This window comes from Sorghum bicolor, chromosome 7 (genome assembly GCF_000003195.3).
Source record: "Sorghum bicolor cultivar BTx623 chromosome 7, Sorghum_bicolor_NCBIv3, whole genome shotgun sequence".
NCBI lineage: Eukaryota > Viridiplantae > Streptophyta > Magnoliopsida > Poales > Poaceae > Sorghum > Sorghum bicolor.
This window is the reverse complement of record NC_012876.2, coordinates 62,410,326-62,471,273: the sequence shown is the minus strand read 5'-3', so window position 1 is coordinate 62,471,273 and position 60,948 is coordinate 62,410,326. Positions and strand designations below refer to the sequence as shown.

Below are 60,948 nucleotides of genomic sequence, written 5' to 3'. Positions count from 1 at the left end.
TTCCATCGCAAAAGTCACGCGGCAGGGAGGCATCAGGCGCCGGAGCCGGCCGTAAAAAAAAGCTCTTGTGAATTTTGTCCAGACCATGCGATGACTCCATCTCCGTCATCTCTCTCCAATCGGCCGGCCGGATTCCGATGGAACAAGCTTTGGTTTTGAAATTCGTAACCAGATGCGTACTGCGTAGGTCTTGTTTAGTTCACCACGAAATTCAAAAAGTTTTCAAAATTCTCCGTCATATCGAATCTTGTGGTACATGCATGAAGCATTAAATATAGAAGGAAACAAAAACTAATTACACAGTTTGTCTGTAAATCACGAGACGAATTTTTTGATCCTAGTTAGTTCATGATTGGATAATATTTATCAAATAAAAACGAAAGTGTGAAATCTGAAATTTTTTCGGAACTAAACAAGGCCTTAGTTGAAGAAAAATTTTAGCTTTAGTTATTATAGTACTTGTATTTAATAATTATTATCTAATTATAAATTAATGAGATTTAGTAAATTTATATTGTAAATTATATATAAACTATATTGTTAGTTTTTTTATTTATATTTAATATTTAATGTTGTATGTATGTGTCAATGATTTCGTGGAGAATACTCAATCACTGTGCACTCGTTTCTTTATCAGAGCTGCACATGGCTGACTGACTGTTCCTATCCTGCTGGCTCTGCCGCCGCTGCGTGCACGCCGGCCGGTGCGGGTGCGCCCAGGGAGAGCTCCGGCCACGTACCAATCAAAGGCTGCCGCCAGACATGAGACCCAAAAGAAACTGATCTCGAGGCAACGGCAACGGCAACGGCCAGCGCCAGGTTGCAACCCAGCCGCGGCAGCCGGGGCCGGTTTCCGACGACGACCGACAACAGGTACAAACAAGCAATGCAAGACGACCGCGCACAAACGCACACACATACACAACGCTCTAGGAATCAAAAGCACGCAATGCAATAGGCTGCGTGCCAGACGACGCAGGTAGTGTAGTAGTGCGCGCCGATTGGCTCTAGGAAATTCCTCCTCCCTCGTCGTCCCCGGACCCCTCTCTCTCTCTCTCTCTCTCTCTCTCTCTCTCTCTCTCTCTCTCTCTCTCTCTCTCTCTCTCTTGGGACGGACGACGACGGCGCTGCCATGCATGCAATGCAATGCCATGGCGCCATCACCTGTCGTCCGTTTGCACGGCCGGGACCGTTCCGCCGACCGAGATGCGATGCGGCCGCGTTGGTCCCTTCCTCCTCGATCCGTCGAGTGCCGGCCGCCCGGCATGCATGTGATTTGCTATGAGCCGCCGACGACAGCCACCGAAAGGTGCGTGTCCGGCAGGTGGTTATCATGCAAGTTGATGCGTGACTTTTCACTTTGTTGCTCACTTAAGCTTAGCAGACAAATCTACCAAGCAATCAACAATAATTTTCCCTCATAAAAAAACACCTAACCAGTGGAACGAACAAGGCGGCGTCAATCGTCCAACCACTGACTGTTACTACTACGAACCGGGCACTGTGTGTCATCAACTCATCATCACCGAGACATCTGCCGGGGTAAAAATGCCCAAGGACTCAATTAGACCAGTTTCAATGAAAAGTTTCGTATCCTAGTTTTTCAACCTATATGATTTTAGAAATAATACATAAGAGTGATGAAACTCTCTCTCCTCCTATAAAACTTTTATCATCTCTCATTTCATTAATACGATACCACATTAGTATATTTAATATCGATGAAACTCTGACGAACTGGCCTTAGGGCCTCTCAATTAGTCCATTTATTGTGCCTTGAAATTGTCGATGCGGCATGAATATACTATGGTCCTGTTTGGTTTTTCTTGCTAAGTTTTAGTTAGCTAAAATTATTTTACTCTTTGGGTAACTAATGGAACTAAACTATTTTAGCTTCTTTTAGTTAATATGTTTAGAACTTTAGCTACTAAAGTGACTAAAGTTTAGCTAGCTAAAATTCAGTCAGGGGACTAAACAGGGCCTATAGGGCCTATATAGTAGTATAATCACTCGGTGTTCTGCGTGCAGATTTCCCTACAGTGAATCAGTGACGTCCCTGCAGGTGACTCGATCGGGCTCTTGCATGGCAGATCGAGCTTTATTGTCGCTGCTGTTTTCAGCAGCTTCAAGGCCGGTGTAGCGGTAAGGGACCAAACCAGACAATTGTGGTACAGACGTGTACAGTACATGTACACTGTTGCTAAAACAACGGAACAAGAACGATCCCCGGCCGACAATGCAGGGTAAATGAGCGATCGGGGGAAATACTACGAATTAAGCACGTGCGTGGGTTATCGACCGGCCGGGCCTGTCCTATGATGCACACTGGCATATCGCTTCAGTAGCACACAAAGATCAGACAGCTGGGTTGCCTAGATTATTAGGGCAGCCAAATTCAATAATCCTCTCCCAAAGGCTTACTCTCCCTATATAGGCATCAGGTGTGGGTGATGCTTCACCACGAAGCTTAGCTACTACTGCATGCTGCTCTGTTGTTGTTGGGGGAAAGAAAAGGGACGGTCGTGAGCGAAGGCTCTTCACGCTTTTGGGCCAACACCAACACGGGCCACACTGTGGAGGAGACAGACAGGTCACGTCGAGTCGGGTCGGGTGCGTGGTTTGGGGTGACCCGCTTGGCCCATCGATCGGACCAAACTGGTGGGCTCCATCCCACATCTCCATGGGCCTACCCTGCGCAGCCGCGCTGTCCGGATCCCGTCCCAATTCGCCGGCACTACCAACTGCGCTGGCGCTGCTCCAAGATCCCAGCAACCAAAATGCCGGCCTTTTTTTTAAAAAAAAAAATGCTACTACTACCACCTTCCAAAAAACACAATTCTAGATCTGATCAAAATCAAATTATTTTAAATCTGACTAAATCTATTGTGAGTAGTATCAACAACTGTGATTTCAAATAGATATGCTAAGGAAATAAATTCAAGTGGTACATATTATAGTATGGTAGATGTCAGCATCTTTTTAGATAAATTTGGCTAAATTTGATACACTTCTTCAACATAGCACTACTAGAAAATTACATTCTTTGCAGGACTGAGGGAAAAAACTGCTTAATAGATATGTCAATTTAAAAATGCCCGCCCAAAAATATAAGTACCACTGGCCTACTATTTCAACGGCATTTTTTAGGCCTGCACTGGTACGAAATGTGAAGTTTTAAGTAGCAACAGAATATGCAATGTGTTGACCCTTTTGATTGATGCATGGTGAAAATTTCCCTATAGGTCCTATCTCAGTTTATGTATTTTTTTTCTATGAGATTAAAATGGTTCTCTCTTTTTTTTTACACATACTACAGCCGCAGACATTCGCATTCATGCATATGTATATAAACACATGCACAAACTATCTCTATGAGCATCATCGAAAAGACTGAGTCGATAGATCTTAAGATTAATAATTAATATAGGTGTCTTGTTGTCAATGGACATGCCATTTGTTCTAAATAGTAGCACCGTTCAATCGAAAAAAATACAAGCATTCACGTCAAGTCAAAGACTTATATATAATCGCTTAAAAATCCATGTGTTCCAAAGTGGACTATTGTTTTTTTCCTATCATTTTCTTGCTGCCACTAGGAGTAAGTCTCAAGAGTGATTGATTGGAACAGACGACAATGTACTGCCAAGTTGGATGAGAGAAGTTTCAAAAAAAAAGTTGGATGAGAGAAAAAGCCTTTTGTGTAGCGAGGAAGGGACAGAGCGGTCCAACTCTAGCAAGCCCTATGTGGCTATGCATGCGCAAAAGCCGAAACCCCTTTGATTAGCTAGGTGACAGTCGACGAGAGATCTTGGTCACGGAAGGCATTGCCAAGATCTTTGCCAATTATAGCCACGGGATTCGGCTGCTGCTTTCGTTCTTATTCGACGCCACATGCAGGCGCTCCTGCATATATCAGTGTTATATTTGCTGGTTTTGGACTTTTATTTTTGAGAAAAGGTTTTGGACATTTTGGTGGTAGACTCCACTTCTTCATGGGCTTTGATTCTGGCCTTTATCGCGCTAGACCATCCACATTTCTTTTGGGTGATTATACGGAAGTTGGGCCTTGGCCACTTTTTTTTTTTTCCCGCTCTGCTTACTTGCAAGTTCCTTTTGCTTTCCGAAACAATAATAAGGAGCCAGTTGCCGTAGAGTGCTGCTGCACCTACAATAAACAAGTACTCGTAGTGGCTAGGATCGAATATAGTGCCATGCATATTAAGTGACATTTTGAAGTTGACTACTAACTATTATTATTACTACATATCTATAAACTATATACAAGATATATACTTCTATGAAACTATTGTCAAGATAGATTTCGTAGCTCACTCGCCAAAAAAAAAAGAAGAGACAGATTTACTCGTATGACTTCCAAACATGCAATCTTGAAGGGAATAGCATGTTTGGTTGATATAACTACACGTACTTGTCATTTATTTTTTTGCCTATAACAAGCAAATTAAGTAAGGTGAAAAAGATTTAGTCTTGCCACTTTTATGGCAAGAAAATTAGCCACTTCCCTAGGCAAAGTAAGGTGAAAAAGATTTAGTCTATGACAGGTTGGAGAAATGACTATAAGAAGTTAGGCTAACTAAGTTGCGGCAATAAACTAGCACTCCCTCCATCCTGAAATATAAGATATTCTAGGAAGTTTAGGACAAGTAATATGAGATAATGCAAATAACACATGTAACTCTCCCTTAACTTTAGAGAGACAATTTACTTACCATATTTTGAACATGGTTGTAGACATAATAGTAGGTACACATGCAAATGGAATTGGACGGGAGTTAATTCACCTAGAATACCTTATCAGCATTTCTTAGAACATCTCTAACATATTACTTACCCTTCATCTCCTAAAAATCTATGTAGATGATCTCCTATATTTGGTATTGTAGCTTTTTCTTCATCTCTTATATAAGGGAGAAGAGCGGATCCCCTACATTTGAGAGAGAGGGTGGGTGAGCTTTGAGTAAGAGAGTTGCTATATATTTCAGGTGCACAACGCACAATCAATTAGTACCATCAAAAAGATAATTTACAATCATTTCTGTAATCAAACAATGACAAAATTACATGTTACCTCAACAGCAACAAAAAAGTCATATCTGAAACACTGGAGAAGTGTACTTGAAACTTTTAGGTATTGAAGAATGAAGATAGGACAAGTAGTCTGTTTTTGGTGGAACCACTAGCCTTTATATGACAGTCTTCTGGTATTAGAGATGGGATGCTCTTAATTAGTCCCATGCGGTCATGCATCTTATCGTCCTCGATTGTGGTTTGTGTCAGAGACTTGGTTTGTAACGAGTGGCTTCTTAATCTTAATCTCAATCTTTGATAAAGCTCTCTCTTTAATGTACTTATATACAAAAAAAAAGTAAAAGAACTCACGCACGTTCCTGAAAAATCTTACGATGAGAAAGTAGCCGGCCGGCGACCAATACAATGCAGCTACGACATGAAACAATCCAGAAAAGAACATCTCAGTTGCATGCCTGATTGATGACAGACACCCACAGTAGTGGAGCGGCATGACGGAATCTCAGTGGATGGATATTTTAGCGCTGCGATTAATTAGCAGGCTTGATAATGACTAGACACCAGACCAAATGTTGGATCTCGATTCGACGCTCAGTGATGAAGATGGGACGCAACGGAGCACGCAGAGCACTGTTGTTGCTCTCGGTTGCGACGACGACGACGAGCCGGTCGGCGAGGGACACTGGCGCTCTTCAAGGAACGCTCGACAACCGTTGCCATGCTGCCACTGCCACTACATAGATGATAGATTCCGTGACCTCAGTTCGTGACGACGACGACGACGACGACAACGATGACGACCCGACCCGGCCGGGTGGTAGCTGACGACAACTTTTTCTAGTTGACTCGACAAAACAGCCGGAATCGAGACCTTGGCACGGCAGGAGATGGCAAGCGACGACTCCGATCCGTCCATTGCGAATTCCGGCTGCAGTACAGATGCAGAGAAGAACAGTGCAACAGAATCGATGATCTCTGCGGACTTTTGAAACGAATCTCTGCGGACTTTGGGAGCCCCGGCGGCGGGCCGATGCAAAAATATCGCCGGTCGTCTAATTAATGCCAGTGCCACTCCCACTCGAGCACTCAACTCGACCTGCATGCACTGAAAAAAGTCGTCGTCTTATCATCTGCTAGATATATATGGAAGATTCTAATTCCCGGGCAGGATAACAGGCGATTGTTCCAATTCGGGTTCGCCTTCGCGTCGTCAGTGTGAATGTGGTTCGGCGTGCATTTGCTTTCCCAGGAATCGGAATCGATCGCCCGTCGTCCGTCGAGCTGGCGGAATCGCGCCTGCCTTGCCGTTGGCGGAAACCCTGCCTGTAAGAAGGATCGATTCTGTTATATTTACAATAATATCATAGTAAATCACTGAATCCCATATACTATGAAATGAGATGAGAAAAAGAAACAAGCAAACCCAAACAACACAGCGCGCGGCGTGTAACACGCGGTGAGGTGACATGATGATTATCATGGGAATCGGAGCACTCGAGCCACTCGCTCGCTCGCAGTGGATGATAGCCTGACACACGTGTTCTATCCTACTAGATTTGTAGCAGCAAGCAACCAAACGGAGAGCCGGCAACTAGGAGCCAAATGCGTTGTGCGTGCCTGCTTCTCCACACGCTTCGCACTAAGGCGGTTTCAAAAAAATTTCAAGATTCCCCGTCACATCAAATCTTACGGTATATGTATAAAATATTAAATACAAATAAAAACAAAAACTAATTGCACTGTAAATCGTGAAATTAATCTTTCAAACTTTATTAATCCATAATTGGATAATATTTATCAAATAAAAACAAAAGTGCTACGTTGTTAAAAAACAAAAAAAAATTTGGGAACTGAACAAGTCCTGAGTCGCCGTCAAGAGTCTCTGCCCCGTGCTGTACTGTACGTTCTTGTGCGGTTGCAGTTGCAGGCTTGCAGCTCCATCGATGGTGCGGTGGTGCCACCATCAACAAAGATCTTTGATTGGGTTGCGTTCAGTTCAGACTTGAGACTTGAGAGCAGAGGATTTTACCACTGCGGGCAGCAGCAGCACAGATTCTCAGGCGGACGATATATCTGATCCGATATTTTGCAGCTACCCTCCAAATCGAAAGGCACGAGCTTGCACTTTCCCTTCGCTTTTCTCTCCCATTCTCTCTCGAGCGGCCAAGTGCACGCTATCACAGACAAACAGCGCTGCAAATTCCTCTCCATATATCCAAAATGAGGGGTGGATATTCCACCGTGCCCAAGCTCGTACTCCTATTTCATCATTAACAAAAAAGATGAGCAGCTTTCGTCCGCATGCATGACATCTCTCCATGGATCGTGCCCTGAAGTTCTATCGAAATGTACGTTTTTGAACTTATCTACTGAATCTGCCAACTATTTAGCTATGTTTTTCTCTCCTAACAATTCAATAAATTTAGTCATAATTTATCGGTCAAACAAACGAGGCTGCATGCATCGGACATCGGTAGCTAGTATGAACCGAACCATACGTCAGTCGAATGAATCCAAGGCATGGATGGACGTGGATTCAGAATTCGGCACTGTCCCGATTTCCTGAATGTGATGAATAAGAAAGTAACTGAAAGTTCCTTTCCGTCGCCCAACTGATGAAACGGATAAACCACCACTACTACAACGATGACCCTACAGTCGTGACGTGGCCCAACCCCGTACGCTCGCGCCACTCGCGGATGAACCGCCGCGTGACGTGGCACGCCTCGCGCCGATATGTGACCTGTCCCCGCCCCTCCCCTTATCCATCCTCCAACGCACGGCGGGAGCCTCCGTCCGCCACGTCACAGGACATGCAACATGTCACCTACTGGTCGCTGTGAGGTCTGAGGTGCCAACTGCCATGCCATGTGGGAAAGGCTGGTGTTGAGCCTAGTCTCAATAAATTTTATGTGAGTTTCATTTACATTAAATAAATTGTTATATAGATATTTTTGATGATATGACAGTGTATTTAAGAAGAGAGACAAAAATCAGTTTCATCTAGATAAAATTCTCTTGGCACAACTACCAACTCTCTATGAGTCTTGGAATTAAATGTCTACAAAACCATAGAATAAAACTCTCCATTAAAAGTGTATGTTTCATCTAAGTTTTATTTTATTTCACATGACATGACAGTCTTGAAAACAACACTACGAGACTTTTCATTAAGACTGACGTGAGTGTCGTGAACATAGACTCCACGAGCTCGGGAGCTCTTTTTTTTTTTGTTTGATACCTAACATACCGTGGTTACCTTACTGCTCCCTAATGTAAGAGATCTAGTCTAGATGTTAAAACTAATACGAAAATACAAGATATTCTGAGTCCTCGATCCCCTCTTTCCTCTGTTGGTTTTTGGCAAAAAAAAATATTGAAATTCATTTTAAACTTAGCATCATTCAAACAAGCAATGTTAATTAAGGAAAAACAATAATTGAATACTCTCTTCATCTTAATTAGTGAGGCAATGTGGTCTTTTGCTAGACACCTAATTCTTCCTATAATTTGGTATGGATCTCTTATATTACAGGACAAAAGGGAGTACCATTCTAAATTTCATCAGGGTTAAGCTAAATTAATTGTATTTCACTAGGTGTATAAAAATGGATATCGACATTTATAACTCCAAATAAATATATATTATGAAAATATATTTAATTATTATAAAAACATATCCAATAACAAAACTAATGATACTTATTTAAGTTAAAGTAAATATTTTTTTGTTAAATTCAGATAAAATACTTTGACCCAGTATCATTCTTGAATTGTACTTTTTTTATGGAAGTGGTGTTCTTCCTCTCTACTTTATGTTACAATTCCCTCCCTATTACATTAAAAGACTTTTATAAATATAAAGTATTTACTGTGTCTAGATACAGGCTAATGTCTAAATAGTAAATACATATTAAAATTTTGCTAAAAACATATTAAAAATTATTTTTTGGAAACGACAAAATGAGTTAGAAGCTGGAGCTAAGGAAGTACTAGTTAAATGGAAATTCAAGTAGGTCACTAATTTGGAGATTCCAATTCCTCCAATATCCGAGACTTTTTAATGGGTGGGTAATCCATGGGATATCGTTTTAATTATCATCTTTGTTCTTAGTGGGGGAGGTTTCCTTCCCTGAGTTTTGTTCCTCATTGCTTCCAAAGGAGCCTTGAGATGCTAATAACTTTTACCTTTCCCCGTAAGAATTAGGTCTACTTGTCTAACTATACTATTTTTAATTTTTTTTCTCCCGATAACTAAGAATCCATCTTCTAACATCATTTCAAGTTCTCGAACTATGGTAGCACTCCGTTTGTCTCAAATATATACTTCATCTCTACCCATAAAGGAAGTCGTTTGAATAAGGTTTGGGTCATACATTAGGAATATAAATCATGTATAACTTTTAAGTTGTTAAGTTTGAAAATGTGAAAATCATATGAATAGATTTACCTTGAAAAAAATTCTTTCATAAAAGAAATACATATACCACTTTTTGATAATTTTTTTTATAAAACAAGGAATCAAAGTTAAGCTTTGGAGATCGTGTCGTTGTCATAAAGGACTTTCTTTATGGGTATGAAGAGAGTATAGTGAAATGTAGGGTGTGTTTTGTTTTATTAAAACAATTCTTTAACCGACAACTACTATATTAGTAGATACTTTTATATGATATAAATTTAAATTGTTTGTTTTGTCAAGTACTTATTAGGCCTTGTTTAGTTCGCAAAAAGTGCCAAAAATTTTCAAGATTCCCCATCACATCGAATCTTACGACCTATGCATGGAGCATCAAATATAAACAAAAATAAAAACTAATTGCACAGTTTATCTGTAATTTACGAGACGAATCTTATGATGCTAGTTAATCCATGATTGAACAATATTTGTTAAATACAAACGAAAATGCTACAGCAGTGTTTGCCAAAAAATTTTGGCAACTAAACAAGGCCTTAATCCCCTTGAAAATTTTCTACTTTTTAAAATGTATTTCTTTTTGAAAAGGTAAAAGAATTTGGAGAGGAAACCTGCTGCACCCAAAACTACCCAGCCGTGCCCGTTCATAGGTAGCCTAATAATTATGAAATTATCTATTTATTTATGTATGCATAATATAAGTATGGCAAAGAAATTTAATTCAATTTTTAGTAAAAAGGAATCCCAGATTATATGTTTGTTGGCATTGTGTAATGGTTAAGTCAAATGCAGAGAAATAATATTTTGGTTTTAATTTATATGGTTGAATGTCACCGTAGCGTTAGCACGGGCATTATGCTAGTTAGGAAAGATAGAGAAAAACAAAGAAAACAAGAGTAAAAGTAGTCGTGGAGGAATCTGCATCCGAAAAGATCCCGCAACATCCGTTTATAGACCGCGGCCTGCCGCCTGCCTCACTGCCTGCGTAGCGCTGCACGACCAAAGGCAACTGGGGGCAGACTGCCTTTACTCCCGCCCGTGTCCCGTGCTGCGCTGCGCCCTCTTGTCTTTCGCCGGCCTCCCCGCGCCGCTGTTAATGGAAACGGCGCGGCGTTTCCTTCCCACTGCCCCCCTCCCCTCCTCCTCCTCCTCCTCCTCCTCCTCCTCCTCTCGCCTGGTCGCTTCTTTCCTACGACTCGCAGCTTCGCCGTCGCCGCTCTTCTTCTCCTTCCCCTACAGATAAAGCGGGTGGCTGGCTTGGAAGCCTTGCGGTGGAGACGGCGGTCTCGGATCCAACGGAGGCACCCAGATTTGCTGCCATGGCGAGGTGGGCGGAGATGGTGGAGGACGACGACGACGACGAGTACGCTAAGCTGGTCAGAAGGATGAACCCACCAAGGTATACATATACACACTGCTCTTGTATGTATACTATTGCTCATGCCGTTTGAATTGCTTTACTGTTCTTTATTATTTTTTTTAAAAAAACTTTGGTTTGTATTTGTATGATTGTGACTTTGTGAGGATGGTATTCTTATCTTCGTCTACGGTTTGGTCTGCAATTCTGCGTGTTGTTGATCTTCCTCTTTCGTCTGTTCCAACCGATATCTGACTGAAGCAATTTATTTATTTATTTTTTAATAATTATAGCAGATTAGAATATTTTTTTTTGTTTGGAACATATCAATTTCATTTACATCTGTTTTCTCAATCTCTCCTAGGATTCCATTTTATTATTGACAATCAGTCATAGGATTCCACTGGATTATTCTGTGTCACTTAGGAGTTATTAGGATTGAGTATATTGTGTGTTGCTAGCTAACTTGTGGATCCAACGAGTTCATGTATGTATTTGTTAACTTAAATTACTTAGTACTACAAATCCTTTCTAACACCTCGATCCATACTTTTCAGTTTTCACTTCGAGAATGAATTCTTAGTTCATGTTGTTCTGTACATGGCCGCCTTGATCTCCTTTATTCTTTGCCCTTATTCCTACCACAACCTCTTTGATGATGTTGTCTAAGGAAGACCAAGGAGTAGTCCTTTCAGATTCCTCTTTCCTTTTGTCAAAAGCTATTTGGAATCCTTGATTCCTTACATGCTGCCTCTTCATGAAGCTTTACTTATTACTATATAAACTGCGCCTCTAATCAACTTCCAAACTTAGAACTTTTACGACTAATAATCCGTTCTAGAATGTTGCTTGTTGCCAAATGCTCATCGCCTACTGTGCTGATTCTTGCAGAGTGGTCATCGACAATGACGCGTGTGACAACGCAACTGTCATCCGGGTGAGATTGGACTTCACTTTCATTTGGGACCATACTGCTAACTACATTTGAGTATTTTAGCTAATCACACTACCTTTGTACTAGATATTAATTGATAAAGGGTGGACCTTTTCTTTCTTTCTTTCCAGGTTGATAGGGTCAAGAAGCATGGCATTTTACTGGAAGCAGTTCAAGTCCTTGTCGATCTCAACCTCGTCATCACCAAGGCATACATTTCTTCGGACGGCAATTGGTTCATGGATGGTTGGTTATAAAGCCTTTTAGTTTTTTTATATGAAATTTGACTTGCAACTGGCAGTATTATGTTTGATTGTTTGACCTGTCATGATGAATTTCTTTATTTTCTGGTTCACGTCATGTTCAGTGTTCAATGTGACCGATCAGGACGGGAGTAAGCTTCAGAACAGGGAGGTCATTGACCATATTCAGAAAGTAAGCATGCTGCATTTACTGCTAACCTCTGATGTTTCTACAAGACGCCTTACCCCTTGTGCCCTTCAACAGTGCCTGGAATCAGACGGCTACCTGCCTCCTCCGGCAAACGGCGGCTTTGTGCCACCGGAAGACCAGTTCACCTCCATTGAGCTGACCGGCGCGGACCGCCCGGGCCTCCTCTCGGAGGTGTGTGCAGTGCTCGCCGCCCTGAGCTGCAACATCGTGAAGGCCGAGGTGTGGACGCATGACAGGCGCGCCGCCGCCGTGATCCAGATCACCGACGAGGCCACAGGGCTCGCCATCCACGACGTGGGCCGGCTGTCCAGGGCGCAGGAGCTTCTCAGCAACTTGATGCAGAGCGACGGCAGGTGCAACCGCGGCGCCACGGGCGTGTCCGTGGGCACCGCACGCACGGAGAGGCGCCTGCACAAGATGATGCTGGATGACCGCGTCGGCGGTGGCGAGGAGGCTGTTGGTGGTGGCGAGGAGAGGGGCGGCTGTGGCAAGGCTAGGCACAAGGCTGCCAAGGTGGTGGTGATGGACTGCACGGAGAGGCAGTACACGGTGGTGATCCTGCGGTGCAGGGACCGGCCGAAGCTGCTCTTCGACACGCTGTGCGCGCTCAACGACCTGCAGTACGTCGTGTTCCACGGCACGGTCGACGCCGAGGGTGCCAGCAAGGAGGCCTACCAAGTATGCTGGCTGTCTGGCGCCTCACGAAAATCACATTCAGATATTTTCTTTTGACCGGCAGCTCATGCTCATCGTCTCCCGGCGTGGTTTGCAGGAGTACTACATCCGGCACGTCGACGGCCACCCGGTGCGCGCCGACGCCGAGCGGACCCGCCTCGTCCGGTGCCTGGAGGCCGCCGTCGAGAGGCGCGCGTCCAACGTATGAACTGGCTCCCTCCCTCGTCGACCCATCAGCATCCCCTTGCATGCCAGTGACACCATTGTTCACGACTGAGCAGGGGCTGGAGCTTGAGCTGGAGGTGAGGACGGAGGACAGGGTGGGCCTGCTGTCGGAGATCACGCGCGTGTTCCGGGAGAACAGCCTCTCCATCATCCGGGCGGCGATCACGACCAAGGACGGCAAGGCGGAGGACACGTTCTACGTGTCGGACACGTACGGCAACCCCGTCGACGGCAGGACCATAGACGCGGTGGGCGAGCAGCTCGGGCACGCCGTGCTGAGGGTGAAGCGCCGCGGCCACGACGCGTCGGTCAAGCACGAGGCCGAGGGCGGCGCAGTGTCCGTCCTGGGCAGCCTGCTCAAGGGCTCCTTCCAGGGTCTCAGGCTCATCAGATCCTACTCATAAACCGTAATCCAAGAAGTCTGACTAGTTACACAAGATCTGGGCATTGTACATAGCTTTGATTAGTTACACAAGACCTGGGCATGGGCATTGTACATAATAACTCTGATTAGTTACACAAGACCTGGCCATTGTACATATATAAATCTGATGTAGGTTAGGAAATAGTGCAGCAGCAGAACATGGTTCCTGCTTTGTGCATTTGCAGTCAATCACATACCATTACAAGTGCAACAGTGAATCTAGCAATACAAGCACAGGGTAGCAGAAATCAAAATCAAGCCATTTCATCTCGCTTGGGAGGAAAACCTTCGGCTACATTCTTGCGTATTATGGAGGTCAAATCGTGCAAACCAATGCCAATTTCCAGCAGCAACACAGGATAACATGGCAGAACCTTTTGTAATTCTAAAATTGTTACGGTCATAAACATAAACAGGAGATTCATAACCATTATAGAAGTTGTCACATGAACTAGGTGGTGAAGAACAAAAACTTGGAATTCTTACATGATGTCTTTCTAGCAAGGTCGGTCTCAGGAGCAAAACTCTCAAAACTAGATCTGACAACCACTAAGATTGCACACGATCGCAATTCGCAAGGAGTACAAGATAAATTTAACAGGGCGTGACTTAGGTCATCCGCTGCGCAGCTTTTCCCTGGCCTTGGTTTGTCCTGTGATTTGGAGCCCATGATACCACCACCCCACTTCTTCCTGACCTCATCAAACTTGTCGTTGAAGTTGGCCTAGGCATAACCAGATATTTCAATTTCTCCTAGTAGTATGAGATTCTCCAAGTGTTTTAGCATTCAAAATTTAGTATAAACTTTCCCTAGTAAATACCTTCTAGTGAGGATTCCCTAGTGTTTTGACTAGTGATAGTGTTTTATTACTAACTAAAAACACTAGGAGAACTCCACCATTTTGGTAGTGAGGAGTGAGTCAAGTTCCAGTCAGTACAAAAGTCAATAGCACACAAATTGGATGCTGAGAAAAATATACTAATTACATCCAACCTTGATAGCCTCCAGGATCTAGCTGAACTCAAGCTTGTCCTCATTCTTGACTGTGGTCAGGCAAAGAACAGACGCGGTCTTCTTGTGAACAATCTACACGAAGTTAATTATTAGGACACACTTTTGACAAGCCCTTCAACACTTTATAACTAGCAAAAGAAAGTTGGATGGGTTAATACCGATCCAAGGCGTGCTTTTCCCTTGACAATGCAGTATGGAACCTCCATTTTCCTGCAAAGGGCTGGGAGCCAAACGACCAGCTCAATCGGATCAACATCATGGGCTATGACAACTAGTTGGGCCTTGCTCTGCAAAAAGAACAAATATGTAAATAAAGCATATAGTTTTATTGCCAGGGGCACCACTCTGCTAACAATCTATCACTGATCACTATATGAAGAAAACTGAATTGGCGCACACACCTGCTCAATGAGATAAGTCACATGGTTAAGGCCATACTTCAGACTATCTCCAACAATCGTCACCTAAAATACAAGACCTATTTGTCCTTTGGGTAGCGCTACAGGTGAAGAGTCGAGATGGCGGACTAGAGGGGGGGTGAATAGTCCTTTCTAAAACTTATTACGCCAGCTAACCGAAACAAATGCGGAATTTAAAACTATCGTTCTAGCCAAGACTACACCCCTCTATCTAAGTTATCTAGCACCTTGAAAAGATCCTACAAGCAAGCAAGGTGCTACCTTAGCAAGAGCTCACCTAAACAATTCTAGGAGCAAGGTCACACAAACCTATGCAACTAGTACTTTGCAAACCGAGGGAGCTCCTACACAAACTAGTGAGCAAAAGCACAAAGCTCCTAAGCTCACTAGCAAGCTCAATAACAAGGCAACTAATGCCAAATTAGAGAGCGAAAAATACTTAGCTACACAAACTAAGCAATGTGACTAACAAGGTTACACAAACCAAATTAGTCACGCAAGGGAACTACTTCTAGCTACACAAGCAAGAAGATAACTAGCAAGCTACACAAGCTAACTAATTACAAGAGCAACTACACAAGCACAAGTATATGAATGTAAGAACAAGCTTGTGTTAGGGATTTGCAAACCAACGGGAAGAACAATGTTGACACGATGATTTTCTCCCGAGGTTCACTTGGTTGCCACTAAGCTACGTCCCCGTTGAGACAAGCTCCAAGGTTGCCGCCGGTCCTCTTGCTAGTGGTGACCCGCAAGTCACACTCTCCCACGTGGAGTGCTTACCACAAGCTCTAGCACTTGACCCGGCCGGACCACTTGTCGCTCTTCACGTCTCGCTCAACTAGAGTTGCTCTTCGCGATCCCCGCGGGGTGAGCACCGTACCCCTCACAATCTCTTCTCCGGAGCACCGCACAATCTCCTTGCGTGCTTCGACGGAGTCACAAGCCACCAAGCCGTCTAGGAGGTGGCAACCTCCAAGAGTAACAAGCACCACCGGCTTGCAACACGAACACCTAGTGCCACTCGATGCAATCTCTCAATGCAACGCACTAGAATCACTCACTCGCTATTGATTCGCACTCTTGCAAGCACAAGTGAGTTAGAGGCTTTCCTAGCACTCCCCAAGCATGAACACTAAGTCCCAAGGGTGCTCAGCGCCAGCCAAGGCCGGCCACCACTTCTATTTATAGCCCCAAGGGCTAAACTAGCTGTTGCCCCTTCACTGGGCAAAACACGTGGGCACCGGACGCTCTCAGGGAGCCACCGGACGCTCAATACCTAGCGTCCGGTGCTCAGGCGTCGGCCACGTGTCACTAGCCGTTTGAACTCGACCGTTGCCGCCAACGGCTACTGCGCACGCGCGCCTGCACAGCACCACCGGACGCTCTACTGCGTCACACCGGACGCGTCCGGTGCACACCGGACCCGTGCGCAGAGAGCTCCGCAAACTCGCAGGGTCACGGACGCTAGCCACCGGACGCACCCTGAGCGTCCGGTGCTCACCGGACTCATGCACAGAGAAGGTAGCAAAACGCCCTCACACCGGACGCTGGGCACCGGACTCACTCCGGTGCGTCCGGTGCACTCTGCTACACCCGACAGCACACCGGACGCTAAAGGCCAGCGTCCGTGCCTCCGCGCAGAGCGTCCGGTGAGTGCCCGTGACTTCTCCAAATTTCCCACCGGCGCAATAGAAAATATGCACTTAATTTTCTCAAAAGCGCCGAATCTCGCCTCGTAAGCTCGGCGGAAGGGAGAGAGAAACCCACACCTCTCTCAACCCTAGGAACACCACCTCCTTTGTAAAGTGTGCCAACACCAACAAGTGTACACCACCATGTGCATGTGTGTTAGCTTTTCACAAATATTTTCCCAAAGGAGTTAGCCTCTCAACTTGCCACGCCACTCGCCAAACATGTATGCAAAGTTAGATCGCTCAAGTGGCACTAGATGACCGATATGCAAACAAGTTTACCCCTCTTGATAGTACGGCCATCTATCCTAAATCCGGTCATAAACTTCTCTACACACCTATGACCGGTGAAATGGAAATGCCCTAGGTTATACCTTTGCCTTGCGCTTTCCATTCCATCTCCTCCAATGTCGATGCAACACATGCACCAACCAATCACCAAATGATATGATCCACTTCATATCATCACGTGACCGTATTGGTTCATCGATCTTGACCTCACTTGCTCTTTACCATTGCCTTTGTCCATCGGCGCCAAGATCTTGCTCAAGCTTCACCGTCACACGCGGTCCCTCGCTTCAAAGCCTCCGACTTGCCCTTCACTCTTGCAACCGGTCCATCAAGCCAAGCCTCATCTTGATCTTCTCCACCTTGGTCACATGACTCCATGTCATGTCTCATATGTAATGAGCTCCTCCATTATCACATCATCACCTGTGGACTAATCTCCTGTGTATCTCACATAAACACTATTAGTCCACCTAAGTTGTCACTCAATTACCAAAACCAAACAAGAACCTTTCAACAGGTAAAAGGTTCAATACCTATTTCTAGTCTTCTCCAACAACAAGACTTAAAAGACAACACTCTCTGCAAATGGGTCTCGAGGAGAGAGGATACTCAAATTTGGGTTATGCCTCTCATGATACCCAAAGTGGGTCTTCTGTATGGGTACTCTGTTGGAGGCTATAGGTATTGTGTTGGTGACCCATTTTAGATTTGGGTTGCCAAATGGGTCTCCTATTGGAGACAACCTCACAACAATTGGTTTCTTTGCCTCAATAGTTCAGTTTTAGCCTGGGCCCTCTTCAAAAGCCTCTCCTTCTTGGCAGCTTTGTCCTCAGGGCAGTACTTAAGAAGCATCTTGAACAAGTTTGTTGCTGAAAAGGAAGGATCAGGCAGAAGACAAGTTATAACAAGAACAAATGAATTAATAAAAGTACCATATAGCTTGAAATTTTATTTCTGGCAAACAGATGATAAGAACCAAAGGACTATCATATACCCATATTTTAAAAGCATGTATTTCCAATACTATACCAAGCACATTGCCAAGTGAGCCTCTATTAGAACAAATGGCACCAAGTCAGGTGAGCATACATAATTTGAAGCAAGGTTAATTTGTGGGTGGATAGTGTCAAGTTCACCTAGGCCTTGTTTAGTTCCCTCAAAATTTTGCAAAATTTTTCACATTCCCCGTCACATCGAATCTTTAGACGCATGCATGGAGTATTAAATATAGACGAAAATAAAAACTAATTGCACAGTTTGGTCGGAATTGACGAGACGAATCTTTTGAGTCTAATTAGTCCATAATTGGATAATATTTGTCAAATACAAACGAAAGTGCTACAGTGTCCATTTCCCAAAATTTTTCACAACTAAACAAGGCCCTACACATTTGTGGACTATAAACTTCTCTTATTGGGAATAAGCTATGGCCAAGTTCAAAATTGCCTGCACTAGATATTTCAGTATTTTATAAATATTCACTAAACCTACAAGAAAAAAATATGCTGCAATCAGCACTTTGAATATCTGCTAAAATAAATAGTAACAAACCAGCCTACTTACACGGCAAAAAGAAAAAATGATGATAATTGATAATTTAAGTTTAAGAAAATTTCTTTCCAATGCTACACAAGATAATTAAACACTTTTAAAACCTAACATCCATATCACATGTAGCCTATTCTCTATCCACTTCATCTTAATCTATGATACAAATACGCATATCCCAAATGATTGCTCGATGCATCACTCCCAAACAATTACCCAATCACCTATCAAATTGCAATCTTAAACCAAACAATTCCATGCCAGTATCCAAAACTTTAGCAGTGCTATTCCAAGGTTCATGCTATTAACATCTCGACATGTTAAAGTGGTAAACCTTCTTCAAGCGTTGCCCCTACTACCTACTACCCTAATTACTACAACAATTCAACAATGAACGGAATGAGGATCGTACCAAGGTTCTTGTCGAGGGTACGGGTGAACTGGTTAAGCGCCGGGGGCACCTTGAGGCGCTACTTGAGGATGCGGCACTAGCGCTGGATGCCCACGACCTTGGGCCACTTGACGAAGTGGTGGAGGTCCTTCTTGGGCGGAAGCGCGCCGCCGAGCTCGAATTGCTTCGGCCTCTTCTCGAACAGCGGATTCGATACCACCTGCGCCAAACAAACAAACAAATCAAACCATACACGAAATAACAAGCCAAGAAACAACAAGTACAGTAGATTGCACGGATCAAGACCATACTGCCTTCTTCTTGGCGGGGACCGGCGCCTTGCCGCCTCTCTTCGGGCCTGCAAGATTAGACGATTCGAGTGAAATTAGAACATATTGTCGTAGCTAGATCATCAAACAGTAGCCGAACCTAACCGTGTGTTTGGTTGGGGGTTGGCTGGGTTGGGTTGGATCCAACCCGGTTTTGGGGGACGTAGCCAACCCGTCTAGTGTTTGGTTGCAGTTTTGATTTTGGAGATGGAGCCAATTCGTCCAGTGTTTGGTTGAAGGAATTGGAAATATGAGAAGTGATGTCGTTTGTGGTCCCCGCACGGGACCCACTCAACCCGGCTGGAGCGGCTCCGTCCGCCAGATTTTGACGGACGAGTCTAACCCGCATTTGAGAGAAATATTCTACCCTGGAGTCAACCCAACCCTCCCATCCCCCAACCAAACAGCCACGGGAACGGGTTCACTCCGACCCGGCTCGCCCCGCTCTCCAACCAAACACACGGTAAGATAAGATTGGTCGCTCAAGATCCATGGCAGCAGAGCTTAGAAGTTTCGTAAGATCCCTTGGAATTCCACTGGCGAACACAGCGAGGAGGCAGAGCAGGCGAGAGGAAGCAAGAGAGAGAGGCGTGTACCATTTTGCCGGTGGCTATTTCGGGCGAGCGAGCGGGGTGACGACGGGGGTGGGAGAGGCTGGGCGAGTGGTGGCGGCGGCGACACGAGCTTTGAAGCCGAGCGGCGGATTTATAGGAGCGTCTTCCGGGCCACGTGGTCGCGTCTGGAACGTCGGATCCGACGTGATGAAGGTCTTGGTGGGCTCTTACCTGTCCGTCCTGCGGATTAGGGTTTTGGCGGTCACATCTGGGCCAGCCTCGCGTTGGATTAGAAAACCCAGGCTGGAAGTGCTACTGGGCTGGGCTGAATTACAAGTCCCTCCGCCAAGCAATCAGCGTCACCGATGTGACGTGACACGCCGCCGGCGTCCAAGCGGCCGGCCGGCTGGCAGGCAGACGGCACCTCATTACCTCCGCCGGGGACGTGGAGGTAGTGTGAGCTCACCGAAAGGTGGGTCCGCGCTGTAGCCAGTCTACTTCGGTTGCCACGTGGCCGGTGTCTCGCGAGAAGGGGGGGGCGCTCTCCGGGTGGACTCGTACCACCAACTCGCAACCGCCGCGCCCCCGTTAATCACTCCTCCCCGAGTTCTCCTATTTTTTTCAAACTCCCCCCAACTGACGGCCACCGCAAATGGTAGGGGATCGATCCCCTTAATTATTGCTGAAACCTGCCGGAATCCAATGAGGTAGTATTTGCGTTGAGGCCCTATACATAGCCGCCATTTGCATCTGCAGTTCAGAGCGCAGCCCCGTTCAGTCCCAGTCCCGCAGACACGGCAGGAGGCGACGCCGCCCGACGACGGCGAGAGCGAACCACCGCCGCCGCCGCCGCGCCGTCGTGTTAGGTAACCTTGTCTCTCCCCTCCCCTCGCATCCGCTTCAGTTCCCCCAATTGCGTCATCGCGATCTCGCGCTTCACTTGCACGCGGCGGCATTTACCGCCACGCGGATCTGGGCTGGTAGTCCGTGTTAAATCGTTAGCGATTATGGCGGGCGTTGGAATTCTGTTGTTCTGCGGCGGTGGATCTAGGGGTGGTAGTGGAGAGCTGCGGGAGTGAGGGGCTTGTCTCGTCGCCGTCGACGGGGTCACAGCAAGCTGTGCTTCCTCTCCGTAGGAGTCGCGTCGCGTTTTGGCTGAGTCGAGACGCGTCTCACTTTGCCCAATCAGTTACTTCTGGCTTTAGTGCTTTATATGCTGCATTAGGTACTATCCGCGGCGCGCGTTGTTGATAAGTTGCCAAACATTTGTGCCTGTCTCTTGAGTGTGCTGGCCACTGTAATCGAAGTCGTCCTGGCCTAAGCCTTGGGTAGATCCAATGCTTGTGGAATTTTGTGTAGGAAGAGCTCACAGATATCCACACTGTAGTGGATTGGATTATCATTTGTCAGATTGTGCTGTTGTGACTTGACTAGCTGTGGATGATCATTGATCTCATGGAACCATCAGAATTTCAGCTTCCATTAATTATGTTTTTGCACTGTAGTTTTATTACTTGATCATTGTTCCATGGACTGGTTGAAACACTCTGTGCCATCTATTTGTTATGGAAAATGCTCCAAACAATCACCAGAGATACCTTTTTAACTATTTTAATCTCCAGCTGTTAGGAATGGACTGAAATTTGTCCCTTTTTTTGTTCTTAAGCGCCTTTTTTCTGCCCATAATCAGTGCAGGTTACAAAGTGTGAAAATGTCAGAAAGGGCTTTGAAAGATCTCAATATTGCTCAATCAGCAGATCTGGAGAAAGGAAAAGACAATTCTGTGAAATCCTGCATCACCAAGCCTGTGTTAAATGGCAACAAATGTGCCAACAAGGAAGAAAAAGCTCTGTCAGCTTGCCAAGATGCTGTTGCTAATGGAAATGAGGCTGTAATTGCAGATGTGGAGTACATTGATTCTGAAAATCTAGTAGATCTCCCAGATGTCAATGGAGCTCTAAGTGTATGGCACTGGTTTGCATATTTTATTGGACCGATGGGTTCCTCTTTGTTTGTTGGTTGTAGTCAGAGCTGAGTTTTATTGTTTCTATTTGTTTTTCAACAGACCTTAGCTAAAAGGTTGGATTCAAAGGACTGGGTTATGACATGTGAAGCTCTAAACAATGTTCGCCAGTTGGCAATGTATCACAAGGAGCGACTGCAGGAGCTTCTGTAAGTTTTTCCCCAGCATATATGCAGAAAAAAAAGTGTTCCCGTTTAAACAATCCTTCTGATATCTTTTGGAACCACTTATCCATGCCTGTGGTACAGAATCGCATATCTCCTTTATTAATTGTTCAATACAAACTGTTTGAATTGCAGGGAGCCTCTAGTTCCTCTTATTGTTAAATCTGTGAAGAATCCAAGAAGTGCTGTATGCAAAACAGCACTGATGACTTGTGCTGACATCTTTAAGGCCTATGGTGACTTAATGGTTGACTCAATTGATCCACTGGTGAGTATTCCTATCCATTTAAAATTTCTTCTATTAAGTACAAGGTTGTATAAGGTTTCTGAAAACATCCTTTTTTTTGTCAAATACATTCACAGCTAGTACAGCTGTTTTTAAAGGCTTCACAAGATAAGCGATTTGTTTGTGAAGTTGCTGAGGCAGCTCTTATATCAATGACAAGTTGGATCTCCCCTTTGCTACTGTTGCCAAGAATGCAGCCTTACCTCAAGAACAAGAATCCACGGATTCGAGCAAAAGCATCAGTGTGTTTCAGCAAAAGTGTACCTCGCCTTGTAAGTGAAATTTCTTGCCTGAAAATTTTGTACAGTTGCAGCTTCTCTAGTCCCAATTCTTACTATAAAAGAAACATAATATAGGATTTTTTTTAATTTAATTCAGATTATAGTTGTTAATATTTTCGTTTCGTTGAATACTAGCCTTCTCCATCTCCATCCAATATATTCTAGATCTTTTTAGTTTATTTTTTTGAATACTTTGATGTATATTTTAACATTGAATCTCCTGCATCATAAAGTGGAGCTGGGTGGTATCCAAATACGCTAGTTGACATGTTAGGGGTTTGATGGTTTATTGGGATGGTTGATGCATAGTTAGCTGTAGGTTGTATGTCTTCAACACTTAACTCATGCTTTGCTGTCATGTTCAATAGCACAACAGTGATTGGATTTTACATATCAATTTTCTGTACAGTAGATCTACATGCATTAGTTGTGTCTTTAATTTGAGGTTGTATGTTACTCTTGTTGTATAACAACAATAATGTTTTTCTTTTTGTCCAGGATGTGGTGGGAATCAAAGAATATGGTATGGATAAACTCATCCAGATTGCAGCAACCCAACTTAGTGACCAGCTTCCGGAATCAAGGGAGGCTGCTCGCAACCTGGCACTGGAACTACAAGTATTCTATGAGAAGTCTCAGGCCTCAACTTCTGACGAACACGAGGGCGAGCCTTCTGCCTCACCAGATGCTGAATCATGGGAGGCCTTCTGCCAGTCCAAGCTCTCTGCGTTAAGCGCCCAAGCCATTCTTCGTGTGACCCCTACTACAAAAGAGGGTGTGACCTCTACCACTACAAAAGAGGGTGTCACCTCTGCCCCAAAAGAAGGCTTGGCCGTGGGTTGCTAGCATAAGCCACAAGGAGAGATTGCGATTTTTCAACCCCTTCACTTTCTTGCTGTATATGCCTTTGGTTGGTCCTTCGTTACATCCAGTCGTTGAAAAAAAAAATCACCGGTTCAGGAATTCAGGTGTGACCACGGTGTTAATATTGGTGTGAGATATATCCATTATAGTTGACTGTACAATCATTGCGTTCCACTACTTGCTATTGATTGGTCAAGTGAATGTAGATCCATGGTTCAGTGCTATATAACAGTCTTTTTTTTCCTTTCCCTTCCAGTGCTGGTTCTGTTATTTTGAAGGAAATGACATTTTTTTGTGTTTCAGAACTCGATGTTGATTACTGTCTCTGGCAAGAGTAATCACCTACAGCATGTCCCTGCACTTTGCTTTCTCTGTGATATATCAAAGTGAGAGCCACTGGTGTTGATTTGACGCGAAGATACTTACTTGACATGGTTATGGTTCTGCTGTCAAAACTAGCCTCACCTCTCTCAGCACCGAAACACAAAAACATGTTTTGGACTCTTTGCCCAGGTGCTTGAAGATTAGCTTCGCCTGGCTAAGCAGGGTTAGGCAAAACTTGCCCAGCATCCAAACGTGCCCACGTCTCTTGTCGTGTCTGTACAGGCATGCGTATTTTGCTAACTTGTTTTTAATCAAACTGTCTAAAACCTAACGGCCTGTTCGGATCATGGGGACGGATGGCGGGATTAATTCTAACCTGAAATCTTGTGATAAATTGTACTATATTTGATCTCCTGGAATGAATCTAGGTGGAATGGAGGCATTAGTGTTTTTTATAAACTTGATCTAATATATATATACTTATTTTATACATTTGTGATTTTTTATAAACTCGATCTAACTTAACATGGTTTGATTCATTTTTTATTTGGACGTTAGTTTGTTTATGGGCTTGATTGGCTTGCGGCCAAAATTTGCCATTTCAAGGATTTAGCAAGTCAAAATATGAGAGGTTAGCAAGTTTTAGTAGCAAACCAAACAATAACCAAAATATGGCTTACAAAATCTTTAGCTTGGCATATTTTAGAAGCTAAGAGCATCTCCAACAACTTGGTAAAATTCACTTGTCAAATCTTGAGTTATAGCAAGTTGCTAATTTGTTTAGCAAAAGAAAAAAGGATGTGTCTCCAATAAGTTGCTATTCTCACTTGGTAAAAATAGAGGATGACAGATGGGACCCGCTCACTTGGTAAAAGAATATGTGTCTCCAACAAGTTGCGCCCGGGATAGCAACTTGGGATAGCAACTTGACAAATCTCGGCAGTAGAAACCTCTGGATAGCAACTTGGGAAATTTAGCAAGTTGAGATAAGGAGTTGTCGGAGGAGGATTTTTATGCTTTTAGCAAATTTGGTAGGACAGCATGTTGAAATACCAAGTTGTTGGGGATGCTCTAAGAGCAACTCCAACAGTTTTGCAATTTTTATTTGGCAAATGTTGTTATTTGCCAACTCCCAAAACGATATGGGGAGGGAACAAAAAGAACATCTCCAAGTGTTTGACAATTTTGACTTGGCAAAAACAAAATTCTACTGGTTCTGAAGATCAACGAAGAAGCATCAAGTTGTCAGCTTGCTATAAAAGTATGCACATACAAAATGCCAAGCCTATTCTAGGTGTGCATAAATGCCAAGAAAGGAGAAGAATTTGCCAACTTGCTATAAATGACAAACCCAATTGCCAAACTGTTGGATAGAAGATTTTGAGAGTTTTGGTAAAAAACAAGAATGTCAAACGTATTTGCAAAACTGTTGGAGCTGCTCAATAAGGCCCTATATCAAAGCTAGGAACTCATGTGATGCTCACAAGAAAATTCAGAAAAAATGCTGTGATTTTGGAGCCTGAAAAAAAAAATGAAATTTTTACTTTTATCATAATAATTACGTAAATAAAACTTTTGATCCGAGCTGACTCGACTAGTTCATTAAATAGGGTTAGGCTATTTTTTTGAACCCACAATAACCATTAGGTCAAATAAGGGCTTCAAGTTTTGACCCAAAATAAAAAAAATTCACTTTAACACAGTAGGCGCGGGCAAAAAATTGACTCAACGTTATGTTGGATTGAGATCAAATTGAAGTCAAGCATAAGCAAAAACTGGGTTTTTCTGGTCCACTCACACTTGTGTATCAGCTTTGCTTCCTTTGAAATGCAGGAATTTTAAGCTTTTTCTTATGAAAATACTAATTCATATGTTTTTTATAAAAATCATGGGGTTTCAAATGGCTGCTACTCCGTACGAGACTTCAGGGCTATTTGGTAGGGCTTCGGATTCACTGCTCTAGCTTTGGATCTTGTGGAGTTGCAACTTCAGAAGTGGAGTTGCTGCTGTTTTGATAAAGTGTTGGGTAAAATAACTTCACCTAGTAGATAAGAAGTCTAAAATGCTCTTCATTGTTTATTTTTCTTCCTTTTCTTTTTCTTTATTTCTTAGAGCAGATCCAAAAGCTTGGCTAAAATTTGTAGCAAAATTCTATTGTTTAGCAATTTTGTAAAATGGAAAACTTTTTAAAAAAGAAGAAGTCCACAACAGATTTGCTATTTTATAAAATTAGATAGCCAGTGTCAGTAGTTGTCTATATATAACCATCGAAAATCAAGAGATAGCCAATTTTTCTACTTTACAAAATCAGATAGCACATATGTTAAAGCCTATTTTTTACTATACAATTCTAAAATAACCTCCCAACAAGACCAACAAAGTCTGGCTGATTCACCGCCAGAACCCCCGCCACGTCGCCCCAATTTTTTTTTGGCCATCGGATCCTCCAGATGGTTCTGATTTGCTGGGTCGGATTTTACCAGAATCTGGTTCTCCTACTTCACCTTACCTTCTTTGGCTTCTTCTTAGACCTTGTTTAGTTCCGAAAAATTTTAGAAAATCGACACTGTAGCACTTTCGTTTGTATTTGATAAATATTATTCAATTATAGACTAACTAGGGCCAAAAGATTCGTCTCGTCAATTTCGACCAAACTGTGCAATTAGTTTTTATTTTCATCTATATTTAATACTTCATGCATGCGTCTAAAGATTCGATGTGACGCGGAATGTAAAAAATTTTGCAAAATTTTCTGGGAACTAAACAAGGCCTTAGCTTCTTTCTTGCTTCTCCAAAGAAAATCCGACCAAATTGGGGCGAACCTGATTTTATCAAATTGATCAACAACTGAACCAATAGAACGAACGCATCAGAACACACCTGCGCGCGCACATCGGTAGGAGCCGGGTGAAGCTCTTTTCACCGTGACCCCCTGCGAGGCCGAGGCCGCGACTCCCCGTACCCCCCCGCCCGACGCGCGACTCCGCTCCCTGCGAGCCGCGACGCAGGAGCACCAGCAGGCACCGTTCTCCCCTGCCGGCGGCCGCCGACCCCTCCCAAGGCGAGCCCACCTCGGCGGGCGGCCTTGCCCCCACTCTCCCTCTCACTACTAGCCTCCATCTCCCAACCCTACCCTGAAGAAGAAGGAGAAGAAGGGCGCCCCAAGATCTGCATCCCCCAACCCTAGCTCTAGAGGAGTGCTTCCTCAACGACGGCCGGCGCCCCAAGCTCTGCTCCGGCGAAGTGAAGGCCCCTCCAGCAAGCTCCCCCAACTGTGCAAGGTATTCCATCCCCATCTCTATGCTGTGATTTGTGAAATGCAGTGATTTGGTACACATGCTCTGTACTAGTGTAATTATGGGGATGAATTGGTACAAATGCTTTGTGATTTGGTGATTTGGTACACATGGTTTCTTACTCATGTTAGTGATTTGTGCATGTTCTGAATTTTTTATGAGTTGGGGGATGGAGCTCAGAGTACCATTTTAGCCAAACACCCCTAATAGACAGCTCCAACTCCACTCAGAGCCAGCTCCATTTGGATTTCTGGAGTGGAGCTACTCTGTCTGGAGTTGGAGCCATGCCAAACAGGCCCGTAATTTCCGGCTCCGGTTGTGCGTCGAACCTTCAGTCATCGGGTTTTCCGTGGCTCCTCCTCTGGAGCAGTTTTCTCTGAGGCGTTTGGTTGGAGAAGCACAAAAAACGGCTCCTGGGGCTGTCCAGGGAGCTGTACCAAACGGCCCCTTCGTACTGGTTCGTCCTGGGCTCCTGGCGTACTCTCTCTCTCTCTCTCTCTGACCTCGGTTCTCCCGTGGCCCTCTCGCGCGCTCTGTCGGTCTCTGGCGACCGACAGCGCCAGTCGGGAATCGGCGTCGGCGCGTCGCCCCATCCTGGCCGGCAGTCCCTAGGCGGCTAGGCCCCAGCTCTCCACCTCCGCACCCCCAGTCTCTGCACCACCTGCCCCAGCCACGCCGGCGCATCCCCAGTCCCCGCGCCCCCAGCCCCCATGTCGTCTGCTCTCCGGACAGGCCGGCGGCAAGCCTGGTGAGAACCGAGAACCCTCTTTCCCTCCATTCTCTTCGTCCTTGCAAAATCTCTAACCCTACCTTTCTCTGATCTAATTTGATATTTTGATCTAGCTTCTTCTAGATGCAGATAGTAGAATTGTTGAAATTGGTTGACTACTTATGCTTATTTAATTTAAGAAAGACTTGTTATGCTATTTAGCATTTTTATATGAATCGTGGGTCTTAATTCTTATGCTACTTTACCGAACTGCTAAATAGTTTTGACCGATTTGGGTATGAATTGGTCCAGCATACCCCATGCAAAAATCCTAGATCTGACACTGCCTTTACTGGGTCCGCTCCTGCCCGAACCAGTTAAGTTGTTTGGCTATTCGTATCCGGACCTGATCTAATTACTATGTATACATGTGTTTTTCCAACTAACTTAGATTTTTATTCCCAAACATTATTGGTTATATACATTTGTACCCCGATGTACTAACTTTACTTAGTCTGCCTGTGAACCTGCAATGCTCCTTGTCAAGCTCGCTACGTCAACATGAGGCTCAACAAGGTGGAAGTGAACCTTATAAGGCTGCTGGAGGCTGCTCCCCGCCAGCAAAATCAGGCTAAACTTGTCTATGTATGTAAGAGTAGCTAATATGAATTTCTTAGATACTTTGATTTCCACCTGCGTAATTGATTTGAAGGAAACGAAGAAGTAGCTGTAGCCTCATTCAGTTTCTTTTTATTAGCGATAAAGGACAATCTCAGGTTGTTTTGTTCAGTATCAGCACATGGTGTCTGAATCTTCTGTCACTTTGAATTTGAGTTAACTGTATTACTAATTACTTACAGCCTCTGTTCCAGTGCAGTATGTAACCACAGCCCGGGAGCTGTTGGAGCAGCTAGGAGCTGAGACTACACCAGAAGGGATATCAAGGTGCATTCTCAGCAATAGCATAGCATCGATGTTTTTCTGTTATTTTCTTTTTCTGGAATGCTGATATACAGATATAGTGATGTGGTGGTTATTTGTGCGCCATCTAATGTTTCTCAAGGTTCCATTGTTTTAATGAAGAAGGAAAATAATCTAACTTCTGACAGCAGCAAACAAAAACAGGAAACTGTGATACATAAATCTCAACACTGATCTTGCCCATGCAGCAGTATAACTCTCTACCTTTTGCATTTTGCATCAATGTAAATTCCTGAAACCTGTACAGGGAGTGCTGGCTGGTAATTAAGAATACATTCTGATAAGCCTTTGCATTTTGCTGCTATTTCGATTTGGCTGACACTGACAGTGTGTTTCAATATTTTGTTAAGTCTTTATGACTTCACATTCTGAGGAGTGACAAAAAGACAAGGGATTGAGGGCCTTGTTATCTTATCAGAATTGCCTTTTCTTTATACATAAGTGCTCCATTAACCTGGCTTCCAGAAAAATCATTCTTGCGCCATGGGTCGCCACTTGATAAATGCCTGGTTTCTCTTTCAGGTTTAATAAAATTCTGTTCCTGAAGTCAGTGTACTCTTTCTGTACTGCATCTCAAACAAGTATATAAAAGATCCATACTTCTAAGTTACTGTAATATTTTCTTGTGGCCTTCATTTTGATGATCACGGTTTCTGGGCTATTGCTTGGCCTTGTTTTATGAACAATCCTATGCCTGGTTCAGTGGTCTTAGTAATTGGTGTAGCAAAGCAAGCATTTACCTCAGTTAAACTTTCCAACTGCTGCTTACATTTTTTTGTGTGATCAGAAGAACATGTTTCTGATGAATTTGTCCCCTTTTCAGCATTTCAAAAGCTAAGCTTTCTGAGTATTCAGAAAAGATTGAAGCACTAGCTTCCAGGCTTGCTGCTTCAGTGGTATGTTTCTATTGTATCGATTCATTTGTTTGAATTGTTTTCATAGAATTTAAAGCAATCACACCATATGATGTTAATTTTTTATCTGAACCTTTATCTCTTATACCTTTTAGATTGGATACATTTCTTATTAGTCATTATTATATTCTTGTTGTTGCAGCCTGAAAATGAAAAGCCAATTATTGAAAGCAGAGATGAAATCTCTTATGAAGAAGCAAAGCCAGAAAGTCCAATATCTTTATCATCAGGACTGCGAAGGAGATCGACGTAAGTTAAATTTGGCCATTTTGCCTGTTTTCCTTTCTTATGGTTACAACTACGGAACCAACAGATGAAATTAAATAGAGCCCATGCCGAAGTTGGACCAAGCCATCAGGAAGGAAAAGGAGATATTGGAGCACCTATAAAATTGGATGCAGAAGCTCAGGCTCACATTGAGAAGCATAGGTATGCTATTTTTGTCTTAATCTGTGAGGAGATATCTCAGGCTTCAGCTCAATGCCCACGTTATTCTTATCCACAGTTTCTTCATTGCACACGAGCAACCTATTTACTGTGTCCATTTGTTGTCTGGTGTCATTACTCACTAAAATTGTTGTGTTGGAAGCTATAACTTGTAAATTGCTGTGTTGGAAGCTATAATTTGTGCGCGCCTATTAGCTTCATTCTTGTTCTATTTATTTGAAGATATGTGCATCAAAATTGTCTGAGTCATCATTCATCAAATGAAGATTGTGCTCTTACTGTTACTTTCTTACCACACAGGAAGCTCCAAGAAGATTTGACTGATGAAATGGTCGAGTTAGCACGGCAACTGAAGGAAAGTAGCCTAGCGATGAACCAATCCGTGCAGGAGACAGAGAAGGTTTTTCTTTTCATCTAATCCTCAGATTTCTACTGTATTGACACAATGGTTTATGTGGATAAAGTTGTATTGATATTGCAATGATGAACTCCTTCAGTTGCGTGCTTGTTGAGAATGTTACCTTACCTGCTGATGCAGATCCTTGATTCTACCGAGAGGGCTGTCGAGCAGAGCTTGGCAAGCACGGGCCACGCAACCTCGCGAGCTGCAGAGGTCTACTCACTGGCTTCCAAGACTACGTGCTTCCAGTGGCTTCTAATGTTTGTGATGACCTGCATGTTTGTAATGGTGGTTCTGCTCATAAGGATCACCTGAAGGACGAGGCTGTAGCAGGCACTCAAACTTCTATTCACCCTTGACTTTGTTTCATGGTAACTCTTTGTGGTCATGGTGTTTTCTCGACCAAGTGTCCCCAGCCAAACAAGCCTGTATGTGAAACTGGAAGACAGCTGCCTGTACAGAGGCTTGATGAAGTACTATTTTATTGGTCAGTCAGACCCGAGTGACTCCCTGAACTAATAATATGAAAATTGCTATATTTCAGGTGCTTGAATTTTTAAAATTTTGAGGCAACAATCTCACACAATTAACTACAGTATATTAAAAGGTAACTCACATAACCCAATTTACATTTGTTTTATTATAGCCAAACAATAAGAAAATATTATGTTGCCTGAACGACAAAAAAAAAACACATGAGATGTACTCCCTTGATTTTAAATTATAAGTTATTTTAAGAATCTTTGGAGAGTCAAAATATCTTATATTGATCAAATTTATATAATAAAATAATAATAATTATGATGTCAACTAAGTATTATTATATTTTTCTTTAATTATATTTTCATAGTATGTCCATTTTATGTTACAAATATTAGTATTTCTCTCTATAATTTTGGTTAAATTTGAAAAATACTTTGATTTTCTAATATTTTTGGAATGACTTATAATTTAGAGTGCAGGGAATAGAAGTGTAATAATATTAGGGAAATGAGCTGTGTCTTACTATTTTCGGTTTAGTTTTACATTAGCAACTGTGACCCGAAGCCGTTTTGGGGGGAATTTGGATAAGCTCGCCACTTTCCATGACCCAATTTTTCTCATGAATTTTGGATGTTCCTAGGAAAATAAGGCATGTTAATTCATGTCATACATGAAATAGCCTTGCAAAATTGGTAAAGTAAAAAAAAAAGAGAAGCGATCTGGGCATATTAGTTCTTACAAAACGAGTGTTTTTATGGCACATCACCTTCGAGAGGAACTGACCATCAAAGTAGCTACAGTATGTTAGTCTGCGTGGCTACATGCAGCGTGTCGCACATACGTAGTCCTAATGACACCGTAAGATAGAGTATGATTTAGAAAATATCAAAACTATTTTTTGAGGTAAAATAAATTTTCTAAAATTAAACTAGATTTAGGATTTTATTTCATTATTTTCCCTGTGAAAATATTTGAATAAAATTTTGAAATATTTTCTATGATTTTTACATATATTTTAAATTTCTTTAGTCCGATTTACCTCCTCAACTTTTAGCTTAGTCTGATTTACTCTGACTCGACACCACGTCAGCAAAACCACCACTAAAATCACTCAACATGTAAAAACAAACAGTTTTAACAATTGAGAAAGCTTAAAAGAGGGAGGCAAATTGAACTTTTTTCTTAAAATTTTGGGTCAAGCTCGGGCCAGGCTTTTGATCCGTGGGCTGGCCCCGTTAACCCGAAATGAACAGCTCTCGCAACAAATCTGGTGACCTTCCAGCAAAGAAGAAGAAGAAGAAGGCCCAATAGGCCACTCGTCCGTCAGTTGGGGCGCCAAAACATTGACCTAATTTTGTATCCGGCTCCGGCCTCGTCTCGACTCCGTGGGGGCGCAGCGTGCAAGGCGTACCGCGTAGACCGCACTCTCCCACAAGCTTGGCAGCCAGCGGCCACCGCCAGACGTAAGATGGCGGCGGAGGCCAAACCGGCTGCGGCCAGCGGGGTTGCCGGCGAGATGGAGGTGGAAGCGTACCGCCGCCTATTCCCGGTGGCCTTCCTGGAGCGCCACCTCGGCGAGTCCGTCCGCATCGATGCCCGCCGCCTCAGAGAGGCCCGCCCCACCACCATCGCCCTCGGCGCCGTCTCCTCCGCGCATGGTTCTGCTCTCGTCCGCCTTGGCGACACCGTAATACGCCCCACTTTCCTCACCTTCTCTCTCCTATGTTTCCCGTCTTGCTTGTCTCGCGCTCTTCAACTGTTCGACGGATTGTCTTTGCAGGCCATGCTCGCGTCGGTCAAGCTCGAGGTGATGTCGCCCCCGGCTGAGCACCCAGACGAAGGATCCGTCGGTTCGTTTTCCCCCCTTTCCCTGCTGCTGCCTATCGCCTTTGGTTTTTATTCTTTTTGTTGATGTTGACGTATTTGTGTTTTGCGTAGCTGTTGAGTTCCACATGCCACCCATCTGCTCCCCGCTGGTTAGGCCAGGCCGATCCGCTGAGGTTGCACCAGTCATCTCCAAGGCCCTTGAGGACGTTTTGATGAGGTTTTTTGTTTTTCCGTTAACTTCAGCTCTATAATTAAATGGATAGATAAATGAATGCAGAATCGAATCCTTTAGAAGAGGACAGAGTTCATCGGGGTCAAATTTAATCGATCTCTTCCAAAAATCGTGATTGTTCACTATTACTCTGGACTAGATGACTAGTTGTAGTTAGTGTGGAGAGGAGAGGACAGAAACTAATTACGTGGAAGGCACTATGAAGGCACTATGAATGGCCTTAATTACAGATTATGTAGTGATACACAGCGGAACATTGCTACTTCAGATCTATTCTCCATGGATCACAAACAGCGCCTGAATGGCCTTAATTGTCTGATTATTTGATAGCATGGTGGAAATACTGCAATGATTTTGTCTTCAATAACACTGCTCCAAGTGTGTCATTGGTATTTCAGACAGTTGAGGAGAGAGCCATTTGGTGTTCAGCCATGGTTCGGGGCCTCCAGGACCTCATATACTTTCAGTTTTTCTGGTTTAGTGGTCGCTTGGTAGTCATGTTCTTGGTACTTTTTGTGGCGTGTTTTCTGTTGTATAGTAGTGGGGGCATGGATTTTTGTTTGTGTATGTGTGGATTTTACATATGGTATACTTATTCTTCTTAATGAAATGCCACAGCTCCCTGCGTCGTTTTTTTACCATTCCTGCAAATCAAAGTAATAGCAGGGTTACTTGAAATTTGCCTTCCGTTTACGCTTAATTTTCTCTTTTGAGTATGAAGTGACACATGCTCCACTCTTTGTACTAGTAGACATAACTACGAATATAAAAATTAACATTCATAGTTCAAGTGGAGGCTGAAGTTAAGAATGTCCAGTGGAAAAGTATAGTGGGTGCAGAAGGCACTGGTTTGCTTTTTTCAGGCGTGCATGCAAATCCTGTACATTCTGTTTGTCGGCTTTTGTCTGTTGGATTTTTCTCACTAGGTCGGCGAACTGAGGGTCCTTCCGGTGCCAGTGCTGGGGCATGATTTCAATACTTTGGCCATTTCTTTTTCTGTATCACTCCCACAACCTAATGAATGACACATAGTGACACTGAGGTAACATTGTTCTGTCCTCTTATGCAGTTCTGGAATGCTAAATTTGAAGGACCTCTGTTTGATCACTGGGAAGGCTTCTTGGCTAGCGTACCTGGTAATATATCTTGGTTCACTCATTGATAGCTTCAGTGTGTGGACAAAAGGAACAGTACCTTTGACAAGAAATCACTGTTAGTTACTACAAGGACTCCACTTTTTACTTCTACTGACAAAACATAAGTTAAATAATATGAAGAAGGGAACCAAGGCTCCAAGCACCCAGGGGTTTTCATTGAGTCAAAACTCAAAACTAGTGTACCTTGAAAGATGAGGTGACTTTGAATAGCATGATTTGTAGTTGAGAATGACACCCTTACAACACCGTACACTGTCAATGCTAGGATCCCAATATGCTTTTTGATGTTTTGAAAATTTACGTAACACAGTGAAACTCATGCTTGTGACTTTCCTCAAGCCACTCTTGTTTAGTTAGCTTAGTTGTGATTGATTTGTGACTATTTTCTTTATGTAGAAGTTAGTCCACCTTCATTTGATAAGTCTTTCCTCCACTCTTAGCATTTCATGATTATCTTCGTAAACCTTCTTTTTGAACTTTTATTAGTTAAGTGCTGATGCTGTAATTTATGATTTATGAATAGCCCCCCCCTCCCCCCCCGAAATTTAAAATGATCCAAGCATTGGTTTTCAGAAGCACGTTTGAAACCTATGCTCGTTAAGTTGTACGCCTTTATGCCTTAGGGATTGAACAGGAACTAGACAAAGTGACAAACTGTGTAACTTCTTATGATAACCAGGCAATGTTAAGCCTGAAATAACTGAATAAACCCCCAGCCCCATCAATATAAGTTGAGTTTAACAATTTCCTTCTTAAGCCCTTGTCCTCTTTCTGTAGGTTCACATGATAATACCAAATAGGACATTTTCTCAGCAGTACATTTGCATATGTGATATGGGTACAGTTTTACACAGTTGCATTCGAATCATGCAACGTTGAATCTGTGATGCCTCAAAATTTTACCACCTGGAAAATACCATCCTAATAAGTCAAATAAGAGAGATGCCAATCCAAAGTAGGTTCTTTAGTCTAGCACTCCAGAACTTTACAATTTGTTGCCATCTTTATTTTTCTCAAATCGTCAGGAGAACAGCCCATCATTTAAAAAAAAGGGAAAAGGAAGATAAATCTGACCAACATGGTCAAAGAGAATGTAGTGTGGTTGTCCCAAAACCCTGAACGCTTCCTGCAACCGCAAAAGACCCAGAAATTAACAAAGGGGCACCTAAGTGCTGCCAGCTTTAGTAAGGGGAGCAAAGTCTCAGGTTTACTTAAAGCTTTGTACCTTGCTATTACTTTAGAATTTCAAGTGGTCTTTCTAATTGGCAGCAGCAGAGGGCAAAAAGGGGAAAGGATGCACATTAGTGGAGTGGAAAACAGTCAATGATGTTCAAGAGTGGCGAGTGATTAAATAACCCTGTTTTGGCATGTCCTTTCCATTTTGAGAAAATGGCTATTATAGGACTCAAATCGTTGTGGCTTCTCTCAAAGTCTCAATTCTAATATTCTGAAAATAGGTGTATTTTTTCTTTATAAACAAGTTGAGATGTTGTGGATCCTGAATAAGTTTTCACAAGAGCTTTGTATTTTGATCTTTTCTGGATTTTGAACTTTTGCAGGATATCTATTGCTTGAATGCTGACGGGTCTCTGTTTGACGCTGCACTTATTTCAGCAGTAGCTGCCTTCACACATTGTACGTTCATTTATTTTCACTGTACATATGGACATATGGTCATGATATCCTCCCACTATCTCATTTTGTGCAATATGGAAATATCACTATCATACAATTCTGCTGTTATTTCCATCATGAAGTATGCAGTCACATTATTACTATGTTTTTCTTGTGTGAGACTTTTTAATGGAACCAACCAAAACGAACAAACCTCTAAAGCTGATTCAGCCTACAGGAATATCAAACACAGAAATTATTGAGAAAAGAGTTACCCATAAAATCTGAGACGAAAATGATGCATATCGTTCTTTGGTTCTAACATATTTGCTGTGTTAGTTTTCAATGCAGAAAAGCTGCTATTCTGAGATAGTTGCTTCCTATTATGTTTCTAGTCATTTGTCAAGTTTATGCTTGAAAGTTTTGAATATAGGATATTTAATTATTTATTTTGAAGCTCTTGATAACTGTTGTTGAATGCAAATTGCTCATTTAGGAGGAAATATGTCTGTGTTTTTGTGTTCTAGCTAGTGCTTGGTGTTTGACGATATTGGACTAATTTCGAATATGACGATATCTTGCTTTTTTAAGAATGTCTGGGTTCTTTATCTGCTACATGATAAATTGATCATTATATCTTTTTGTTGTCATGTTGAAATCGAATATTGCTTAGCCCACTTGTGCATGAAAACTACAAGGCCTAACACCCTGACTGTCATTGAAAGTGCGAAAATATATGGTTTAAGTTTTATTTGCTTGAGGGCCTGGATTTTCATGTGAATTGACGAGTTCTCACGCATAACCTGATCTGGTTTCCTGGAGTATGAATGTATGATCATCAAGAACATTACGTTTTATTTTAGAGAGTACTCTCTTTTCCCTGGCTAGCTAAGCCTCTCCTAGTGGCTGAAGCTGGTCTTGACTCTTGATCTCTGAATTGAATTGATGCCTAGCTGCCACCATCTCTGCTTCAGCACTTCCTTTTGGTACCACCATGCACTTGGCTCGTTCTTTTAGGACTAAGCACTAAAACACTTTTGTGTTATGCTTTTGGTCAAAACATCCACCACTTGAGCAATCTGTGTTTTGTTATTTTTGAAGTATTTAGGTTGGTAGTCAAATTATCAGTTCTGCTACGCTCACCTCTATTGCTCCTCAAATAAGTTCAGTTGATACATGTCCATTTTTGTATTCCTTTTCAGTGGCTCAGTGGTCCTATCTTGTAGTACCTTGCTTATCTCTCTAATCACTACAAACTTTATGTAATTTTTGCAGTGGAGATTCCTTTAGTTTCTGTTGGTGATGATGGTAGGTTATTTACTGTTGGAGGCAATGATGGAAAAAACAAATTTGAATTGGTCAACAGAGAAAAGAGGAAGCTGACACTTTGCGATATTCCATTGTCCCTTACATGCGCGCTTCATAAAGATAGTATACTAGCGGACCCAACTTCTGAAGAAGAATCGATAATAGAGACCTATGTGACTGTTGTTGTAGATTCTTCAGATCGCCTAGTGTCATTACAGAAAGTTGGAGGAGCAGTGACATCCATGGCGACTATTAAGGTTAGTTAATCTGAGCTTAGTAGAATGTTTCATTATGGAAATATTTCATTTATACTGTTCTGTCTTTAGTCAATGCAGCACTTTTGATTATTGCTGCAGTGTGTCATAGCAGAGAATAGGCTTCTTACTCCCGTTCGGAATTGTAAGTTTAGGGTTTACTATGTATTGGGACATAGTTTATATCTAGGGACATAGCAAATGCTACATACCTATAAAAACCAAAACGACTTACACTTTGGAACGGATGGAGTATGTATTTGATAGTAAGATATTATCCATTGTATACAAACTCTCGTCAATGGACTGCGAAGACTACAAATTTTCAAAGTCTAAGTATTAACATTTGATTTTGTTTCATGAGAAATTTACTCCTTTTTTTATATTATATTTGATATTTGAATCGCCACGTGAATATATTTCTCCAAATCTAATGCATATTTAAACTAATAGTTGAGGCTAATTGTATGCCATATTTGTCATGCAGGAGTGCATTAGCTTGGCGAAAGAAAGAAGACAGAGCCTAAGAGAAATTCTGATAGACTCTGTCAAAGCCATGGAAGTCGACCAAACTGAATAATTCTGCAAATAGATTCAGTTAATCTAACCGCATTATTTCTTGATGGCTTCTCTCTGTCTCGGCTGCACTGGTTGTAACGGCAGTTTTGTTGACTTAGTCCAAGTATGTAGCTATTTGTACTCTACAGTCTTCACAGAATTCTTCACTTAAGCAGCCTGACAATTTTGTTTGATGAGCATGTCTGCAATGCACCTTTTCTCGCAAGTTGCCATCTTGTAATGCCCTAATTCACATTTTGCAATATTTTATTTTTTTTCAAGATTAATTAGAACTAATACATACTCTCTGTCTTAGAATAAACGCACGTCTAGAACTTAGGGAGCAGAATAGTGTATATATATTTTTTTTTTTGAAGAAACAGCACACTCTTTATTGATTGATCAGTTGCTCATATGAAATACAGACGCCCTCGTGGAGCTAGACTTGGCTGCCTGTTACAAAAGAGATCATGCTCCTAGCTAGTAATTTGTAAGCATCAACATTTGAACTACTCTCATGAGCAAAATCAACGTAAAAGAAACCATGAGCTCTAGTCTTAACTTCCTTCACAACTTGGCTATATGGACCCATTTCTCCTTTGAGGATGCCTTATGACATTAGTGCTATACTGCTATGTGAAACTAACCGGAAAGCGTTAGAATGTTAGATTGACTCAGCGTTAGATTCAACATTAATGCAGATCGATCGACACGAGAGCACGAGATGGCATGCGCGCGCCCATGCCCTTCTGTTCTTCAACCAGTATATATATATCTAGCTAGCGAACACGTAGGGGCTGATTCATCAGTCGTCGTTAAATGAGAGGCAACACCTAGCTCTCGGTTGCTCGGCTCGCGGTTATGCCTATAAAATGGAGCAAGTTTCAGTGACATCTCGCACTCGCACCTCGCACTTCTTCGCACATATACTTGCTCGACGACACAGCAAATAGTCTTGCCAAAGCTAGCTAGGTATAGACCATGGCTACTGCTCTCACTCTCAAGATGGCTGCCGTCTGCATGCTGGTCCTGACCATGGGCCAGCTGATGGCAGCTGTTGGTGCATCGGCGCCGCTGGTGCAGGCGGACGCCGCCGCGCCGACGGCTCGCCGGCTGCTCTCGGCGGAGGACCATGAGCGTCGTCCAGCCTCTGACGACGACCCCGAGTCCGATAAGGCCATGGAGGCCATGATGCTGCTCCGGCTCTTGCAGAAGACGAAGGGCGCAGCTGCACCTGCACCCACGGTAAAGTTTTCTTTGCCCATATGCCCTCACTCTCCTATCCATTGGATTCGCTTTGAGAAGTGTGCAAACACAAATCTCAATGCGAAACTGTTTTGAGATGTATGTTTGCACACTTCTCAAAGCGAATCCAATAGGTAAGAGAGTGAGGGCATATGCCCAAGGTGCTGCGACGACTCGCAGAAGACCATGATGATAATGTTGCTCCAGTTCTTGCAGAAGACGGGCGGCAGCTGCCCCTGCATCAGCCCCCTCGTGAATCCGTGGTGTTGCTTTGGTAGTGCTGGCAGCGCTGCCACAAACTGAAATCTTCATGAGATAGAAGAGACCATGTATAGATGGTTGCGGCCTCTAATTAAATGTGTGCGGTATGGTGCTTTCGTATCATTTCTGCCGTCCAAGTCCAACAATAAATATACGTAAGATCGAAGGTAGTTAATTAGCCTTCGATCGGGGTACTACTTGCGTATAGAGGGATATGATGCATGCATCATGCTGCTACATGCATGCATGCACGTACGTAGCTAGGTTTGTTTGCTGTTGCAGCCTTGCAGGCTTGCAACCACAGTGTTTGTGTCCAAGTGTGTCCAAGTACATGCTGTTTTGCTTTCAATAAATAAGAGGCCGCGCATGCAATCGATCTTTAATTTCCTTTCCGCCCGCTGGCATTTAAAAATCGGAATCTGTCACAAAGAAAATTGACCCATAAGAGCTGATTTGCCATTGGATTTAATTTTATTGGGAGTGTTGTGTGTTCAGTTTGTTGGTAAAATGGTAGCTCTAGCCTTTTGTTATGAGAGATAAAGTGGCCCCAATGCAAAAAGACAAGAATGAGGAATTGAGGATTGAGCGCTTATTATCATTATCAAAATAACCTTAATTTTGTTTACACGCAAGGTGCTCCACTAACTTGACTTCAAGAAAAAAAAATTCATTCTTTTGCCATGAAAGGCACCATGCTTTGCCATTTGACAAATGCATGGTTTTGCTTTCAGGTTTAGTAGTCAAACTTGGTTCCTAAAGTCAGAGTACTCGTTCTGTATGCTACTGTCCATCCTGCATTCAAATTAAACCCTTGTATGCTACAGAAACATAATCATCGACGTCGCGAAAACTTCCATCACTGCTGGTTTTCATGCTTTGGCAGTGAAAGTGGGTTGTGATGCACTGATGCTCATCTTCATCACAACTAGTTTAATTTCAATTCGTTAGTAAAATTCGATTGAAAGATAAAATAAGTCACTACTACAAAACGAGTTTGTAAGGGCGGCTCCAGCTGATCTATAGGAGTGGTTTGTCCAGCCAATCTTATAGCCGTACAAATCGGTTTTGTAGGGATGGAGCCGCCCCTACAAAATCATAAAGATCAATGAAAAAAAATAGCAATTGTTTTAATCCCGGGAGGCCCCACCGGGCAGCCCCATGGTCATCACACGTATCTTGAGTTGGACCATTTTGCCTCTAGGTTAAGTGCTTCAGCGAAAATATGCAAAGGAATTGTTTAGAATATGTAATAGCTCTATAAATAAGAGGATGACTGCTCCTAACCAGCCCATCTCTCCTGTTATCATTTCCTTAGGTTTCCTAGTCTCTATAGTTTTCGTTTTCCTAAGCACTGGTAGGAGATCTACAATGTAGAAAGTGATTTCTCTGCTATGTAACCTAACCTCTGCAACAACCAGATCTCATTGGTGCTTGAAATAAAAGCAAGTGGACCTCTAAAATTTGTGGCTAAGGTCTGGGTTTTTGTTGTTTCGGTTTTCCCTCTCTGAAACCCCCTTCTCTTGCGTTTTGGGTGATTTCGTCTTTTGGGAAACTTGGGACTGATTGGGATGGTTGGATACATGCTATGACACATGAGGAAGATATTTGCAAGTCAATTTGACTAGATTCTTCACAAGCATAAGTTTGGGGGATTTTGAGGAAAGTTTGGAAACCATAATCTAGTCCGGAGATTTCTCGATCTACAAAGTTTTCTTGATCTTTTAGAGTTGATCTTTTGGGGATTGTTTCTAAACATCCCAGGGAACATCTCTGCAAAATCTGAGCCCAATCAAACTTTGTTTCAATGGATTTCACCTTTTTGGGTTTGTTACTCTTCCTATAAAATTAGTCAAACTTAAAATAGTTTAACTGATACAGATTCTAATAATTGATTTATTTGAGGATAGAGGGAGTATACGTATATTGTGTCTAGACCTAGAAATCTACCCTTTTTAAAACTTTTGTTAAGGTCTGGTTAAGCCAAAAAATCTAAGTTAGCAGAGCCCAATGTCCAAATGCAACTCAAGTGGATCCCTTCATAAACCATCAATGAGGATCATCTATAAGGGCATTCCCAATAGCTAGCTATTTGGCTAACTATTGTTACGTAGATCATGAAAAAGTAAGAGAGAAAGAGAGTAGTCACTAGCGACGAATAAATAGCTGATCTATTTTACGCAGTCTAAAAATCTGTGAGATGAATATGTGGGTCTAATAGTACGTAGAAAAATAAAGATATATAAAATAGTCTTTGTTTTTGTCTCTCACCTTTACGCCAACTAGTTACATAGCTAGCACCATTGCACAGACGTCCTAACAGAAGATGAAGAAACAAGAGCATACGCGATGACAGAGTCATCCAACATGTTGGAGTTCATGTGAATGCCAAGATATAGTCCTTAGACCATCCTCAAACTAATCATGTTTATACTATCTCCGTTTTAAAAAGAGTGTTGCTTTTTATTTTTAGACATCTTATTTGACCATCCGCCTTATTCAAATTTTTTATCTAAATATCATCTTTTTTGTTATGACTTATTTTATCACTAAAAATACTTCAATATTTATTTTATAATTTATAGAAACTTTTTAAATAAGACGAATGGACAGCTCTGTCTAGATCCTATTTCGAGAGATAGACCTCTCAAAAATAGTCTCGATCAATCAATGTTTAGAGATTTTATCAAAAAAATCAATTTTTAGAGATGCCTCTGTTAGAATACACGCCTCTACTAACAGAGACAGCTGACACTCATCTCTTTATTAGTTGATTAATACGATCATCTTAGAATATCTGTTTCTAAAAATAATTAATAGGGATGGACGTGCCTTGAGCCCACGCCTGTTTGACTATTTATAGAGGCGGCTCCGGACTAATCTGTTTAATTAATTAATTTTTTAGCAGTGCAAGAATCAGAACTACAAGAATGCAGCAGCTACAATGGTATCAAACTTAGCATATACTGTACACAGATCTGGATATGCCACACACCAGGTAACCATGATTCATGCATGCGTAAACTAGCTTACATATCATCACTTTCATCAGTATACTTTATGAAGAGGCGACGGTCATCTGCTTGCCGCCGGCTATCACTCTCACCACGCTGCCGCCGTCCGGTGCGCTGCCGAGTGCGTTGCCCTCACGATACCCCCGCCACCGCACCCGACCGTGGTCCTCTCCTCGGCCATCTCCCGCTCGATCGCCTCCACGGCGCGCGCGAACGCGGCGGCGTCGCAGGGCAGCTCGAGCGGCCCGTCCGCCGCGTAGCAGTAGGGCCCGCGCGCCTCCTCGGCCTCCTCCAGCAGCGCCCTGAACAGGCGGTGGTTGACGCACTCGGTGCGGACCACGAACCGCTCCCTCGCCGCGCCCACGTACACCGCCAGGCAGCCCTCCGGCGGCTCGCGGCCGCGGGCCTTCTTGGACGACGGCGACAGGCGGCACCGGTCCAGCAGGGCCCTCATGGCTCTCATCTCTTTCATTCGCACAAGATTGAAGCTTCAGCTAGCTGGGCTAGCTAGGAGCACACAGCTAGCAGAATGAGTAAGTGGCAGCACTGGTCGATGTAGGCCGGTGAAGGTTGCTGAAGTGCGTGCAGCAGCAGGGAGATGAGAAACATGCAGGTTCTTTCAGGGCTCCATGCATATATGAATATGCTCTCCAAGCAAGGCCTAGGTTTTATCCTTTTGTGTCTTTGAGAAGGTGTTTAATTTCTTTGGTGCAGCGGCTCTGTTTGTTGATGTCGTCAAGAGAGTAATAAGCTAATAGTAATAATGTATTGGAGAGAGAGGGTTAGTGACCAATTCAAGTTTTGCTGTATTTGAGTTGGATATGAGAGGGCCTGAGAAGATCAGTGCCTGCACTGCACTGCAACGTATATATGCACGATGGGATACTTTTGGTCGTCCTGCTCGAGCTAGCAGTCATTAAAAATGTGAGGATTATTAGCTAGGTTCTCTTCACTTGGCCAGTTGGACCTGAAGTCCTTTGCAATGTCCTCATATATTGCACGAGCTAGCTATGTATATAATTAACTTCTATATATGTATATACAATATGTATACTGCATATATGTGTAGTACTCAATCCATCCCAAATTGTAAGTCGTTTGACTTTTTTAATATCAAGTTTGACCACTCGTCTTATTCAAAGTTTTGTACAAAATATCACTTTTTTGTTGTGTATTGGTTTATTAATAAAAGTTCTTCAAGAATGACTTAAATTTGACTATATTTGCACAAATTTTTTGAATAAGACGAGTGGTCAAACTTGGAGTAAAAAAAAGTCAAACGACTTATAATTTGGAATGGAGGGAGTATTTGTCAACAGAAGGTACGTCGTCCATAATGTCCTTGAGGCCTTGTTTGGATGTTGTCGGATTCACTTCAATCCATGTGTGTTGGTGTGGGTTGGGGTGGAATTTAGTTTAAATTCTACTCCAATCCACCTCAACACATGTGGATTGATGTAAATCCGACTATATCCAAACAAGGCCTGATTGGAATAATATGGCTGAAACGAGGTGCGTACTCAACTGGAAAGAAACTTGTTTATCTACTGCGAAACCAGAGAGGTGAGAGGTCTGCTGGGGCAGGACCGCAGTAGTCCATCGCCCAACGTCAACTCATGCGCACCAATGGATTCATGGCAATAATGCAGTTGATCGTCTACACACTAGCTAATGCCGCATGATTATTGGCTGCGAGTTGACTCTTAAGGGAGCTATCAGCTATACTCTCGGTATCTGGACAGCAGGTTTAAGACATCAACTTCGAGATGATCAAGATTTGCATGCTTTGCCAGTTTTGTCAGCTTGCGTCTAAAGATTTGTCTGCCAAATTCTGAGGCCCTGCACAATCGACATCCAGTGCCCGAGGGTTTAACACCTGGAATTGTGCTTGTCCCGATCATGTGGATTACTTTACGTTTGTTGTCTTTGACATTTTGGTGCTCTCAGGGCACATGAAACGACAGCTGAGAATATAATACAAGAGGGAGGGAGGGGGGTCGAGAGAAGACACCAGGAAATTAAGCGAATTTGGAAGTTCGAGTTGAGGATTGCCCACACGACATTATTGTTGTCTGTAATTATACAATGTAATTTACTGCGACACTAGCTCGGTGCGTCTGTCCGCTCTGCTCTCAATTATATTCAGAGAAAGTTGTGCCATGGTTGAAACTTTACCGTGGTATAAAGCGGTTGTTTTGGAAGTCCATTGCTTTGCCCTTTGACTTTGTTGAACACTGGGAAGGGATGTTGTGGTAGAGTTGTTGCAGGATATGTGTTTACTCGATTGGGCGTAGTTGATACACCAGTGAAATATTTGATTTGCTTGGCCGCATGAGGAATGAAAAGTGAGAAATCGATTAATATCCTTTTTTAAGGAAAAAATCGATTAATCTTGAGTGCTCATATCGTAAATAATGCTGAAATTTGGTTGATGTGCTGATATATTATGGAGAAAAACATTATTGCTTTGCTGAGAAAGTATTGCTGATAAGTTCAAGCGAAAAGAGCGAAAATCTTTCCACACAAATGAATGAACCAAATAAGGGGTAAAAATTTTTCTCGTAGATTACATTTCAAAACTAGAGATGCCCTACACAATAGTGCAGCACACTGCAAGATTTAACCATTCAAAGTCATGTTGTTGACCTTAACAATTAACACAACTACATAAAATGATTTTTATATGAATTTAAAATCTATTTCAAGAATGGTTTTCAAAACCACCTCTATGCCGCAGAGTGTAGAAATGAGGCTTACATGGCGGTTTTGCAACGTTCCTCAAAACTGATTTATGGTAGTTGATATAATTAACAAGATGGCATAATTAATAAGCAACCACACTTGAAACGTTGATTTCTATAGGCGGTTAGCTAGTCAATCTTTTAGGGAAATTGACATAAGCAGCTGACCTAAAAATCTATTTCTAGGAGAAATTGATTAATTCAATCGTCCCTAGATTTTTTTTGGAAAAGAACATAAAATTATAAATATGTACCAAAAAACAACAAAATAAATCTCATCCTGGGTTGGGGCTGCATGGTCAAATGTTGCAAATTCGAGTCTCAGCAAGCTTTTGCACGAAATACATAGGTATGATTTCAAAAGGGATTCAAACTCATGACTTGAGCCTCATGGCGAGCTTCTCTTACTACCAAACCTGATAATCACTTTTAAATATCAGATGCTACTCTTTTGTATTAACTTCTTCAAATAGTTTTTAAAATATTTGGGCACACAAACAATGTTAAACAAAGAAAATATAAACTACTAAATTTTAGATCTCATCGAGTACTACGATGTTTGCATAGAGCATGTATTCATCCAAGGTTACCTAAATTATTAAAAAATTGAATTTAAAAACTTGAGAGCTTATAAGGAATATTCAAGCCCTGAATGAAGTCAAACGTAAAGTGGCCAAATACAAAATTTAGTCATCTTTAATATCTATGTTTATGATATAAAATTTATCTTCAATTGGTCTCATTTCATTTGAAAAAGACATAAATTTATAATGGTGACAAGTATTGACGAGAATTTTTGGAGGGTCATGAAAAAACACAAATACCTTAGCAAATATGGCCCAAAGTAGATCATCATCTAATTACCATACTTCTTTGAAGTTAGGAGACCATCTTAGTATCCTTCTCATGGCATGAAATGTCCCCAAGAGTTAGATCGGCTGGACATACCAAATGCCAACTCATCAAGAGTGAGAAAGAGAGCACAAGACATCAAGTGAAACCACAACAACAAACACGAGACACAAAGAATTTAACTTGAGATTCAGACACACCACAAAAGCATGCCTACATCCTTGGGGTAAGGAAAATGGACCCTATGGGCCATTAAGTTTGATTTTGGTGTTTGATGAACAACATGATCATTTGGACTAATGATGTTTTCTAGCATACAAGGTATAGTTCAAATGATTGCAAGATGGACATGACTTGGGCAAAATAGTGATCTGAATTATAATAAACACCTCAAGCAAGATATTGAAAAGTTGTGTTGAAGACCCACAAGACATGAAAGAAGCTGAAGACACAAGGTGGCATTAAACCGGATGCAAAGATATGAAGAAACGAAGTCTAGTGCATGCATGTTGTTTGCATGCACTTGATTGATTTGGTGGGTAGGGGTGCAAACCCTAACTGCAAGCATCCCCAGAAGGAACCTAATTGGTCTAGTGGTGGTGGCAATACAAGCACCTAACTATATGTTGAAACTGTTCACTAGAGGGTCTCATTCACCACAGAGGAGCACCAAACTATATAACGATGACCACTAAAGAATATTTGAGAATACCCTTCACTCCTTCTTAGGCGTCACGGTTCCTTCACTCGTCATTGATGCAACCACAAAGGTCTAAAGTATGTATGAACTCCAATCCTCTTCTCAAGTAACCATAGGGGTCAAATACTAAATCGGTTGATCAAAAGTCAAACTTCAATATTCAACCTAAAATAAAAGGTTAAATAACTCTATACAACATATTATCTTCACCTCAAAATAAGCACATATCTTTTTTTTAGCAGTCATTTTTTAAGTTTGACTAGTTATTAAAATAATAGTGTTTATAAAATAAGTTTATTATAAAAGTATATTTTATGATAATATAATGATACTTATCACTAGACATTATACAGTTTGGTATTTTATGTATATATTTGGTAAAATTTAATAAATATTGTCTCAAAAATATAATATGTGTATTTTTTGGGAGAGATGTGTATTTATTTTTGGAACCAAGGGAGAAGGGAGAAAGAAAGTCTCTGACCTAACAAAAAGGATCGACTCAACACACTCATCCACGAAGTAGGCTCGGGCCTATTTTTCTGGGCAAAATATTTAGTGTAGACCACATCTTCGACGCAATACATGAAAACCCCATTAAAACTATACTTAGGAGTTCTCAATAAATTTAAAACTATGCACACTAACAGTGCACCTACAGATGTGCATTGTCATAAAATTTAAGATTCAAACTCATTTTGAAAAAATTCATATAGAAATAATAAAGTTCATCTGAATATGCACTAGAGGAAACTGTTGAAAATTTTTCCTCTAGTGCATATTCAGATGAAGTTTGTTATTTTTATATGAATTTTTTCAAAACGAGATTGAATCTTAAATTTTGTAACAAATGCACATATATAAATGCACTATTGGTGTGCATAGTTTCAATCAAAACTTTTGAAAACTCATAAATATGGTTTTTGTAAAGCATTTTCATGATTGCACCAAAGATATAATTTGTACTGAATATTTTGTCATTTTTATAACCCTAATAGGCTCGACTTAGGCTTGGGCATGAAGAGAGAAAAAAGTCCAATCCTGACTCTTGATTGGGCCTAGGCTCGGCTCGGGCCTGGCGGGCCTGGAGACATGGCTGCCTCTTTTCCTTTTATTTTTTTCTGGAATTCTTCTCTGCCCTTCCGCCCAGCCAAACGGCCAAACCTGTGCCTGCGCCCTGAACAGTGAACACGCATAGGCATACTCTCTGGCTCCCGCTCGCCCCTCTCAAGCCCCCGTTCTCGGTCAAATTACAGCGGGGAGAACGAGTTCCTTGTTCTGAGGTTTTCCCCGGATCTTCCAGCTTTTGGATCTGTACCAGAAGTTTTTTTTTTGCTCGATTTGGCTGATCTTCTTGGGTTCTTTTGTTTCTCTCTCCAGGAGACAGGATGAAGAGGCTACGCGGATGGTTCAATCCGAAAGATTTAGGCACGGGTAAAACGGACAGTCCGCTCGACCCTCCAGGCTTGGTCTTTCATTGAGTAGCATTTTGAGGGGTTGTGGGGGTTTGTATCCGAGTTCTTGTGTTCTTTTTTTTTCATTGTTTTTTTTTTCCTGTGATGTTGTCTCCTATTTTCTCTAGCTTCAATTTCGATTGGTTTCCGATAGTTTCTGTTCTTGCGGCCCTCGAATTCCTTTCTGCAATGTTTAGCCTCGAGCTGTTTGCAGGAATGACCAATTAGTACATGCACCCTCGCAAGAAGGAAATGACAGATTGATTTACTAATCCTGATTCGTTCCTAGAAATGCAGCATTGGGTAGGATTCTTGATGTTAGCGTGCATGACTTGTTTATTCAGAAGCACAGCGATATGGTTCTTGTGAATTATTTACTTCAATTCCTCCCTGCATATATCTGTGCGATTTGATTTTTAGGAGAGCATTGAAGCATATATCTGTGCGATTTGATTTTTGGGGGGAGCATTGAAGCAATACTCAGTTCTATATCTTTTGGACTTAGTCAGGATCCTTTACTCTTGTAGAATCTGCAATTCTGCATATCTCTTATAGATCATAGATTTGCTGCATTTGAAGTTAACTCATGTTTTCTTGAGGCAGGGCCAACAGGATCCGATGACGATGATACAAGTTTCACACTGACCGTGGAAACGTTTAGCTTCAAAGAGCTCTCTGCTGCAACTAATAATTTCAGCTGGACCTGCGAGATAGGCTCTGGGGGCCAAAGCACGGTCTATGAAGGTGACTTGCCTGGCATTGGACAGGTCCATTTCTGCTATGTGCCACAGAAATACATACACATCTTAAAACGTTGTCACTGTGTCACCATTGAGCTGATTGAGGATACTTTTCTTCTTTGTATTTTCTGCAGTCATCTTATATCCAATGATGTGCTGAACTTGACCGACTACACATATTGTGACAGATAAAAGAAACCTCAATCCATCAGATTGGAACAAGAAAACCTTATGTTCAAACTGCCAAATTTGATTCTGTACCCGGAGTTTTCTACCAGTTTTGGATATTTGCTACTATAACTTCCATATCATAACAGTTCAATATTTGTTTGAACCAGGTTGCTGTCAAGTGATTGAAATACGGTAATTTTGCCTCTATTGAAAAGGGGTTTCTTATGGAGGTCTATGTGCTCAATTCAATGGACCACCCTTACATTGTGAAGCTACTCGGTTGTTGTTCCGAGTGAAGAGAACGACTTCTTGTGTATGAATATGCATACGGGACTTTGCGTGGACATTTGAGTGGCGAGTTCTCCCATCCTGCCGTCTTATAAAACTGCATTTATAAAATTTAGCCTCCTATGTTCTTGATTATAATTAATCAGGAAATGAATCAAGAAAGGCTTTGGCGATTTGTCAATAACACATTTGTTCCAAATTAGCAATTGGTGTGATTTGACGGAAGCGAGCAGGCTACCCATAAACAGTGCCAATATAGTGATAACCACTCTCAGACACATGTGTAGTAAGTTAGTGATTTGAGTATAGAATAACACAAGAGAATACACATACTGATAAATCCATCTTTTAGGAAGCTCCAGAGATCTCCTTCCATTGTGCAGCTTTGTTTATGAAAAGTAAACAGTTCCTTCATTTTCTGGGCTGCTCTGTTTGCCGCATGAACTCGATGGCAATATATAGAGATAATGCATAATTTTAAACCACTTGAATTTTTGTCATCTGTAGTTCTATATTAGTATATTTTGCAGAGTGCACTTGTCAAGCAAATTTGGATCTTTTGGATATAGTGGCTAAATGCAGTCCAGGCTCCTTAAAATTAAACTTTATTTGTTTGCTTAGGAATAATGTAGCTTCAGAAATAAAACTGCAACCCTATTGGTGTTATGTATGTGTGAACATATGCACGTAGTATATCTAGTCTAGAGAAGAAAGGAAAAGGAATTTAGCATCTTTGACATAAGAGTGTGCTGCTGACTGTGTGGAAAGCATTCTTTTCTCATTTTGATCATGGTTGCTTTTGAACGTTTTTAATATATGCCACCTTCATATGTTCTGCTTCTGTTATTTACTAAGTTCTAATGATGCTCAGGTTTTTTTAATAACTGAACTGAAACTGAACTGTTGCAGTGTTGGAGTGGTATACATGAATGAAAATTGCCCATGGTGCAGCTATGGCTCTGAAGAAACTCCATCTCGAAGCTGATCCACCAATCATCCACAGGGACTTTAAATCAGACAACATTTTATTAAGCAGGGACCTACCTTAGTCCAAAGATTTCTGATTTTGGGACCTCTAAAATTGCCCCAGCTGGCGATGAGCTTATTGCAGTAGCATCAGGAATGGTGGGAATGTTTGGATATATTTCACCAGAGATTTCTAATCAAACAAACGTGACAGTCATGACAGATATCTACAGTTTTGGGGTTGTGCTCTTGGAGCTCATTACTGGAAAGACTGCAATTGATGATAGTAATGAAGGAGAGGAACGGAATCTAGTTTACTGGGTATGCTTGTTTTCAGCAATATATTTACCTTTTTCCCCTGTTCAATTGTTTACTCATGTACCTAACCTGCTAACCTTTTTATGATGGGATTAAAAGACAAGTTTTGGAGCTGATTATGTTATTAAAGAGCAAGTTTTGGAGTAGTGGCTCATTTGACCGTGTTTGGAGATCCAACAAATATATGGACAGACTAAGGCTGAAAAATTGTTTCTGAAACTAATGAAGTCTATATAGACTGATGGGCATGTTAGGCATACATGTGGTTTATCTGTTACTTGTCTGAAGACAAATAATACTGGAGAGAGTTGTTGGTACATGTACTGTTCATATTATCATTGGCTTGGGAGGGTGCTGCAGCTGGTTGTGTATATTACTCCACTTCATAGCAAGTATCTTGTCTTCTCACTTGTATCTAGATTATCATTCTGGAAACGAAACCTTTGCATCAAACAGGCAAATTTGTAAGAACTGTGTTTGGTACCATATACTGCAGATTGTTTGGAATAGGGACTCACTTCAGATCGTTTGGAAGCATCACAGATATATGGATAGTCCAAAATAAGATCTTTTCTGGAACTAATGGATATATAAGCTGATGGGCATATATATGTCAGAAGATAAATAATACCCGAGAAAGTGTTTGGTACCATATACTGCTTATTCTTCATCATCTTGGAGATCTGCAGCAGCCAGTTGTAAACTACTTACTGCAATTTGTAGTTTGTATCAAGTACCTGATCTCATTTCTCCCTATATTATCATTTCACAAATAACACCTTTGCAGGCATAAACGCAAAGTTACAGGATGGGAAATTTGAGGAACTACTTGATCCAATGTTACGAGGCTCTGTATCCAAAAAGGTGCTCACCAAGGCTCCTATCGCATATAAGTGCACTATGAAAGAAGATGTTGATCGGCCTAAGATTCAGAATGTCATTGACGACCTTGACCGTGTGATCTATGTATCTCTATCTTGTGATGATACTCCTGGTGCATCCTCATCAGCAGCGAGGTAAATACGTGCATGGTTCTGTCACTCCATCTTCAACCTCACAATGAAGCATATGAGGCAAATTCCGAGAAGAAAGCAGAACCTCTCAACTGATGCACATCTGTTGTTCACTGATTAGAGACCTCATGAGCTTATCTGCGAAGACTTGTCTGTCAGAACTTGTAACGGAATGAGAAAAACACACAATTCGTATGCTGTGGTAAAACAGAGATAATTCATGCATGTTAAACATACATGTTTTGCAAGGATTATTGCTGATCATAAGAAAAAAAATTTGATTCCTTCTGCCAAAGCAACCCTGGAACTGGAAGCATGGAGAAATGGGGGTGGTCCTTTGTAAATTCTTTTGGAGAACAGAAGCATGTTGGTTGTGAACTTATGATCCGCATATACTGCTCTTGTGATGGCTAGCTACGTGGGCATTATCTGTTCCTTAGTGTATATATGAATTCTAAATTCAGGAGTTTTGGCCCATGCATCTCATTGGAAACAAATAAATGGATGGATATGGGTGCTTTCGCTTAGTGTACCTTGTCTTATACTACTAGCTCCTATGATTTACTTGATGATGTGTAGTGTACGTAATGATGCGGCATGCATCCCTGCATTTGTGAACAGTTGAACTATTACATCAAGATGTAATAGTTCCTCTGGGTCGAGAAAGCCTTCTTTTCGCGGGCCGCTCGGGTGGCCTTTCGGCGCCGCGCCGCGCCGTAGTCGTTCCGCGTGGCGGCCCGAGCTAGGGAGCAGCGGAACGACGGTCGGTCGGTCGTCGTCGACACCGGAGACGGAGAGGCTGGCTGGCCGTGGATTGGATCGTTGTGGCACGCAGCGCACTGGGGCACGGTGGGGATTATCCGAGCAGAGAATCCGGCCGGCCGTGCATCCATCCGATCGACACCGAGAGATGAGGCCACTACCCGTAGCTGCTACTGCTGCTGCTACAGATGATCGGATCGGAGGCCAATCACCGACTGAAACGACTGACCGTGCCATCGTGCTCTGCCCATTCCATTATATTTGCGCGCCTGGCCCCGGCACGTCCGTCCATTCTCCTTCCTTTTATCTTGTTGCCACGACCACGACCACAACCACGACGAGCCCGCCTGATCACCCCGACCCCGAGAGACGCACACTGTCTACTACTGTGACAGTACTAGATATACTAGACAGGGGCCGCATCCATCGCATCAGATCACTGGACGATCGATATGAAAAAAAATTTCACTGTTTGATTAGATTTATAAAAAAAATATCAGTAATATTTATATCTCTAAATAAATTTCTTGCGAAGATATATTTAATGATTTATCTAATGATACTAATTAATTATATACCATAAATTCTTCTTATATATGTTTGGTTAAATTTAAAAATGTTTGACTTTTTGAAACTCGAGTTGGATTATTGACTTATATAAAAAAGGTACAACTGCACTCTTTTAATTAGTTTGGGTATCCAAGACAAGCAAAGATTAACCACACAAAGAATATGTTAAGTATAAATAGATGCCCTGAATGTTACAGTCTTATCATCTTTTCCATATATATGTACGACGTTGACACGGCGTACGTAGACGACTACGTACCGCGTACGTACGTACACCAGATCGACCAAGACAGATGTATGTGAAGACTGCAACGCACTAGAGCTCACCACCATAATTATTGGAATGCATTGCATTGTCAGATCCAATGCAAACAACTACTACTACTTGATTCACTCACTCACTCACACTGAACTGAACTGAGCCAAGGGTAGTAACTAATAATTAATCACACACACGAGACACGCAATTAATAATCCAACAATTAACCAACTAAACGACCAACTAAAGATTAACTGACTGATTATCGTGGAGATACGATCGGTGGCGACGACGATGATGCCTGCATGCAACAGTAGTCTGCTATATATGCAGCTCGCCGCTGCCAGCCACCTACCACCACAGTCGTACGTCGCCGGCCGTCATCCGAGCTAGCTAGCAGGGTACGGTGCATGGTGGTGGCTGGCGATTGGCGTCGGGTCACACCGTGGCGACGGCGGGGACGATCTCGATGACCTCCGGCATGGCGCCGTCCGGGTTGGCGGCGGCCATCCTGCGGGTCTCGGCGGCCACGGCGGCCTCCTTGTGCTGCTGCTCCACCACCTCGATCTTGTGCACGCCCACGATGGGGATGGGGCTCACCGACAGGATGGCCACCGTGTTGGGTGCCAGCTCGATCACCTGCCCCTGCATCTGCACCGCGCTCGCGCCGTCGGTGGTCGTCGGCAGCACGGCGTTGTTCTTGGCCGGCCGGGGCTTGCGGTACCAGAAGTAGAGGCCCATCTGGACGCAGCTGAAGAAGAAGCCGCCCACGTTGGGGTACTGAATTGAAAATTAAAAACATCGATCATTCAGTTAATTAATTCACATCGATCATCATCTGGTGTTTTCAGACTTTCAGTAGTAATAAGGAAACTCCAATTATATATATATTTTTTGATGATCCTTAATTATTACCATGACGAAGGGGTCCTTGGTGAAGAGGCCATAGCAGAACCAAGCGACGGCGCTGAGGGTGAGGCAGAAGGAGAGGCTGATGGGCAGGAACTCGACGCTCTTGGTCTTGACCACCTTGACGATGATGCTGAGCGGCGCGACGAAGACGGCCATGGAGAAGGCGAGGCAGACGCTGCCGAGGAACTTGACGCGGTGGGGCTCGCGGACGACGAAGAGGGTGACGACGACGACGAGCGCGAACGCCGCCACGTCGAGCAGGAAGAAGTAGGCCAGCGTCCTGAGCCTCGCCTTCCGGGGCGCGTACGCCAGGTAGAAGACGATGTAGGCCGCCTCCACGCCGCAGCCGAAGGCGTTGATGGTCAGCAGCGGCCTCGAGTTGGTCTTCACCAGCGCGTAGAAGATCCACAGCACCGAGCTGAAGAGCGCCACCACGTAGGGCACCGAGCTGAACCCGCCCGTCGACTTCTTGCGGTACACCTGCAGGAACGTCGCCCTGTGTTTTGTTGGTGCGTTCGTGAGTACCACATCATGCATGTCAGGCTTAATTGGATCGATTATTCACTCAAAGTCAAATTAAGATCTATCTCGCTCATCATGAGATGAGATGAAATCAAGTCTGAATAATTGAAACGACGACGACCCATCAAGAAAGAGGGAAAAGGTGCTACGACTTACACTGGTGCGAGGAACACCAGGAAGGAGATGATGTTTCCTGCACAAAGTAAGGAACAAGAGAAGGATAGCTACGCGTCAGTACGTATGTCATTTTCAGTAAAAGTAGTAGGAGTATGTATATTCTTCATCCACGGCGATCGATTATGCATATATGCACACATTTGTATAACAATGCGTCCACGCCAACAGGGAAGCGTGATGATTAGGTTAAGGAAAGGCTAATATGGCAAAGGCTGCAGGAACACGCCTTCCTCGCTGCTCAACCAATCATAACCATTAATTCCAAACAAGGATAGATAGAGCACATGTAGTACTGATTCTTGGATAGTGCGTCGTTACATTGTGAGCTGTTTTGCTATTACATTTCGTGATCTAATACCCAATAATATATGGATCTAGTATTACATTCATACCCTCAAGAAAGATGTATGTATATGTGTATATGCATCCTGATGCATTCCGCCTACCATTCTTCAGTGGAAAAGTTGCTATATGCATGTATACACCTAGGCGATGCATGTGTGTTATAGCAACAAATTAACACAAGGCTACAATACTACTAGTGATGCAGATCTGTGCCATGATCAGAGCAAACGAATCGAACAAAAAGTAGATCAATGGGGAGCATCATCAGAAAGTTAAAGAAGATGTAATAGTATAACAACAACAAAAAGATGAAACTGCTAAAGCTACATATATTCAAGTATTATTGATAGATGGTGCACAAGACTGTTGGTTGCCCTGTGTGAGCTGCATATATGCATGCCAACAACACGGACAATGAAAGGCGTGTGTGCTCTACAGTGCAATGGCACAAACGACGAAAAGGAAGGATTTTCAGAAGCATGGAGAAGGCAGTCGTCATGTCGGAATACAGGTGCACAAAATCTAGCAGAACGTACTACCACACCAGAATGAATTAAAAACCACAAAAAGGTGATGCATGTCAAGATCCCATAAGAATTTAAAAAGCAGCAAGAAAAGGCCACACGAAGCAGCATATGCACATGTCCCCTCTCCATATCCATATCCCCCGGCGACCGGCGTCATCGATCGATGCATGATAGAGACGTTGTTTACCTGCGATGCCAGAGAGGGTGATGGCCGGGTGAGCCATGGAGAAGAGGCCTCCTGCCATTGCTGACGACGGCCGGCCGGGGAACAGGAACTGGAGAGATCGAGTTAGCTAGCTAGCGTTGCTAGAGAAGAGATATCAGATCAGTCTATGTGTATTTTCCTACTGCGGCTTCCTTCCACGATGGAGAGAGGAGCTAGCTAGCTACTGAAGGTGATGCTCGATTAGCTATTGCTAGATGTGTGTGTGTGGTTTGGACCCGAGGATGGGCATGGATTTATATAGCCGGGCGCGCTGCACCTTTTGCCGTTTTGGGAGGCTGGCCTGGCCGCCTGTTGATTGGTGCTGTCCAGTTCGACATTGTTGGCGAGAAGAGAGAATAATGGTGTGGTACATGCATACAGGCAATGGGTGTATCTAATCTGCACTTTCTTTGCAGCTGATCTTTTTTTTCCCTTTTGCATTTCTAGGGAAGTAAGTAATTTGTGCCTTCTAATAATAAAGCTATAGCTGTTTTTATTAGAGTTAAAGTGAAGGATTTTTTTTTTCCACCAGCCAATCACACCGATTTATTCAGCAACTTCAGACCCTTTTGGAACTTTGACCTCTTTCAAGAATCAACTGCACAGGTTCCTTTTTTTATGGAGATTATTGTGACAATGAGCTGGTCAATCTGGACTGTTAGAAATGACACCATTTTCAGATAAGTGCAACTGACAGTTCAGCACTGCCAGTCTATCTTCAAATGAGAATTTGCTCAAGTGTTATTCCTCGAGCAAAGAGCAGCTTAGCACCTTGTTTACCCAATGGCTAGATATATGCATGTGTAATTTTACTGAACCTCCTTTGTAATAACAACTTCTGTTTATCTGATTTTCAATAAAAACACAGTAGGAGGCACCCCCTCCTATTTCCCTTAAAAAAACAAGTAGACAGCGATTACTTCAACTTTTTTGTATGATTTATTTGTAGAAATATACATATAGACCTGTGGAGCATATGTAATGCGCTTAATGTAACAAAATGTAGGGAGAAAAGCCTATAGGGGGACTTGTCACGCCGAAGAAGGAGCTACAACTTGGAGGATTAACAACGTGTGCATGTCGTGTGCTGGGGAGGATGAAATAATCAGGCAGAGGATTCTGCCATATCATGTTACCAAAACAAAGGAGTATGTTTGTGTTGACACATAGATGTGCCAAACACCAAGCACTGATGTCGCCTGGTTGCTCTAGGTCAACTCGCAAGCCTACAGAGCCACTTCTCATCTTTGAATCAAGATATAAATAGCAATACAGTACTACTACAAATTAAGACTATTTGTAGGGCTGTTCATATTCGGTGTGTAGAGGCGGTTTGTCGGTTTCATGTCACTGACTAGTGAATTTAGCATCGTGCGTGTGAAGTTAAATAGCTTAATTAGCACTCAAAAACTCAAAGTTTAAAATGGTTCATGTAGGGTTCCCTATTTTGAATGAGGTGTTTGATCATGTTAGGAACACCAAGGGAGGTTCAGATAGAAGAACTAGGGTTCTTGAGATTGAAGAAGAGTTTGAGGGGGTGAAAGTACACAGAGTGCGAACTCCACCAAGAGACCCACCTACTTTACATTATACTCCATCTGTCTGTGAAAGCTTCAATTCTTAGATTTGTTAAGTCAAACTTTTTAAAATTTGACCAAATTTCTAGAAAAAAGCGCTAATATTTATAATATCAAATTAGTACCATTAGATTTATCATAGAATATATTTGTATAAGATACTTATTTTATGTCATAGATATTGATGTTCTTTTCTATAAAATTGGTCAAACTTAAATTTTTTTTGCCTAACATGGATTCTAGGAATTGAAGTTTTAGGACAGATGGAGTATAACCCTACCGAGAGCCAAGGGTTTGCATAATGGCATAATCTAAAAGAAAAATATAATTAATATGTGTATCCACATTTAATACCTATATGTCCTAATAAGATTTTAGCCCATGCAGGCTTTAGATATTTCGTGGCCCATATCTAGATTGCAACACACATGATATATACATAGATTTCTTTTCACATAAATTTGATATTATTGAAATTTTAATCTAAAAATATTTAGAATATACTGTCCACTCATTAAAGCAAAGAAATTGAAATACATCAAATTCCATAATTCGTGTTAGGCCTACACATAGACTGCAATCACGTAATATACCTTCATCTGGCTCCACTTCCCCTACAATGAGCTGCTTTCACCCGAAAACTCGATCGCAAATAATAGATTATGTTCACGAGAAGTACTAGTCAGTATACGTTGACGATCATCAAATGGACAGGCACTGAAAGACGTACTGGACTCCCATGCACACGTAGATGGATTTGTACGAAATTGGTTAGATAGTCATCAGCGTTCTTAGTATTTTTTTTATCTAATATCTGAGGTGTTTGGGTTTTCCAAAACTCCATGAAGAAATATAAAATTCTGAAGTTTATCCACGAGTATTTTGTATCTAATCAATATAAAACCCTGCCTTCAGTATAAAATCAACATGCATAGTACGTCGATCTATATGGTATAGTTATATTTGGTAGGCGTCATCATCAGATATATGCATCACCCGTTGTTAGTATATATATTTTTTTGACTGAAACCGTTGTTAGTATAATTACAATGCTTCAATTGTGAAAATGGTTGATGAGACCCGTTGTTACTATATATATATGTATTCAAGTTTTCAGTTTGACACGTATTGTTAATTAGTTGTATATATATGTAGCACGTGGTGCAGCTGCGACGTTACACGTGTTGCTCCTTTGCATCCTACCAACCCAGCGCCGCCGGGCGGTCAATGTAAAATCCTAGCGGGCTTTCGTTGAGTTCGTATAGAAAACGCAAAAAAAAAAAAAAAAAAAGACGACGACTACGGCTGAGACGAAGGTTCAGAGATGTTCGACCGTCACCCGTAGAGAACAGATTTTCGGTTTGTGGCGTGGTTCGGTTTAGGATTGACCTAGTACTAATAGAAGAATTAATCTTGGTAGAAGTTATCAACCAAAACTAGAATCCTGTAGTAGGCGTTAGGTTCGGTTTAGGATTGACCTAGTACTAATAGAAGAATTAATCTTGGTTGAAGTTATCAACCCGTAGAAGAATTAATCTTGTATAATATTTTTTTTCAGGAGAGACATTTTAGTCTCGGTCTATGATTCAAACTAGGAATAAAGAACATCTTTTAACCCCGGTTGAAATCATTAATCGGAGACCAAAGGAAGTGGCAGGCACAATTGTGTTCATTGGTATTCAGTTGAATACCTAAAATTTTTGGCAAAAAAGATTATATATATATAGTATTTATATATGTGTGTATTAGTGTATAAAAAAACAAAAAATATTGCCTCCTCTCACACTCATGCAAAGGTGAATTACGTAAAAATATTCCCAGATTCCTAGCCTACCGGCCCAATTAGTCCAAAGTTACAAAACAAAAACTTTTGTATCCCCATCTCTCCAGTATCCTCATCTCCCCATATCGGCGTATCCTAGCGGCAGGCGGCGTCTGCGGCTAATCGTGATCTGCGAGCGGCGGCATCGGCTGATCGGCGGACGACGACCAGGTGGCGGCACACGCATAGGCGCACACGACGCACAACGGTGACTACGGTTTGCGGGTCGAGTGGGCAACCTGGCAACACTGCGACGACTGATTGGTGATCAAGTTTCTTGTAAGTCTAGTGTTCCCAATCCCTCCCAATTCTTTGGAATAGCAATTTATCACCATTCCTCAGATTAGTCTCTTGATTTAATTTTAGGTCTCAATATGAAGAGAAAAAAGAGTAACACTACGGATTTGAGGAGTTTCTTGTAGCGGGCTGCTACAAAGAATCGAAGAAGGAATCACCCGCTACTGATGAAAGTTGTATGCATCTGGTTGTTTATCAAGGGCAGCAGAATGATAATGTTACTGGTACAAGCACAATTCCACCAGATCCTGAAGCAGTGACAGCTGAGCCTAATGTAATAGAAGATGATGAAGTTGTACTCCTAAATAAATCAAATTCTAGTGATGAAGGCGTTGGTGATATGTATCAAATTCAGCATGATCCTAGATTGAGGGTTTCTATATCAAGCTATGATGTCAATGATCAAGATTCAGTTAGAAGGGCATACATTGTATTGGGGCCATGTCGGCCCAAAATGAAGAAAAATAATTTTCCGCAACATGAAACTGGAGGTATGCGTCGTTTCAACCGTAAATGGTTTAATGAATTCAATTGGTTGGAGTATAGTGTTGAGAAACATGCGGCATATTGCTTTGTTTGCTACATGTATATTATCATATATGGCACTATACATGTCGAATATGAGCCATTTGGTTGTCAAAAAAAATTTGAAGCCATTTAATTGTCAAGTCTTTTTGAATATCCAGCCGTCAAATCCTACGCCCGCCACTGACCAAAGGTCCTGCTGCCTCCAATCGGGAATAAAGGATGGCCCACCTTGTCCTATGTAGGCACATCTACACAGCCTAAGGCGGCGTGACCTAAGACTGGCGGCCATGCTCGAGCGATGATGGAACCGAGTCCACTACCAACTAAGCGGGGTGGGGGACCATCATCAAAGTGGGCATAGGCGCACACACAGGTGGCTGCGAACGAGGCTGCAACCTCCTTCAGTATCGGGTCCTCTAAGACTTCGCGTGTGGCATGTGTGGTGTTCGGGTATGGTGAGAGCAAAAGCTTGGAGAGGCCCCAATTATGGCACGTCTCACTGGTCGGCTCGTCGTGACCTTTTCCGGATATTGGAATATAAGTGAATTACACACCTCTCCCTATCACTTTAAGTTTTTGGCTTGAACTGGTTGATGCATCCAGGGTGGGCCTAGGCCTAGGGCCATGCCCTAGCCGTGGCCCAAAAAATTTAGGAATAACTCGTTAGTTTTGGCCCAAGAAAGAAGCCCGCTAAGGAGAAGACTAGGGTAGACACAGACTGAGAAGCCTCGGGCGCTAGGCACCTCGGCCACCCACCCACGCTGTCACGCGCCTCCAGGCCAGGTGACGCG

General features: G+C 42.5%; 6 protein-coding genes and 2 pseudogenes across 10 annotated transcripts; 5 read left to right on the top strand and 3 right to left on the bottom strand.

The window, feature by feature from the left end:
* Positions 10,449–13,744, top strand: LOC8060945 (ACT domain-containing protein ACR6). Of its 2 annotated transcripts, XM_002445761.2 has the most exons (7): positions 10,449–10,862; positions 11,712–11,757; positions 11,886–12,000; positions 12,122–12,189; positions 12,262–12,885; positions 12,980–13,084; positions 13,164–13,744. In XM_002445761.2, the coding sequence occupies exons 1-7, from the start codon at positions 10,783–10,785 to the stop codon at positions 13,509–13,511; spliced, it is 1,386 nt and encodes a 461-aa protein (XP_002445806.1). In that variant the 5' UTR covers positions 10,449–10,782; the 3' UTR covers positions 13,512–13,744. The 2 variants fall into 2 exon arrangements, with proteins under 2 accessions (XP_002445806.1, XP_021319875.1); XM_021464200.1 differs by having other exon boundaries at positions 12,122–12,885.
* LOC8060943 lies at positions 13,939–20,728 on the bottom strand (annotated as a pseudogene).
* On the top strand, positions 20,343–23,714 carry LOC110437406. 2 transcript variants are annotated; one of them, XM_021465885.1, is made up of 6 exons: positions 20,343–20,638; positions 21,468–21,735; positions 21,838–21,944; positions 22,095–22,227; positions 22,323–22,517; positions 23,025–23,714. In XM_021465885.1, exons 2-6 carry the CDS (start codon positions 21,484–21,486, stop codon positions 23,370–23,372), a joined length of 1,035 nt encoding a protein of 344 aa, XP_021321560.1. In that variant the 5' UTR covers positions 20,343–20,638; positions 21,468–21,483; the 3' UTR covers positions 23,373–23,714. The 2 variants fall into 2 exon arrangements, with proteins under 2 accessions (XP_021321560.1, XP_021321559.1); XM_021465884.1 differs by having other exon boundaries at positions 21,463–21,735.
* LOC8060602 lies at positions 26,578–30,999 on the top strand. Of its 3 annotated transcripts, none has more exons than XM_002445760.2 (8): positions 26,578–26,995; positions 28,267–28,364; positions 28,597–28,664; positions 29,524–29,596; positions 29,757–29,863; positions 29,942–30,043; positions 30,362–30,461; positions 30,600–30,999. In XM_002445760.2, exons 2-8 carry the CDS (start codon positions 28,281–28,283, stop codon positions 30,774–30,776), a joined length of 711 nt encoding a protein of 236 aa, XP_002445805.1. In that variant the 5' UTR covers positions 26,578–26,995; positions 28,267–28,280; the 3' UTR covers positions 30,777–30,999. The 3 variants fall into 3 exon arrangements, with proteins under 3 accessions (XP_002445805.1, XP_021320552.1, XP_021320553.1); XM_021464877.1 differs by having other exon boundaries at positions 26,644–26,995; positions 28,234–28,364; XM_021464878.1 differs by lacking the exon at positions 26,578–26,995 and adding an exon at positions 27,740–27,758.
* On the top strand, positions 31,980–38,191 carry LOC8060942 (exosome complex component RRP43). The gene is made up of 7 exons (XM_002445759.2): positions 31,980–32,631; positions 32,725–32,794; positions 32,883–32,988; positions 34,073–34,139; positions 35,720–35,795; positions 37,050–37,339; positions 37,824–38,191. The coding sequence occupies exons 1-7, from the start codon at positions 32,413–32,415 to the stop codon at positions 37,914–37,916; spliced, it is 921 nt and encodes a 306-aa protein (XP_002445804.1). The 5' UTR covers positions 31,980–32,412; the 3' UTR covers positions 37,917–38,191.
* LOC8060601 (auxin-responsive protein SAUR32) lies at positions 42,390–43,051 on the bottom strand. The gene has a single exon (XM_002444644.2). The coding sequence runs from the start codon at positions 42,881–42,883 to the stop codon at positions 42,500–42,502; it is 384 nt and encodes a 127-aa protein (XP_002444689.2). The 5' UTR covers positions 42,884–43,051; the 3' UTR covers positions 42,390–42,499.
* LOC8060941 lies at positions 47,850–52,175 on the top strand (annotated as a pseudogene).
* Positions 53,132–56,178, bottom strand: LOC8060940 (bidirectional sugar transporter SWEET11). Its single transcript, XM_002444643.2, has 4 exons — positions 55,916–56,178; positions 54,836–54,872; positions 54,161–54,653; positions 53,132–54,025 (listed from the first exon to the last, which is right to left on the bottom strand). The coding sequence occupies exons 1-4, from the start codon at positions 55,971–55,973 to the stop codon at positions 53,684–53,686; spliced, it is 930 nt and encodes a 309-aa protein (XP_002444688.1). The 5' UTR covers positions 55,974–56,178; the 3' UTR covers positions 53,132–53,683.

Coding starts and splice junctions, on each gene's coding strand:
- LOC8060945 (XM_021464200.1), top strand. CDS start 10,783: ATGGCGAGGTGGGCGGAGATGGTGGAGGACGACGACGACGACGAGTAC. Junction 12,001..12,121: donor CGGCAATTGGTTCATGGATG/GTTGGTTATAAA, acceptor CGTCATGTTCAG/TGTTCAATGTGACCGATCAG. Junction 12,886..12,979: donor CCAGCAAGGAGGCCTACCAA/GTATGCTGGCTG, acceptor CGTGGTTTGCAG/GAGTACTACATCCGGCACGT.
- LOC110437406 (XM_021465885.1), top strand. CDS start 21,484: ATGTCAGAAAGGGCTTTGAAAGATCTCAATATTGCTCAATCAGCAGAT. Junction 21,945..22,094: donor GAGCGACTGCAGGAGCTTCT/GTAAGTTTTTCC, acceptor TTTGAATTGCAG/GGAGCCTCTAGTTCCTCTTA. Junction 22,228..22,322: donor TTGACTCAATTGATCCACTG/GTGAGTATTCCT, acceptor ATACATTCACAG/CTAGTACAGCTGTTTTTAAA.
- LOC8060602 (XM_002445760.2), top strand. CDS start 28,281: ATGAGGCTCAACAAGGTGGAAGTGAACCTTATAAGGCTGCTGGAGGCT. Junction 28,365..28,596: donor ATCAGGCTAAACTTGTCTAT/GTATGTAAGAGT, acceptor GTTCCAGTGCAG/TATGTAACCACAGCCCGGGA. Junction 30,462..30,599: donor CCGTGCAGGAGACAGAGAAG/GTTTTTCTTTTC, acceptor CTGCTGATGCAG/ATCCTTGATTCTACCGAGAG.
- LOC8060942 (XM_002445759.2), top strand. CDS start 32,413: ATGGCGGCGGAGGCCAAACCGGCTGCGGCCAGCGGGGTTGCCGGCGAG. Junction 32,795..32,882: donor CCCAGACGAAGGATCCGTCG/GTTCGTTTTCCC, acceptor TGTTTTGCGTAG/CTGTTGAGTTCCACATGCCA. Junction 37,340..37,823: donor CATCCATGGCGACTATTAAG/GTTAGTTAATCT, acceptor TTTGTCATGCAG/GAGTGCATTAGCTTGGCGAA.
- LOC8060601 (XM_002444644.2), bottom strand. CDS start 42,883: ATGAAAGAGATGAGAGCCATGAGGGCCCTGCTGGACCGGTGCCGCCTG.
- LOC8060940 (XM_002444643.2), bottom strand. CDS start 55,973: ATGGCAGGAGGCCTCTTCTCCATGGCTCACCCGGCCATCACCCTCTCT. Junction 54,873..55,915: donor CACCCTCTCTGGCATCGCAG/GTAAACAACGTC, acceptor TACTTTGTGCAG/GAAACATCATCTCCTTCCTG. Junction 54,654..54,835: donor CTGGTGTTCCTCGCACCAGT/GTAAGTCGTAGC, acceptor AACAAAACACAG/GGCGACGTTCCTGCAGGTGT.